Source organism: Carassius auratus, chromosome 28, assembly GCF_003368295.1.
Source record: "Carassius auratus strain Wakin chromosome 28, ASM336829v1, whole genome shotgun sequence".
Lineage (NCBI taxonomy): Eukaryota > Metazoa > Chordata > Actinopteri > Cypriniformes > Cyprinidae > Carassius > Carassius auratus.
The window spans coordinates 8,212,116-8,283,013 of NC_039270.1; the positions used below are offsets into that span (position 1 = coordinate 8,212,116).

Consider the following 70,898-nt stretch of genomic DNA (forward strand, 5'->3'; position numbering starts at 1 on the left):
ACTCACCTGACCTTAACCCCATAGAAAATCTATGGGGTATTGTAAAGAGAAAGATGTGATATACCAGACCCAACAATGCAGAAGAACCGAAGGCCACTATTTTTTTTTTTTTGCGCTTTTTACAAAACAAATCGTTACAAAGCAACTTTACAGAAAATTATGTTTCTACAATATTTAGTAGTAGCTAGTAGTTTGTGCACATTTGACAGGATTTTAGAAAAAAAAAAAAGTAATAATAATAATACAAGACGTAGTCAGCTAGACAATGAACTATCAATATTATTAATTAAGTTATTATATGATTCAGTGACACATTTAGCAATAATTGTTAGTTCTGTTTGTTGATTCAGGGTTAGCATCATCTGGGGTCCTCTGAGGGTCAGCATCATCTCTTCTCAGGTGTTCTGGATCCAGACTGGAGCTTGTTTAAATCCTAGTTACCACGGGATGTAAATCCCGTGGCGAAACATAGAAACAAAATACAGACATCATTAGCATAGCTGCTGATCCAACAAAGTAAAATTAGTTTAACCCAAGCTAATGAATAAAAAATAATAAAAAAAGCACCTTTGATCAGATGCAACTACACTCACAAATTAAAAGATACATTATTCGAATGCTTGGCGAAAGAGATGTGTTTTTAATCTAGATTTAAACAGAGAGAGTGTGTCTGAACCCCGAACATTATCAGGAAGGCTATTCCAGAGTTTGGGAGCCAAATGTGAGAAAGCTTTACCTCCTTAGATCTACTATAAGAGCAACCTGGGCTCTCATAACACATGAGCAGTGCCACAGACTGATCGACTCCATGCCACACCGCATAGCTGCAGTAATTCAGACAAAAGGAGCCCCAACTAAGAATTGAATGCTGTACATGCTCATACTTTTCATTTTCATACTTTTTAGTTGGCCAAGATTTCTAAAAATCCTATCTTTGTATTGGTCTTAAGTAATATTCTAATTTTCTGAGATACTGAATTTGGGATTTTGTTGTCAGTTATAATCATCAAAACTAAAAGAAAGAAACATTTGAAATATATCAGTCTGTGTGTAATGAATGAATATTATATACAAGTTTCACTTTTTGAATGGAATCAGTGAAATCAACTTTTTGATGATATTCTAATTATATGACCAGCACCCGTATATATAAATATATGATGGTTGCACTTTATTTTACAGTAAATGTACTTACATGTACTTATAGTATACTTACAGTGTATTTATCTAAGAAAGTTCTGGTAATACAAGGTAACTACATGGGGTAGGGTTAGGTTTAGGGGTAGGTTCAGGGTTACTACCTAGTTATTACATAGTTATTGTAATTATTATAATAAGTACATAGTATGTACATGAGGAACAGGACTGTAAAATAAAGGAATGCTATTCTAGATCGAAAGCAAATGTTCAGATTTTGAATTAGAATTTTTGACAAATTTATTCAGCAGATTAATTTGCTCAGATTAATTGTTCACATAAAGACTAACAAAGTGCACTAATAACGAAATTCAATTCAATTTCATGAAGACTTTGTTCTTTGCAAAATTGAGCAAAAGCACATAATATTGTTTTTAAAATATGTCTGTATAACATCACATTTAAACTTGTGATAGATCGTTACAAAATCAGCACTCCTGTGAAATTGCTCTTGCTGCTAGTGTGATATTGTGTGATGCGACATGCAGAGCCATTTTTATTTGTTTGTTTGTTTATTTATTTATTTTTGCACCAATATCTTGAATGTTACGGTATAACTGCATTTATTGAGTTGTTCTTCCACATCATATTTATCAGCAGTCAACTGTATCGATGTAGAGGTCTGAGGGCATTAGTGCGTTAACTGCATTATGTTAAATTAATATTTTAATCGTTACTTTTCATAACTAGTTCATTAAGTTAACACGTTAAACTGACAGCCCTAATTTTTCGCTGCTGTTCTAAAAATCTTTTTTTTTTTTCATTACGACAAACAAGCTACATTGTTGCTCAAGCACCGTTGATTGCTGTAGTGAAACAGCACAGAAGGCAGACTTTGTTCGGTTTAATATATAATTATATGAAGGTAAGTTAATGACAAAAGGATCTGCGGAAGTTGTGGAAGTGTACATAAAACTGTAAGCGTAAATTTAATTTGCATGCACAAGCTTGTCACATTTCAACATCACATTTCAAGTGTAAGAAAAATTATTATTTAAAATTATTTGCTGCATTTTATTGTTACTCATAAGTGTAATTCAAGTTTTGTGAAACTGCATTTTCATACTAAAGCAAAATAAATATGATCTACATTCTTCTGACTTCCAGTTTTCCGCACTTACACTTTTGGAACATTGTTTTCGCTAAAAGATGGTCAAAAGCACTGCAAGTGATTGGCAAGTGAACACAACAGTTTAAAGAACTGCAAAATGGATTGACTGCTTAGAACCAATCTTTATGTGTAAAAAAAACCTGTTGCAAATTTTATTTCGCTTACAGTCTTATGTACACTTCCAAAACTCTTACCCTGCGTATGCAAATCTTTTTGTCATTAAATTACCTTCATATTATTACTCTAAACCTTTCATTAACTGTACAGCAAAGAAGTTGCAATTTGCCATTTCTTAGTTAAAGATGAGAGAGACCTGGTGATCCACGTGATTTCTGTCAAAGAGCAAGGTGTGGCAAGCGAGCCAAAAGTTCCCCACCTCTGGATAAGGGTTTCATCCTTATGTAAATATGAAATTTGCAAAGTTCAACTCATTTGCAATGGCTGTGGTTTATATTTATCAGATAAGCAAATTATAATTAATGTTGTTTCCCCTCCACTCTCATGTCCCCAAATATTGCAGAAGCCTGTGGATTACTTTAGGTGTGTGGGTGGAGCCTTAGTCCAGACAAATAGCCTTCACTACCAGCAGTCAGATGAGTAGAAGTCCACCTGTTTTAACAGATATGGAGAGCTCATTTATGTTCTTACTGGTAGTTACTTTATCCTGTCCTGTTCAAACATGTGAGTAAACAACAGATTTAAGTGATCATCAGTTATCTTTTATAAATAGGCTCTATCTGGTCTGCAGGACATTCTGGCTTTTGATTTGCATGTGTGGATGGCACTGAACCGAAACTCCGCCGTCGAATAAAATGTTTTGCCTTTTTATCTTAAAATGTTTATTTCAAAAATCTTTTCTTACAGTTTTATACCTTGCTATTGTGACCTTTCTTCTTCTAAGAAAAAGTAGATAGCATATCTATGTAGGCTACTTAGAATTGCAAGAGTTATTATTATTATTATTATTATTTATTTTTATTTATTTTTTTGTCAGATTAGACGGATAGATTATGTGACAGTTGAGATAAAATAAATCAATGAATTAAAAATAATTGTGTCAATAGAATTGCCCGTTTTTTTCTGAATTGATTGACTGGTGTTTAGGTGCTGAGTTCGGCTATAGGCTAGTTCTTCCTTTTCTTTATTCATAATATAAATCAGGCTATAATAAATGGAGACGGACCCAGTGTAAATGATTTTATGAAAACGGTTGTTTAGTTGCTCGACCATTTTAGCAAAACTACGGAGCCCCGTACATGACATAGATAGATAGATAGATAGATAGATAGATAGATAGATAGATAGATAGATAGATAGATAGATAGATAGATAGATAGATAGATAGATAGATTGTTGAGTTTGTTTTTGTCTTAATTTCAGACAAGATCTGCAGATCCACAGAGTTCAGCTGTGGAGATGAACGAAGAACATGTGTGCCTATGATATGGAGGTGTGATGGTGACAGTGACTGTCTGAATGGTGCGGATGAGGAAGGCTGTGGTGAGTGGCATTTCTTTACCTAATGTAAATCTCTTTTTTTTCTGTCGCCACGGGTAAATACACAAACACAAATATTTTTGTGTTAATGTGGTTTAAGGTTAAAAAACATTATTTTCCACATACTATATATTATTGTTTCTCTTCTATGCCCCGCCTTTCTGAAACAAATCGATTTTTACAAAGCTCATCGTTCGGAAAAGTGAGGTGTGCTCTGATTGGACAGCTATCCAGTGCGTTGTGATTGGCTGAATACCTCAAGCATTTAACAGAAACGTTATGCCCCTTACTGTACTGTGATGCAGTCCCACGGCACGACCAGACAAAAACATTAAAAACCCTTTATAAACGAGGCATTTGTTGTATCCAGTGGGGACATAGTTACTGATTATAATGACTTGATATGTAGACAATTGATATGTAGGCATTGCCCCAGTCTGGTCCAAGAGACAAATGCCGGTCTGTCCTCGCACAGTGCTCTGTCCTGTGTTGGAGGCATCTGTCATGACCACTTTAGTTCTGAAGGTCAGTCCCTATTGGATGCCTGTCTGATACAGGTGAGAGTCCTACCAAGGGACCACAGCTCTGATGCAGCGGTGAGTCACCTTGAGGTGAAGACGTCCCAGGCACTAAGCTTGGGATGGGACACCGGCTTTGAGCTGGAACTGGAAGAACCGCATCTAAAGCAGGCCCAGCAGAATCAGAGAGGAGGCAGCAGCCATCAGACCCTGCATTCTCTGGATACTCTGAGGGGTATATAGCCTATATATAGACTCACTGTCCACTTTTTAGGTACACCTTGCAAGTACTTGGTTTGACCAGCTTTTGCCTTCAGAACTACCTTAATTCTTCGTGGCATAGGTTCAATAAAGTGTTGGAAACATTCCTCAGAGATCTTGGTCCATATTGGCATGATAGCATCAAGCAGTTGCTGCAGATTTGTTTGCTGCACATCCATGATGCAAATACACCACATGCCAAAGCTGCTCTATTGGGTTGAGATCTGAAAGTGAAAGTGAAAGTGACATTCAGCCAAGTATGGTGACCCATACTCAGAATTCGTGCTCTGCATTTAACCCATCCAAAATGCATACACACAGATCAGTGAACACACACACACACTGTGAGCACACACCCGGAGCAGTGGGCAGCCATTTATGCTGCGGCACCCTGGGAGCAGTTGGGGGCTCGATGCCTTGCTCAAGGGCACCTAAGTCATGGTCTTGAAGGTGGAGAGAGAGCTGTTCATGCACTATCCCCACCCACAATTCCATCCGGCCCGAGACTAGAACTCACAACCCTTTGATTGGGAGTCCAACCCTCTAACCATTAGGCCATGACATGGTGCATTATCTTTCTGGAAGTAGCCATCAGAAGATGGGTACACTGTAGTCCTAAATGGACATGGTCAGCAACAATACTCACAACAATAAGGTAGGCCATGGTATTTAAACAACACTCAATTGGTACTAAGTGGGCCAAGGTGTGCCAAGAAAATACCCCCACACCATTACACCACCACCACCAGCCTGAACCACTGAGACAGGATGGATTCATGCTTTCATGTTCTTTACACCAAATTCTGACTCTACCATCTGAATGTCGCAGCAGAAATCCAGACTCATCAGACCAGGCAACATTTTCCCATTCTTCTATTGTCCAGCTTCAGTGAGTCTGTGTGAATTGTAGCCTTCGTTTCCTGTTCTCCGCTGACAGGAGCAGCTCGTGGTGTGGTCTTCTGCTGCTGTAGCCCATCTGCTTCAGGGTTCGACGTGTTGTGAGTTCAGAGATGCTCTTCTACCTTTGTTGTAACGAGTGGTTATTTGAGTTACTGTTGTCTTTCTATCATCTCTAACCAGTCTGCCCATTCTCCTCTGACCTCTCACATCAACAAGGCATTTTTGTCCACACAACTGCTGCTCACTGGATATTTTCTCTTTTTCTGTCCATTCTCTGTAAACCCTAGAGATGGTTTCACGTGAAAATCCCAGTAGATCAGCAGTTTTATTCAGACCAGCCCGTCTGCCACCAACAACCATTTCACGTTCAAAGTCACTTTAACCTCCTTTCTTCCCCATTCTGATGCTCGGTTTGAACTTCAGCAAGTTGTCTTCACATCTAGATGACTAAATGCCTTGAGTTGCTGCCATCTGATTGGCTGATTAGAAATTTGTGTTACCAAGCAATTGTACAGGTGTATCTGATAAAGTGAGTGTGTGTATATATATAAAATAACTCACCAAGACAGATATTTTGACATATTTTTGTGTGTATTTGTCCCTTTAGGTGCACACCAAATAAAACATTTGACTCTTGCCACAGATAGATAGATAGATAGATAGATAGATAGATAGATAGATAGATAGATAGATAGATAGATAGATAGATAGATAGATAGATTGTTGAGTTTGTTTTTGTCTTAATTTCAGACAAGATCTGCAGATCCACAGAGTTCAGCTGTGGAGATGAACGAAGAACATGTGTGCCTATGATATGGAGGTGTGATGGTGACAGTGACTGTCTGAATGGTGCGGATGAGGAAGGCTGTGGTGAGTGGCATTTCTTTACCTAATGTAAATCTCTTTCAGCAGATGTGTGAAGGACGACTGTAGTGACAGCATCAATGAAAATGATGGAAAGAGATTTGAGAGCAAGAGTGATGCTTCTCAAGTGCTGCCAAATCCATTTTAATTAATACATTAAGTACTTTACGATTTTTTAAAATTAAATACAATTCAGATAGTTAAAAACACAAGGCTTGGCAGAGAAGGTTGCCAGGTAATATTCTTCTCTCTCTTGATCTCATCAGAGGAAAAGCAGTGGCAATCACAAGCCAGAACCAAACGGCACAAAGTGAAGGTAAAGCTCATCATTACAATCTCAAAACCACAAGTCTTAATGCACCAAGTTAGTTAACTAGCATGTATAGCAACAGCATTCTGGGAGAGATCTTTTTCCAACAAACAATATGGATATACAAATTTTTCTTGCTTTTTTTTTTTTTTTTTTTTGAAGATGAATAAGGGCAGCATGCAGATGACACCCGCTGCAAGTGCTTAAGAGACTGAGACGTGGAAAGACCCTCTAAGCAACATTATATGAAGCTTACTGGATAGAAACACAAAAACTTCAATTAGAAGGTGGAGCCACACAATCTCGGAGATGTAGTGTAGATCTCACTAACCACTGAATGCAAGAATTAATTCATCAGTTAACATATATAGTGTGTTACTGTAAGGCATTTCTGCATAGAGTAATGCTAATCTGAATTAAAATCTGGTTCCAAATTGATCATTATAAATTAGCTTATTATCTGTCAATAAAACATTTGTTCCAAAGATGGTCACAGTATACACAGAGCAGAACCCTGCACACTGACTATACTCGAGATACACTAGACACCCATTCTTATCTAAGGGTAGAGTCTCACTCACATCAAAATGTTAAAGTCCCAATGCATGGCTGTTGAGGGTGGATGTTAAATAGAAGGGAGTGTGCAGGGTTTCTTGTTGAACACAAGGTGGTGCTGTTAGCGTTAGTCTAAACTAAACCTACACCAAACTACTCTGACAATGTTTCAGTGTCTGGTGACATGCACATATTTTAACATAGCTTCAGCTAATCCTTCCCTCATTGATTGTATGGGTTGTGTTTCCTTATGTTGCTAACATAGAAATGCTCTTTTATCACATCAGTATTGTATCAGTAATTGATATTTCTCCTAATTTTTTAATAAATGTACTGCAAGCTCCATCTTCTTTGCCTATAAACACAATGAACAGCTCTTAATGATATTATCTTTTTATTTTGACACAGCATAATCTCCCATAATAAACTCTGATATAATTACATGATTGGCCGGTTCCTGTTTTATTATGATGTCAGATACACTGAGAAACATTTATAAAATGCTACTCTCGGTTTACCATGAAGACTTTGCATTCAAATCTGTAATACAAAAATTACAGTCAAGACAAGAACAAATGAAAATATCCTAGGAGGTGAAATATGCCTCGGAGCGGAGCGAAGACCAACCTTCACAAAATGAGAAAATATGAAGGAAAAGATAAAAAAAACACTAACGCTACACAAAACTGGCTGAACTCCAAAAATAAGTAGCCAGACAGGAAGATCCATAACGGAAGGAGTTGAGAAGTTACAGAAGCTTAAAAACAAACTGCACTCATGCACTCATGTTTACCTGTAATTGATTTGCAATATCTGTAATTTTATTCTTTGACATTATAAAGTTCTTTGTGTTAAAAAATGTGAATGGTTCTTGGTCAAATACATGATTTTGTGTTGTAACACAATAGTATGTGCTGAAACCAAAGGAGGTCAGAAAGGAGAATGCATTTTATTTGTACTGTAAATGCGACTGAACGAGGTCTAAGTCGATGTTTGCACATGTTAACTAAATAGCCTGACTTGCTCAAAGGCCATCTGTTACTCGTAAGGCAAGGTCTGGTGATAATTCCAGGTGTGGCGAATGAGCTTATCAGTGTTTTTTTTTTTTTTTGCTTTGGCCCACTGTGCTGAAAATGTTCTAGACCGTGTTTGGTGGTCTTCTTTATTCAGTATGACTGGTGTTCTGTATGACACACTCTTTCTAGGACACTGGGACCCTGAGAACATAGAGACCTTATTGTCAACCTCCCACCCCCTTTGACGGGATGTCATAATCAGCAGTCAGGGCAAGAGATTTTGACAAGAGTACTGCTTATAAAATATGTTTGTTCTGTTATCAAGACTTGTGATCAGACCTGCTCATTTTGAGTCTGTTTCAAGAGAGTCTATGTGACTTCTAGAAAAACGGTTTGTCAGGCAGCTGAGGTGTGTTATGTACGTAGTGTTAACTATTTTAGCGCAAGTCAAACATTTTAATTCATACGACTGAATCAACCTGACTATATAGCAGCCAAATACATTTTTGAAAGAGGTTTTGTTTTTAATGATTTTTACAGTTACGTATTCAGTTATTGTAATTTGTTTAATGTAAATAGGCAAACAAGAGAATAACGCTCTCAGATTTGTTAAGAAAGGTAAATGCTGTTGCTATAACCAAACTCAGGTAAATATTCAGGATGTGTTCAGTCACAGAAGCGTAAAGGACGCATTAACTCTCAAACAAGCGTGAAAACACAACTTCGGTTCTCCTACTTTCTATTTTCAGGGTTTAATTTGCTGATACAAGATATTGCTTCTGAAGCCGAGTTGTTTTCTGCTCATTTTTCTTGCTTTGACACTTTTTGTTTAGCATTTGGAACTTACTGGCAACCCAAAACATCTGAGTATCCCACTTATACACCCAACTTAGAACAAACGACTTGTTTTGTTCAAAAACTCGTTTCTTTGTTTTGATAAGATGGGAAGCTTCGTGGTAGATGCTGTTGAGGTGAGTGGTGGCAGAGTGACAGATCCGGTTTCCAATTAGGATGCATTTTTTTTTTTCAGGTTTTTCCTTTTTTTTTTTTCAGGTGCAACAGATAAGAGCATTCATCTCACCCACCCTCCACACAAACAACAGACTTTTTTTATTTGCATACATGCTTGTTGTTTCCCTTCTGCACCACAAAAGTTCTGCCTGAAAGTCATTTTTACGGAGATTTAAAGAAATGTACTTTTATTCAGCATGAATGCATTCACTTGGAAATTGACTGTAAAGATTTCTATTTCAAATCATTCCTGTACTTTTGGAATGTATATTCTTTTAAAAATCCAGCACAAAATGTATCATGATTTCCTCGAAATTTTAAACAACACAACTGTTTTCCGCACTGATAACAATAATAAATGTTTCTTTACATCAGAGAGTGGAGTAACGATACTGAAAAATCAGCTGTCATCACAGAAATAAATTACATTTTAAACTACGTCAACATAGAAATTTTAATAATATTTGCCAATATCAGTGTTTTTACTCTACTTTCGATCAGATGCATCCTGTGGGAGCATTAGAGAATTCTTTAAAAAGTCTCTACTGATATACACTCTCTGGCTTTACGACAACAGGTTTTTTTTTTTGATTATTAGCTCTGCTGCCTCTGTGAAGCTACTACACTGTTTGTGCTCCTTTGATCTGAAGCATCGTGCATGTGTGATTCCCAAGACAAACACGGAAATTAGCAGAACTGGTTCAAGGGGCCTCCAGCTCCAACTTACAAACATGTTCCCCCGTGTAGTAAAGTCAGGGAAAGTCTGTTTATATTATATGATCTGCTTTCAGGAACTTAATGATTCTGGCATTCCAGGCCAAACATGCCTGCTGTAATGGAAATCTTGACCTCGATGACTATCTAAACATTAAACTATAACATCATGAAATTCTCCAAAATTGACTGGAAACAGGACAGGACCAATGACAACAGTGAATTATTTTGGTAGACGTCCCAAAGCTGGTTTAAGAAGTCTATGTTCTGATGACGTTTGGGCTACTAGTTCAAGGCTACACAGACAGTGTTTTTACATCACGGATAATTTGTGCAGCTGAACATTAGATAATGTGTCCGCAGAATTCATAAGATCAATTTTAAATTTACATTTTAAAAAACAATAGTTCACTTTAAAAACGAATTTTCACTTTTTCAATATTAGCTATATACAATGGAATCCAAAAGCTGCCTAAATGTTGTTTGTTGTTTTTTAGTTACAGATTTATTCCCTAGATAAGTTGTGCATCTGTATAATAATCATAAAAGACAAAGGAGGAAGAATCTACTGACAAGGAAAAGTCAAGCTATAATGTGTTTATGACTGCGGCTTTCCTTTACTCTCTTTCTACACATTTGACCGTTACCATATAGTATTTCAGACGTGTCAAGGCCACAAAAATATGAATGTGATTAAGATTTATGATATGATATTTACTTTTATTTTTATGACTTCTGTCAGAAAGGTGACAGAGCAGGGCAGATGTACTGTAACCTACATGTTCACACTGGTTTATACAGCAGCAATCCCGTTCAGTATGCTTATCAGATAAGTCATCCTATTTTTCGCATTATTATTCTTTCCCCGCCATCAGTGATAAGTGGGTAATAGCTAAAGTTCTAATCCCTCTTCTACCTGGAATCTTGTAGAGTAGAATTGTTTGTGGTGGGCGTGGACTGCGTTTGACCACGCCCTCGATTGGGCAACTCTTAAATCACACCACCGAGTCCCGCCTCTCTTCACGAAGCCCCGCCCACTCTACGCTCCAGTGGCGTGCACAGACCTCCGGGGAGAGGGGGAAGGGGATAAGCAACGTTACGAGATGAACTTTAGCGTCCCGTCCCCCCCCGAACCCCCCTCCTCTCCCCCCGCCCCGTGCACGCCACTTCTACGCACCCATTCAAATTCGAATGGTTCAAGTTCAACCATCATATCTAGGTCCACCGCTTCACAAACATACATTTCCCCACAGCTTCACCTGAACACGAGTCCATCTGCTCCGTCAGAGCTATTTATTTAATACAAACACCCACAATAAAAACTTAGCCAACACATTAAATAGAAAAGCGAGGGGCTTTAACCAGCTCATTGAGAGACAATGGAGAGCTCATTAATACTTTTACTGGCGGTCACTTTCTTCAGTCCTGTTCATACAGGTGAGTAAACAAGCTGACTTTATATTTAGGGATCTTTAAAAATAGGGATAATTGAATATTTTTAAACATAATTCGTTTAGCACGTGAATGCATGTTAACTCGTAGAGATTGTTTTCAGTGTCCTACACGTGTTAAGTGACGTTCAGATGACATTCACTTATTTATTTCCGAGTTGTGAGTGATATTGTAATTTATAAGGTGGTTAATCTGCAAAGATGAATCTATCAAAAAAAAAAACATATATATATATATATATATATATATATATATATATATATATATATATAGGCGGTGTATGTTTATGTATATTCTGCATTAATACATGATTGCACAACACAATAGGTATTTCCCTTTATGCATTAATGTAGTTAACTTAATTCCTCCCTGCTTTTTGGCTCCTACAAAATATATAGTGATTATTTTATTCTGCATGCATTTATGATGATGCTAAATGTTGTATTTCAAAGCTGTGATCGCTTTCTACAGAACTCAGTTTGCATTGTTCGCTTCTGTTTTGCTCGACATGAATGAATTCTCCAACCTCACTAAGCTGGAGAAATCATAGTATTGCCTTACAGTAACCACATGTGTTTATACTGTCCATGTGTCTGCTATAGGGGCCTCATTCCACAGTATTTTGGCACACATGCCTTTCCCAGAAGTTCTAAATCATTTGCAGTGTATGATGTCACAGGGACCGTAGACCCAAGGCACGAAGAACTGGCTTCACATGCAAACTTATTTTCTTCTTGCTGGATTGGTAGACATTAGTATAGATGAAAAGTTATAGCTAGAAAAAAATCAGTAAAGCACAGTAAAAACGTACAGAGAACTGAGTCTTATTATAATTGTTTGGGTGTAATTGTAGAAATAATTAGGCTTCTTATCTCTATCTGCTCGGAAATAATTAGTTTATGGAGCTGTTCGGACTGTGCAGAGTAAAAAAAAGCTGATAGTTCAGTTTAAAACTAACCACAGTTTGACTTTAGGTTCAGTGAAGTGAAATTATTTTATATATATATATATAAAATGGTGAATCTCTTAAAAATATGTACCAGGTCAAGTTTACCCCACAATGTTTTAATTACAGTAACTGCTGTTAGTGATAACATCAATTAAAAATGCAAAAGTAAAAGTCTTCAAATCAGACTTTGCATCAACTGAATTTCTTTGTTGGTTTGTTTAATTTTGGGGTTTAATGTACCCTGTTTCTAACATGATTTGATGGGTAGACCCATATGCTGGATTGACTCTTATGATCAGACAGATCATTTTTATTTCAAGGTTAATAGGTTTATATATAGGATAACCTTTAAGACATAAGAGAAAGGTGCAAAGTATACTGTAGAAAGATACGCTTCTGTTTTCTTGTTGGTATCTACATGTGTAAATGATGTCATGCAGACTCTTGTGAAGCAAGAGCAATACACCACAAATATTTCATTAAATGAGAGAAGATAACCTTCTTGTATAGCCCAGAAGGTTTCTTGAAGGTTTCTTATCAGTTACGATGCCTTTTATTTTCTTAGGCAATCTATGTTATAATCTAAGCCAGATAAACTTTCCAAAACATCCTTGGCTTGGCTGCCACATGTCTTTCTCTACCCTGAGCTGTCTTGATAGTAGGCTGTTTAGATAATAAGACACACGAGACATCCAGGAGGAAAAAAAAACAGCCACGTTGCATTCTGTGGCCATCATCTTCGGCTGCATCTGTAAACAATGAACAATACATGACACTTTGAAGTAGATCAGGATTATACAGGATTTTTTTTTTTGGGTGGGGGGTGGGTTCTAATCGTTTGACTAATTCAGGGTAACAATTTCAATTTGATTAACTACAACATGATTCAAGTTCTCTTTACAAAAAACTTGCAAAACTATTTGATTAATTTGATGCCCAACATGGGTCTTAAGTGACCCATGCATTTTTTTTCTTAATTCAGAATTCTTCAGTTAACTTGTTTTTGATCATCACAAATCCTTATTTTTATTTGTTTCCTCTTACTTTTTGAATAAAAATAGTTTTTGTGTCACTACAACTACTTCTAATGCACAACATGGGTCTAAAATGACCAATATTTATTTCCTGTTATTTCAGTGATGGATGAGTGTTGCTTTGCTGAATCTCTGAAATATTAAAATTTATATCGTTTATTATTCCACATAGTTTTTAAATGTGTTTTTTTTTTACTACCACAATCATTTTTTTTATTATTCTATCATTATTTAAATAGAAACACAGTTTTTGTATTTCTCCACCAGTTTTACACAAGCGGGTCTAAAATGACCCGTATTTATTTCCTAAGTTATTACAATCATGCCTGAGTGATTCTTTGTTGAATCTTTGAAAGGAATGCATTTTATCATGTATTATTCCAAGTATTAATTAATTATCTTGTTTTTTATTTGCCCTTTCTTTAATTTATATTAAAACACTGCATTTTGTATTTCTACACCAATTTTACAAACTTGGGTCAAAAATGATAAAATATTAAAAATATTTTACAGTTTCAAAATAACAGTAACATCACCTTTCAGCCTGTCACTATCATCCAAAAATTAAATATCAAACATAGATCAGGTGTGCTGTCATCTGTCATTTTTTTATTTTTTGCCATGTTTGCTAATATTTTTATTAGCAAACATGCTATTCTTTTAAAAAGACATGGCAAAACATTAAATTCAAATCAATAGATGAAACCAGAAAAAAAAAACGGCCAGCCAAGAGATGTATGATGTCAACCTAAGGCCATAAACGGTTTTTATATCAATGCATGGTTTGACTTTAAATACTGATAAGACCTGTCTAAATGTTACATTTGTGTAATCATTAATCCTTTTATGTCCACATTTCCATTATAAGATAGAATGATCCAATTCTGAATCCTGACTGGATGAGCCAAGTTGGAAGATGTTGTAAAATAGTTTCTATAAAGTAAATATTTTTCTATATTCATTTGTGAAGTTGCCACATTGCATGGCAACAGCCTGGTAAGGCTAATGAACTTTGAGATGATTCATTTTAAACATTAAAAATATTTAGCTAATAATGTAAGTTATATTCATTTATGAATGGTTTGTTTAATACTTGTTTTTTTTTTTTTTTTTTTACTTTAGTAATAAGCCACGTAAAGTTATGCGAAGTGATTTCACTACATTGGCATCTTTTGCGACCTCCACATTTGTTTTCAGAAAAAGGTGACCCAGATCCATTGAGCTGCTCATGCCATCAAAAGGCCATTATCAACACATCATTATTTCCCTGACAACTATGAATACTAACTAATGAACGTCACGTGACTCTTCCACTTCTACTTGAGTGACGCTGTGTGGTTTCAGAGAATGTTTTTAGATATCTTATCAATGTAAAAGTTTATTGCTTTAACTAAAAGTCGACCATTTTTGCATCCAGCCAGTGTCATGTTTCTTTCTGTTTGCGTATGATGTCGTGTGTCATCATTAAAAAAATGGTGGAGGTGCTATATTTACATTTGTTGAGCTAGCCTCCTCCTTAATTAAGCTCTAGAAGACCTCCCCTTACTGCCATTTTAGATTACAAAGCAGGAAAAACTTGAGACCATCTTTGTCCATACATGTTGCAGTCAGTAAATCATAATGCAGTTACCAGTGTAAGCACTAGATTGTGTAGTGATACACAATCTACATCACTTAATCAAGCATCACTTATGTCTCCATCTGACAGGTGCTTTGACTTGTGAACCACGGCAGTATCAGTGTGGCAATGGAAAGTGTATCACAGCGAGATGGGTGTGTGATGAAACTGATGACTGTGGTGACGGCACTGATGAACTTCCTGCTGCCTGCTGTAAGTCTTCCTCCATCTAAGATAAGTCAGTTGTCCCGAACAGAGGGGAGAGAAATGTTGGTGTGACATTAATGATATTCGTTTTGAGATTCACACTGTCAAGTTTGTGTTTAGTTTATTTGTGTTTAAATTTTTACTTTTTTTAAAAAAAATCAGTTAATCACTAGGTTAATTCAGTGTAAAAAGATCATATGAATGTAAAAAATAAGCAGAGCAAGATCTTGCACAATTAAATATCCAATATCAACTGTCATAAAAAAAACATAACTGATATTTGCTGGTATCTCATTGTTATATCTTACATCCCTAGCTATTCTAGCTACTCATATTTTCTACAGAATTTTTAACAAAAATAATTTTCCCCTGTCTTTTTAGTGGCCAAGACCTGCAGACCCAGTGAATTCAGCTGTGGTGGGCGACTAAACCAGTGCGTGCCAAAGAGTTGGAAGTGTGATGGCAAAGCGGACTGTGAGAACAGTGCGGATGAGGAAGGCTGTGGTGAGTGATATATTGAAGTTATGTGTATCTTTATGGTGCTGCCGGCGTGTACGTGTGTCTAAAATCTCCATCACCACTTCTAGATCCTCGCCGGTGTCTGAATGGCGAGTTTCGCTGCGGCAGCGGCCAGTGTGTGACTGCCGCATTTGTGTGTGATGAAGAGAGAGACTGCGATGATGGCAGTGATGAAGTCTCCTGTCCGCCCACCACGTGTAGCTCCAACTCCTTCAGGTGCAACAATGCACAGTGTGTGCCTCGACTGTGGGTCTGTGATGGAGATGCAGACTGTGCTGATGGCTCAGACGAATTGCCTCAGAAATGCAGTACAGGGACGCCTAGACCTACCAAAAACCCCTGCTCCTCTATGGAATTCCATTGCGGCAGTGGGGAATGCATACACAGTAGCTGGAAATGCGACGGGGGAGAAGATTGTTTGGATCGCTCTGATGAGAAAAACTGCTGTAAGAAATAAGACTTGTGGATACTACTGACATACAAAGTTCTGTCATGAAACTCTAGATGGGGCAGTTCAATAGGTCAGACTCAATCTGAGATAATGACATCATTAACACATGGCGCAGCTGATTGGTTCTTTTTGTATCGGCAGCCAATGAGCTGCTACTCAGCATTCAAATGAATGACTAGTGCTTGCTGTAGCAGTTGCAGCGTGCTTCAGAAACCCTCCACCTTCCCCAGCTCCACCTGTCTAGATCAGCTGTGGAGTGTTTCCGTTAAGACCAAACACATTAACATCGCCGTGTACATTACCATGTCAATCCCTCTGAGAGTTGTCATGACAGAAATACAGATAATCTTTTCACAGTACAAACAAGGATACCAGGAAGACTTGTTCATCCTAGAATGGCAGTACCATGACTAAAATGATAATAATTCACAGTGCACATTTTTTATAGAAGGATAAAATGTACACAATTAATAATAATAATAGTAATAAAACTAAATCCACATTTCTTCTTTTAAGCCATTAAAAAAGAAATGCCTTACTCCTTTAGAGTTACATTATAAATGCATTACTGTAAATGCCTTTTTTGTTCCAAGTAATATATGCATATACATATATACATATATATATATATATATATATATATATACAGTATTGTTCAAAATAATAGCAGTACAATGTGACTAACCAGAATAATCAAGGTTTTTCGTATATTTTTTTATTGTTATGTGGCAAACAAGTTACCAGTAGGTTCAGTAGATTCTCAGAAAACAAATGAGACCCAGCATTCATGATATGCACGCTCTTAAGGCTGTGCAATTGGGCAATTAGTTGAATTAGTTGAAAGGGGTGTGTTCAAAAAAATAGCAGTGTGGCATTCAATCACTGAGGTCATCAATTTTGTGAAGAAACAGGTGTGAATCAGGTGGCCCCTATTTAAGGATGAAGCCAACACTTGTTGAACATGCATTTGAAAGCTGAGGAAAATGGGTCGTTCAAGACATTGTTCAGAAGAACAGCGTACTTTGATTAAAAAGTTGATTAGAGAGGGGAAAACCTATAAAGAGGTGCAAAAAATGATAAGCTGTTCAGCTAAAATGATCTCCAATGCCTTAAAATGGAGAGCAAAACCAGAGAGACGTGGAAGAAAACGGAAGACAACCATCAAAATGGATAGAAGAATAACCAGAATGGCAAAGGCTCAGCCAATGATCACCTCCAGGATGATCAAAGACAGTCTGGAGTTACCTGTAAGTACTGTGACAGTTAGAAGACGTCTGTGTGAAGCTAATCTATTTTCAAGAATCCCCCGCAAAGTCCCTCTGTTAAAAAAAAGGCATGTGCAGAAGAGGTTACAATTTGCCAAAGAACACATCAACTGGCCTAAAGAGAAATGGAGGAACATTTTGTGGACTGATGAGAGTAAAATTGTTCTTTTTGGGTCCAAGGGCCACAGGCAGTTTGTGAGACGACCCCCAAACTCTGAATTCAAGCCACAGTACACAGTGAAGACAGTGAAGCATGGAGGTGCAAGCATCATGATATGGGCATGTTTCTCCTACTATGGTGTTGGGCCTATTTATCGCATACCAGGGATCATGGATCAGTTTGCATATGTTAAAATACTTGAAGAGGTCATGTTGCCCTATGCTGAAGAGGACATGCCCTTGAAATGGTTGTTTCAACAAGACAATGACCCAAAACACACTAGTAAACGGGCAAAGTCTTGGTTCCAAACCAACAAAATTAATGTTATGGAGTGGCCAGCCCAATCTCCAGACCTTAATCCAATTGAGAACTTGTGGGGTGATATCAAAAATGCTGTTTCTGAAGCAAAACCAAGAAATGTGAATGAATTGTGGAATGTTGTTAAAGAATCATGGAGTGGAATAACAGCTGAGAGGTGCCACAAGTTGGTTGACTCCATGCCACACAGATGTCAAGCAGTTTTAAAAAACTGTGGTCATACAACTAAATATTAGTTTAGTGATTCACAGGATTGCTAAATCCCAGAAAAAAAAAATGTTTGTACAAAATAGTTTTGAGTTTGTACAGTCAAAGGTAGACACTGCTATTTTTTTGAACACACCCCTTTCAACTAATTGCCCAATTGCACAGCCTTAAGAGCGTGCATATCATGAATGCTGGGTCTTGTTTGTTTTCTGACAATCTACTGAACCTACTGGTAACTTGTTTGCCACGTAGCAATAAAAAATATACTAAAAACCTTGATTATTCTGGTTAGTCACATTGTACTGCTATTATTTTGAACAATACTGTATATATATATATATATATATAAGTTTAATGTAGAGTTAGTGGGAGCAGGATTGTGGACCAATGAGATTTCACATGGGTGGCACTACACAACAGAAATGGAACCTAATGTATTGATAAATTGGATGCTTGTCACGGTCATGGCAGATTTCTGTTATCGCTTTTAACTTTGTTACAATGTAACCTTAAAAGCATCCGTAGCTAGTTTATCCTAAAGACATAATAAACTATTTTTGCTTTCCAGCCGTGTCCACATGCCGACCGGATGAGTTCCAATGTGGTGACGGATCTTGCATCCATGGCAGCCGGCAGTGCAACCTTGTATATGACTGCAAGGATTTGAGTGATGAGCTGGGTTGTGTGAATGGTGAACCAAACAAAATGAGCTCTTTACACAAAACCAATATGCTTCGGGTGTTATTCTGATGTGTTAAACTTAAATTTCTCCATTTTGATTTGCAGCAACTCATTGTGAGCCACCACACAGGTTTAAATGCCGCAGTGGTGAATGCATCAGCATGGAAAACGTTTGCAACAAGAAACGGGACTGTAGAGATTGGTCCGACGAGCCATTGCGAGAATGTGGTAAGTAAAAATGGCTTTCAAGAAGTTGCATTGCTTAAAATAACGTCAAAAACCAACCTGTGCTACAATATGTGATTTTCTAATTCACAGATTCTAACGAGTGTCTTTACAACAACGGGGGCTGCTCTCATATCTGTAATGACCTAAAGATTGGTTACGAGTGCCTCTGTCCCACTGGCTTCTGGTTGGTGGACAAGAGACGTTGTGAGGGTAAGAAATTTAAATTAGTTCCCATACTGAATCATCTGGAAATCTGGTCATAGTACATTTCACAGACCTTGGTGCAGATCCAGTTCAAAGAATGATTTAATTTGTACTTTAATCTTATTTGCTTTTTCTGAACTGGAAATTAGGATAGAGTTTGTTCAGTAAGTCCATGCTGTTGCCTGTCCTGATTCAGTGGTGTTACAGACACCGTTCTGAAGCAACAGAATTACTATTTTCCTTCAAGCCCACATATTTGTTTGATTTCTTCAGACATTGATGAGTGTGCCAACCCAGACACCTGCAGCCAAATCTGCGTCAACCTGATGGGTAGTTACAAGTGTGAGTGCGAGGATGGCTACCAGATGGACCCAGCCAGCAAGGCTTGCAAAGCTATTGGTAAAGCTTTTAAACTTCCAAGTAGTCATTTCCCAGTTCCCATACTTGCATAGTGATAAAACTCCTACTCACAAAATGGTTCTGTAGGAACCATCGCCTACCTATTTTTCACCAATCGCCATGAGGTCAGGAAGATGACTCTGGATCGCAGCGAGTATACACGTGTTATTCCCCGCCTGAAGAACGTTGTGGCGCTGGATATGAATGTTGCTTCCAGGGAGATCTACTGGTCGGATTTATCCCTCAAAAAGATATATAGGTAAATCTTTGGACTCGTGGTCAATCTTGAGTCTCAGTTGTTTCTTACACAAACTGAGCTGCCTGATATCACATTTCGTCTTTCTTTCCCAGAGCACCAATGGATACAGCAGATAACTCCTCCCAACACAGTGTTGTGATTGGCAGTGATTTAGATGCACCTGAAGGTATTGCTGTCGACTGGATCCACGGGAACATCTACTGGACAGACAGCATTAAAGGTGCCATCTCTGTGGCAACAGCGGACGGAAGCAGACGCAAGACTCTCTTCAAAGAAAACCTGGCCAAGCCACGTGCTATTGTGGTCGACCCTATTAAGAAGTACGTCAAGTCCCAGAGGATCTAAAATGTAGGGACAAACTACATGGGCAAGTGGTTAACTTTGTTAAATCTTCTCTGATATATTATAGCTTCATGTTCTGGACTGATTGGGGCACACCAGCTAAGATCGAGAGAGGTGGTCTTAATGGAGGGGACCGCTATGCCCTAGTCACAGATAACATTGTCTGGCCCAATGGAATAACCCTTGGTATGAACATGTCCGCTTACATAACTGTCCACAAAGCGTAACTTTGGTCTGACCCACTTTCTTGTCTTGTCCCATGCATAGACCTTTTGAACCAGCGTCTGTACTGGGTTGACTCCAAACTACACACTCTCTCCAGCATCAGTGTGCAGGGAGATGGTCGGCGTACTCTGATCATTGACCAGGGCAAACTTGCCCATCCTCTGGGTCTCACTGTGTTTGAGGTAACACTTTCATGCTCCTTTCAAACTTGTTGTTGGCAGACCTTGTTCCTTGTAAGAGGTTACCGGAACGCTCTCTCAAGAATTTTCCATCATCATTTTTAGGAGAAAGTGTTTTGGACAGATGTGAGCAATAATGCAATTCTAAGTGCAAATCGTGTGACTGGAAGAGACATCACGAATGTGGCCGAACACCTCTCGTCCCCAGAGGACATTGTCTTGTACCACAACCTCAAGCAACCGACTGGTATGTCGGCCATTATATAGTCATACATTTGATGGTACCTTCCCAGTCGCAATTCAGCAAATTGATTTTTCGTCCAAAATGGGATAACGTCTTTAGTGTAGTTCTGAACTTATTCTGAATGTCTTTCCAGGATTCAACTGGTGCAGGGTCAACAACGGTGGCTGTGAATTCTTGTGCCTGGCTGCCCCTCAAATCAATAGACTCTCACCCAAATACACTTGTGCCTGCCCAGACAACATGATGTTGGCCAGAGACATGCGGAAATGTGTTCAAGGCAAGTCCGTTTTGGTGTTTAAACTTAATGTTATTTCTGCTGATTTCTACATCTAACATTTGTGTTTTTATTTCGAGCAGCTGTAGTCACACCAGAACCTCCTGTCAAGCCCAAAATAGTTACAACTAGTCATCCTAAAGTACCTTCAAAGACAACACCAAATCCTGCTCCTTCGATCCCTAAACAACCCACTCAACCTGTTCCAATCAAGCCATCCCAAAGCACAACTAAACTTCCTTTATCCAACCAGACAGGTATGTCTTGCTTTATCTACCCAGACGTTACCATCAGTCCCTTTTTTCTCCTTTTCTTGGTAAATTAGACAAACCCAAGCCCAAACTCAAATCTCAAGACCTTAGAGCAGGGGTTTAGCTCCAACCCCAGTTAAACTCATCTGAACCAGCCAAGTATAGGGTTAGTTCACCTAAAAATGATTAATGTTGTTCCAAACCTGTAAGGCCTTTGTTCATCTTCAGAACAAAAATTATGATATTTTTGTTGAAATCCGAGAGCTTTCTGATGCTTCATAGACAGCAATGCAACTGACACATTCAAGATCCAGAAAAGTAGTAAGGACATCATTAAAATAGTCCATTTGACATCAATGCTTAAACAGTGATAATATTTTCTTAACCATAAGTGACAAGAATACTTTTTGTGTGCAAAGAAAACATATGATTTTATAATGATTTTATTCAACAATTTCCATTATTTATTTAATTATTCAATTATTCAATAATTATTTTTTCTTTGCGTTGTCTTTACTACCTTTCTGGGTCTTGAACGTGTCAGTTATGTTGCTGTCTATGGAAGGTCAGAAAGCTCTCGGATTTCATCAAAACATTTCTTCATTTGTGTTTAGAAGATGGATGAAGGTCTTACAGGTTTGGAATGACATGAGGGCGAGTAATTAATGACAGAAATGTAATTTTTTGGTCAACTAACCCTTTCAAAAAATTTCCAGGCAGGCATTGAACCATTCATATTACAGTTTTATTGAAATGTATGATCTGTTTTACAAGTTATTGTGATTTCTCTTTAGATGACCACCAGAGTAATGTCAAAGATGTGTCTCAATCATCATCTTCCACACCGTTGGCCTTGTACATTTTGCTTCCTCTTGGTGAGTGCTTCAATGAAGATGCAAGCAATATAAAAACTGTGTAGTGTTCTGAAAGCCTGTGAGTAACTAACAAAGGGAGCATTTTAATGCATTATGTACACATAACTTAAAGTCTCAATGTAACCGATACAGTGAAAGATATTTCTTTTTCTTTTTAAAGCAATCCTGTGTTTGGTTGTGGGTGGTGCTGTGCTGTTCTGGAGAAAGTGGCGTCAGAAAAATACCAACAGCATCCACTTTGACAACCCAGTTTATCAAAAGACCACAGAGGACCAGGTGCATCTATGCAGAAACAGTAGTTCTGATGGCTTTTTGTACCCGCAGGTATGATATACTTTATAAAAAATAATTACTGTCTACACAACACAATATATATTTTAGCCATACTTGCCAGTGTCCTAAAGCATTGTTAACTTTATCGGTTTACTAATAAGCCTACTCAGACTACTGTCGGCTATATTACTGTCTAATAATGATGGTCTTATTTTGCTTTCACAGAGACAGGTTGTGAGTATCGATGATGAAATGTAATGCCAAAAGTCCATGCCAAAACTGATGTTTCAAAATAAGAGCCATATTTGATGTCTTTCCTTCTTGGAGGACAGTTCTGCAGTAAAACAACAGTTGAGGGACAGTGGAGATACAAACTGCCTTTTCACACAAGCCATCTGATGCAAGAAAAAAATCCAGAGCCAATCCACAAAAAAAAAAAAAAAAAAATGAAACAAAGAAACCTCAGACAACAACGACCTCAGCTATCAAGTCTGCTTAGTATTTCACATTATATCAATTATGCAAAAAAAAAAAAAATGAATAAAGGTATATTTTAATAGCACTTAAAATGAAAGTTTTTCAAGGTTTTATTCTCATGAGATTTCTACGATAAGTTATTGTAAATATTGTATGTATTTTTTTAAACCACTGCATGCTATTTTTCCAGAACATTTGTGTAATTTAATTCATAACTTAATTAAAGATGCGGTACATAGGCACTTAGGCAAAACTGAGCCATTTACCGTCATGAGCTGTGCAAAGTTGGTTTTTCTAATATTTTATGCCATTTTTTACAACATTTGCGGTTATCAAGTTCTTATTGTTGTGGCAAAATGGTCAATGTTACTTCTAAAACTGGAAGTTCACGATAAAAAACTGCTATTTTAAAGCTCCTTATTATATGAGCCAATGATTCCAGTGATTTTTCTATGATTTTTATTTTTATCACAAACCTGTGTTTTATCACAAACGTTGTAATCAAGGTGATGTGTCAACTGTTTTACATTCTCGATGTGAATGTGTAAATAATGTATGTAAATATGTTTAATATTGCATATACGTTGCATTTTTATTTTTAAGTATGCAGTATTGTATATAAAGAAATGCTTTATTTATTTTATGAATCTAGATCATTGGGTGATACTTGGCTTCCTTTGCTGTGTACTATGTCAACTGTTCATTTGTAAAGAATTTGTTTCTGTACATTCTGATTCATTAATTAATCTAGTGATGCATTTTCTGAAAAGCCAATCACAATTGCTCTTGGCCTGTGTGTAAACCTCACTTGAAATAAACAATTTGAAGATTTCACTTTACTGTAGTTGTGTTTTTCATGTAAATGTGTCATGACAAACAGCTTTTTCAGGGCTATGCTTCAAAATCAATCCAATAAAATCCAATATTTCAGAGCTGCATAGGATGAAACTGTTCGTAGCTTCAGTAAAGTGAAGATATAAAAAAAAAAAAACGCCGGCCCTATGAGGATCAATTTCAGCAGATGAGAAGATCAAGGGTCAATTCGTTTTCCCAGAGATCTGCTGAATGTATGCCTTCATCTGGAGCACATAAGGCCCAGGCTGACAATCACTTCTGCAAAACACCCACATCACAAAGACAGCTGTAAATGTGAACCTAAAGGCCTTATTTTACACGTGTCTCTGCTTACAAATAAGACCACTTTCCTAGTGGATGCACATTATTCAGGTAGGTGTATAATGACCCATAAAACCACAAATGAATGATAGTAAAGCCATGACTTCTGGAATTCCAGGAAAAGAGGTGATTTCCAGGAAAGGGAATTCTAGGAAAAGCTCAGTTTTCAAGCACACTTGCCCCTCGGGATGACACCATGATATACCCACATCCTGGGAAAACGGATTAGTTGGGGCTGGTGGGTTGGTGGACCTCTTCGACCTGTACATGTTTTTGTCTAAGGCAACTGGGCAAACAGCTCCACCTCTGACATGTTTTGTTAACACTGATGTTTCAGGCACTGAAGGGGCGAGCAGAAAACCAGGCGTGGAATGACGTGGGTGGGATTTCATCTGAGTGTATGGCAGCTTTCTTTTACAGGCTTTTAAAAGTTCAAAGTGAGCATTGTTTGGGGGTTATGTGTTAGATAAAACGTCCATTGTGTTAATCTTTCAAATTATCTCATCTGTCTACTGTATTTACATCTAAAATTATATATTAATTTATCACCATTGCTGAATTTATTTGATGAAAAGTATGGTAAAATATGTAATATTGTGAAATAATATTACAATTAACAATAATAGTTTTCTATTTGAATGTATTTGAAAATATCGGCCCATTTAGTGTCACATTTTCCTTCAGAAATTATTCTAATGTGCTGATTTGCAGCTCAAGAAACATTTCTGATTAATATTATCACAAATCAAAAGCAGTCGTGCTGCTTAATATTTTTGAGGAATTCATGAATTTTTTTTTCTGAATTTGTGATAAATGGAAAGTAAACAAAAAAACTAAATTTATATTTTGTGAAGTTATTATTATTTTATCTATTTGATGTGTCTTTGCTGAAAAGAAGAGCATTCATTTCTAAATTCTTACTGACCCCAAACCTTTTTTACTTTGTTTTTACTTTAGTGTATGTCCCAGCAAAACCGTTGTGTTGTACTGCTTTTGCCCTTTATATTTTATGGCCATCAAATTCAACTGTTCTGGATCTGTGTCTTATTTGGCTTAGTTTTTTTTTTTTTTTTGCTAAAAAACTGTTGTACATCACAATGTGTCCAGAACAGCCCGTAATCGTTTTATCTCTCGTAATCTCCCAGAAATCCTATTTTCTGACATCTCTAATGATTAGCCTCAGATACCTGGACACTCTGTCACTGCACAATGTTTGTGTGGCGTGTTTGCTTTGTGACTGTGCTTGCCACAGTGATGACTGTTGTGCTTGGTGGTAAAATACACTTCTACCATCATTCTATCATTTACACAGCTCATCATTAAGTGTAGAAGACAAAGAAACACAATAATATCTATATACACACACACACACACACTAATAAAAATAAACATCATTATTGACCTGTAATTACAGTATGTGAAAAGGAGGATTCTACTCTTTGTTTCCTCTGCTCCACTTTATTCTGTATTCTACTTCTGTGTTTACAGCTTTTTCTTCCTCTAGTCTTAACTGTCAAGTTCAAGAAAGGAGGTCAGAGCCTAATCAACACTGAACTGTGACGGAAAACATCAGAGCAGTGAATAAGAGGTGAAAGCTGAACTCTGAGCTACTTCTGTTTTGTCATGTACCTTGGCCTCCTGCCATGCCTATATGTAGGAAAGGGGATTGTTTACCTTTCTCTCTAGTCTGCCGTTAGTGCACCTTGAGTCAGACAGAGGGGCCAGAGCAGGGGCCACCGAGAGGAGGACAGATATTTGGGTATTGTTATTAATAATATTATAGGATGTGTATAGGATTAATTAACATTATATATAATTGATTGCTTATAAATTCATATTATAATCTAGTTTTACACAATAATTAATTATTTCAATATAGTTATTATATTATTTTAACTATTATATTATCACTATTACATTATAATTCATTTGTTTTTATTGTTCTTATTATTTATTTATTTGTTTTTATTATTATCAATAATAATAATTTTAACGAGATCAAAACCAATTTCAGACGAATTATTTTTTTTTTCATTATTTTACACGATATTCTGCCCTCTAGTGGTCTGACCGTCTGACTGAACCCCGCCTCTCCACGACGTGCCATCTGAACTTTTCATTTAAAACTAGGATTTTTATCAAGCTCCTATGCTTAGGTTTTAAATTGCAATGTGCAAGTCCTTTTCCAGACTATTAAAGTTAAATAACTGAACATAAATATAGAAGCCTGATAAAAATCCTAATTTTAGATGAAAATTTCAGATGGCACTTTTTTGCATCTGAACTCTTCATATATATATATATATATATATATATATATATATATATATATATATATACACACACACACATACACACACACACACACACACACAGTACACACACATGTATATATACTATGTAAACAAATTACTTTATTTTGGATGAGATGAATGGTTTGACATCACTAATTATTTGATCAAATCATACAAATGATACAAAAACATTCAGATGGAAATGGACTCGGTTTTCATTTAAAATGTTTCTCCACACATCAAACCTTTTCTTTGTGCTTGTCTATTCCTGCTCTCTGAAGGACAACGAGGAAGCCGACTATGTGGAGTGGCTGAAGGGTCAGGCGGAGCTGGAGGGCGAGGAGGAAGTTAAGGAAATGGTCAGGGTTTTACTTCGGTTTTAAGATATTTAATGGATAACTAAAGGCCTTCCTGACTCTTGCTCTTTTCTGATCTAGAAATACCTGCGTGACTACTGGAACATCCCCGAGCTAGACGAGAGAGAGTCTTTCCTGCAAGATTACGTGCTCAACAAGGACTGCCTGGAGGAGGATGAAGAAGATAGGTGGGGTTTGTCTGTAGTATTACAGCAAGTGATGAACACACATTAATATAAATAGATATTTGAATGTGTATCATTACTCCAGTCTCCAGTGTCACATGATCCTTCAGAAATCATTATAATACGCTGGTGTGCTGCTATCTGAAATCTTACCGTCCCCAAACTTTTGTATCTCTGTGTCTGTCGATGCTTTTAGAATCCCCACCTGTAAGGAGCTGATGCAGGATAAGGTGGATGACTCGGAGGAAGAAGGAGAATCATTCATGTAAACAGGAAGACTTTGAGAGGAAGAAAACTCCTGCTTTGAGGAGCCTGATGCTGGAAAGGTAAAAGGTGATTTGTCATTAACAACTTTGTTATACAGCAGCCTGAGTTCCTTCAGTGAAGAGCAAAGCTCTTTTTTTAATCATTATTACCCATCAAACCGCTGTTCCTCCACAGATCAAAACATATCCTCGCAACATCGCCACATCAGTCCGGAGCAAAGATGACAGAAGAAAGAGGAAGAGGGAGGAAGTGAAAGAGAGGAAGAAAAAGGTAAACTAATCTAACTGCTTTTCAGGATTCTTTGATGAATAGAAAGTTGAAAAGAGCAGCATTGATATGAAATAGACATCTTTTGTAACAATATAAAATTCTTTAATTGTCACTTTTGATCAATTTAATGTGTCCTTGCTGAATAAAGGTATTCATTCTTTAAAAAAAGAAAGAATGGGGTGGTGTTAGCGCAGTGGATAAGACACACGTCTGTGGTGTGGGAGACCCTGGTTTGAATCCACTGGGAGAGTGTCTCTGAGCAAGACACTTAACCTCTAGTTGCTCCAGAGGCGTGCGACCTCTGACATATAGAGCAATTGTAAGTTGCTTTGGATAAAAGCGTCAGCTAAATGAATAAATGTAAAACGTATTTGTTTTCACACTTAACGTGACCAAACAGCATCAGTAAAAGATTCAATTTTGGGTGAACTAAGGAACCTTCAAGAGGATTGAGAATCAGATTTGTTTAATTAATATCCCTAACGTGTCTCACAGGAGAAGGAGCAGAAGAAACAGAGGCTGAAGGAACTGAAGAACCTGAAGCGGTCAGATATCATGGACAAACTGAAGAAACTGCAGGAGCTGACAGGAAATGAGAAGCTGGCCTTCAATGATGTCGACCTGGAGGGAGACTTTGACCCCCAGCAACTCATGCAGGTTGTGTGTGAAATAAGAGATATCCCACCAGTGACTGTAGGAACTAAACCTCAGTCACAGCTTATGATTAAATAATTGCTTTTTACCTGTTTGATGCTTACCTGTTTGATATGCACCTTTCTTCATTCTCATTTACACAAGTTCTTTGGGGATGAATACTATGGAGAGAACGAGGAAGAGAAACCACAGTTTGATGATGACGATGTTTTAGCAGGTAGCATTGTGTCTCTTGGATGGATCTCCATCTACACTTTTTTTTAAACACTTAAATACTTTTATTCAGCTTTGGTATCACAGGAATACATTACATTTTACAAATATATATAAAAAAGAAGACAGTTATTTTAAATTAGAATAGGATTTAACGATTTCAATGTAAAGCATTGAAGACTATTGAAAATATCTGAAGACTAAGTGAGCGTAAGGACGTCTTTGGAAAACATTTGCAACTACCAAAAACCCAAAGTTTTGTGATATAAATATGTTGTGTTAGAAAACTGGAACTGGGACACATGGGGCGGTAATGAGTAAAATGAGGAAGAGTATGGAGATGAGGAAGATTATGCTGCAGAGGAAGACTATGAGGCCGACTTTGAGGATCCTGGCTTTATAGTAAGACCGCTTCTCATTCATAAAGGGCTGGTTCACCCAAAAATTATATTTCTCTCATTAATTCCTCACGCTCATGTTGTTCGAAACCTATAAGACCTTTGTTCATCTTCAGAACACAAAGTAAGGTATTTTTGATGAATTCCAAGAGCTTTCTGTCCGTGCATAAACAGCAAGGATATTACCACGATCGACGTCCAGAAACAAAGTACTATTACTACAGAAAAGATGGTGAGTAATTGTCCAGATAGTGCTGCACTACAGAAGCAGCACAGGACTACTGTGTTCACACCTGAAGGCTCTTGGGTAGATGGATGCTGACTATGACCCAAGTCAACAGCACGTTTCTAAAAAGAAGAGAAAGAAAGAGATAAAGGGAAAGAAAAAGAAGACCAAAGAGGACGCCCCTCTAATGGGAAGGAAAAGGAAGAAATCCCACTTTGCAGAGATCATCACCAAAAACAAGCCAGTCTTTGATCCAAGTGAGTACTGGAGGTTTATTAAAGTTTTTAGACACTCCCTATATCTGTCATTGGTCAGTCAAGAAGGAAACTCCGCCCACATTTACCCTGCTGTATTTATCTATAATCTTCTTTGTCCATTCTGGTCATGTTTCCAGAGGAGAAAACCTCTGAGCAGTATCTGGACGAGTACTATGAACTGGATTATGTGGATTACTTGACTTGCAGATTTTGCTGTAGAGAAGTTGTACCAAATGACTTTGGTCTGACCACTGATGAGGTGAGGGGCTACGAGTGACCGTCATGTGTTTGGATGATGACTGACTCTGAGTTCTGTGCTGATGAGTGATTGTGTCTGACCTGGTATTGCTGTTCCTGTGGGAGTAACTCTGACCAGGATCTGAGGACAGTAATCTTCTCTCTGAGCAGATCTGCACTGGAAATCACCGGTGTACATTAGCATTAGTGTCACATTTAGATCAGAGAGCATTTGAAAGCTGTATAAATCTTTCAGTGGTGATGCTGGAGGTTTATGTGGATTTTATAGGGATGCCAAGTATATGAGGTCAATATTCTGATATTTGATCAAATAAATCATCTAAGCATAAGTGACGACTTTCAAAAACATAAAAAACTGACCCCAAATATTTAATCAGTAGTTATTATTAGTATATCTTTTTATTTTTTTATTCTGTCCATTATTCGTATAGGTCATAAACATAAAAATAATTATTAGTTGTATAAGCCACGATTGGTGCATCCAAAAATTTTGAATGATTTAACGTAAATAATCTATCATGTATTATTTTCTGTGATATATTTATTAGTATTTTATTGTATTTTTTTTTTTATTATTAATAAATTAATTTATTGTTTCCATGTTATTCTCACCTAAACGTCTTTCCATAGATCCTGAAAGCAGATGAAAGTGAGTTAAACCACTGGTGCTTGTTGAGGAAGACCTTCATGTACAGGTACCACACAGCGGTTCTTGTGAAGGATATGTGTTAGCCGGGAACAATAGAGAAGTGTTGGAATATATAGTTATAATGTTTAATGATATTATCTGTTTTTTAGCTAAATAAACAAATTTTTCCCCCACTGGTCTGGAATGAGTTTTTTATGAGGCTTGCTTCATTTTTCCTTGTTTAGGTCCGAGAGGGAGGAGCTATGTGATGTGAAGAACTTCCAGATCAAAGCACGGAATAAAAAGTGTTTGTGTTTTTCTATCACACGTTTACTTTCCCGATCCATGACAGTGAAGATGGCTGGAAGAGAGTTCAGCAGACAGAGACTCCAAGCCTACGGGCTAAATCCAAAGACACATACAGGAGAGAGCTGTACAGACAGAAGAGGAAAGAGCGGGAGAAAAGGGAAAAGCAGGAGAAAAAGAGCAAGCAGTGATGCTTCAAGTAAGCCATTTAGAGTTTGTGTTTGGCATTTTTCAGTAACCATGAAATAATAGCTTTCTCATTTTCTATTACATGGCTTGAATCTTGAAGATTTCTGGTTCACCATTGTTTCATGAATATGAACTTTATCTGTGTTCTTAAAAAAATACAAAGAAGAGTTGTAGAAGAAATAAAGACACTTCTTCCACATTTCCTTTTCATATTATGTGTTGACCACTCTGCTCCGGGAAATGAAAAACACTATATGGTTGTCATATGGTTGACTCACTTTTAAAATATAACAAATTAAGAGGAAAGTAGCACTTGCCAACACTGCACGATATAGTTTTGGTTTTGACGTGTTGACTAGCTCGGTTTAGGTATCTCGAATAGTTGCCTGACAGTAGATTTATCGTCTATTTAAAATTACCTTCAATATATTAGAAGAACAAGTGGATTTTATGTATCATGTAATTTATTAAAACATTTTGCCTTCTTAAGGAGGGTGAAAACGAGAGCTTGAAGTACTGAAGCTGATTTTGATTCAGGCGCGTTTCTGGAAAGTCTCACAAACAGCCGCCAGTTTGAAATCCGTATAAGCGGCGCATGTATTGGGTGAGACTGTTTACTCTGAAATATACTGCAATAAAACACCATGTTGTGTGTTTTATTCGTAAGTGTTATTTAGATCAGTGTTTTAAAAGTTATTTAGTTGACTAAATCAGTAAATCGTGCATGTATGTTTGTTTTGAGATAATGTTTTTCAGGTTTGCTCAACAGCAGTCTGTAATATTATTTATAATATTTTGTACTAGACTATATACATTAACAGCTAATAGAGCGACTAAATTATGATTCGCAGTTCTTTTTGTTTTAACAGGTTTTGTAGAATGTGTAAAAATAAAGCATCAATAAAAATGCGTTATAACGTTAAGCATAATGTTCTGCATTGTATGCCGTGTATGGAGGTATATTATAGCTGTAGATGAATGAGATATTTAATAAAAATAAAAATATTTCTGGGAACAAAACTAAAAAGCACTGCTGAAAATAAAATATTGGTAATTTGGAGACTAGGGTATTATTGCTTGGATTAAAAAAAAAATATTGTTGAGCACTGAATAATACCTAACATATAAAGCAAAACTGTTAATTAAAATGTAGCCTTCATGTTTCTGTTTTGATGTCCAGTTAAAATGCATTGACTGTAACTAAATATAAAATATTTAAGTTTTGTTATTCATATTTATATTTGTTTTCTGCATTCCGCCACTGCTTTAGCTTGTTTAGAGATCTGTTTTTTGTTGTATACATCTGTCATTTATTGTATACTATGAAGCATGTCAACTATAACATATTGCTTGTCTCATTTTTTTGAGTTGTTTTTGGTGAATGCTATTTGAAAAAAATGCTCTGTCATGGCATATAGCTTGGGCGGCAGTGGCTCAGTGGTTCATGTAGGTTGTCTACAAACCGGAAGGTTTGCTGCACCGGCTGCACCTGACCAAGTGTCGAAGTGTCCTTGAGCAAGACACCTAACCCCAACTGCTCCCGACGAGCTGGATGGCGCCTTGAATGGCTGACACCGCAGTCGGTGTGTGAATGAGTGAGTGAATGGGTGAATGTGAGGCAAATTGTAAAGCGCTTTGGATGGCCATGTGGTCGGTTGAAAGCGCTATATAACTGCAGTCCATTTACCATTTATGGCATATAGCTTGACCTCTGTATGTGCTGCATTTTTCTGCAGAAGCATGATTAATGCAGACATGTCACAGAACGATGCGATGCATAAGGAAGACCTTGAGAAATCAGGGGAAGCATTGATCGAGTTCATCGAGAGCAGTAAGGCAGAGAGCATTCTCCGAGGAGTGAGAGAGAAGCTGCAGCAGTTCTTTGACCACCATGCCAAGACCAAGAAGACCACAGGCGAACTCTTAGATGGTATTACTTCAGTACAGCTTTTAACTTACTTATTAATATTTACTTTACAAAATTTTTTTTTTTTCTGTGTTGTCTTCCTTTTAAAGATCTTGTACATGCAGAGGAAGTGGTCGGTCAGAAGCTTCTGGATTTAGAGCAGCGTAAGAGCCATATGGTGCAGGAGATCGAGAGGACGGAGCTGGAAGTACTGCGGAGCTGCTCCAAAAGCCAAATCCTGGACTCGGAGCAGGAGTATCCTTACTGGAGACCAGAACCAGAACCAGCTCTTGTTATAATAACTGGCCGTATCAGAATCAGAATGAACTTTATTTGACAAGTGTGTGCACTAGCTCACAATGAATTGGTTGTAATTTTCAGGAGCATGCATACATATAACACAAGAGTATAAAAAAAACATAAATAATAAAAAATAAAAAATCCCTAACACATGGGTCAGATTCTTGCTGAAAGAGCTGGAAAGACTCCGAGATACTGAGCAAGAAATTCAGACTCTGCAAGAGGAAGTGGATGAGGATACAATCGAGGTCATTCCTTCAGCCATGTAAGCAAGACTGAGCTGGCTTTACTTCACCTTGTGTTTCTAACATTATTCAATGCCCCATCATGCACAGGCTGGTAGAGTTACAGAATACATGCAACTTATGCATTTAAAATACAAAATATGTGTAACTTTGTCATTATAGTTACACTTTTAATAGGTAGTATTCAAATTACTAGGGATATAACACTTCACTCAACTCACGATTCGATTCACGATTTTGAATTATTTGAAATATAACTGTAATAATGTACTAATATAGCACTTCATTTAAACAAAACAAGGATTTGTCTGTGTTTGTTGTTTGTTCTTTCCATTTAAAAAGCTGCATTTTAATCCTGATGCAAACACAAATGCTGCATACATGCAACATGAGCAGTTTTTAAATTGATTAGATTGTATAATGTAGAAATTTTGGGGCAGAAACAATGGTTTGCTACATAAAATTACATAAAAATATCTGCATGAAACAGTGGATGAGCTGAATGAGACGCAGATTCACTCTCTGCCAGCAGGTAGCGCTTGAAGCCTTTCCTTGGTTTCTGTTGTAAACAAAACAATGTTGCACTTTTTTTGGTTCTTTTTTTAACAGCGCTTTACACAGTCCCTCCAGAAAAACGCGATTATGCGATCGCGTGATTTAATGCATAATCAGCCAAGGGCCGCATATTTATGCGGGGGTCGCATTTTTTCAAATACGCCGCACTTTCGCCGCATAAATCGCCGATTTCAGGAAGCAAAATATGCGGAGGTAGCATGATTTCATAATAATAATAATTTTCGTTGCAAAAAAGTCACATATATCTTAGCAGAAAGTTGAAAAATGTTGCGTTTACTTCACACAAGTAAATCGCCATTATTTCCCAGTGGGAACCTTATGAAGTGACGTAATTGCGCGACGTGAACATCATCTGTGAAGCCCGCGGTGAAACCAGGGTGAAGGACGCAAATCATTCTCATCTGCCAACAAAAATAAGCGCAAAAGACCGCGCAAAGCAGTTACCCGGTGTGTTACATGACAGTGGGGGCAAATTATTTTGAGAGAGGGATGAGGATGAGTATGGTGAATGATAGGCCAGTGTTAGAGGCTGCGCAGTTAGTTTTCATTTTCACAGTGGACTGTTGTAACGTTAGTTTCATCCAGAAGTTGATGCACCTCTACAGTTGTAAGATTGTGCTTTTTTGTTACAGAATAGTACCAAAACCTTACAGTTGTAAGTATATTAGTAGTATGTACAATAATTTACGTTGCAGTAAGAGATTGCACTTTGCAATTCCTGTAAAACAGCATTTGTATATTTGTGTGTATATTTTATTTGTATTCATTTTTACAGAAGTTGTTGAATATTCCTTTTGTAAAGCTAGAGAACTTGTTTAACTCAATGTTTTGTAGTTTGAGCCATGTCTTAATTAAGGTCTGAAATAAAACAGAATGAGAACTTAAATATTCTGTGATTTAGTATGCTTGCTTATCATAGGAAGTCATAAGAAATGACTCTTTACAGTAAGGTAGTAGCCTATTGAGAACAGGGTGTTGGGGGGGGGGGGGGTCCCCTTTCCATCAAACCGCAGTTTTTGCAAGTTCCCGCAATTTCATCGCATAAGATTGCAAAAATATCCCACATATTCCATCGCATTTTTTAAGAAAACCTGCCGCAAAATCAAGGATTTTTGCCCGCAACAATCACAAAAATAATCCGCGTTTTTCTGGAGGGACTGTTTACATATGTATTTAATATGCATTATAATATATATATGCATTAGAGGCTAGATGAAAATAGAAAATATCATCTAAACTCTTCTAAAGACAGTAAATTCCTCTAAGAAATTCTTCTTCTAAATGAATCGCGATTCCCTTTCGCATCTCAAAAGATTTGAATCATCACACATTTAAATCGGCTCGCGGTTAATCGTTACATCCCTACAAATTACCAGTTAGGCCCTTTCAGTACAGGTACAGTCTAGTCAAACCTGGTATAAGAAAGTTTAGTGTACATCCAAGGAGGTCTTGTGCATGTAGATGTGCGTGTGGTTTCTGTAAAGGGAACAGAGAGTTTCAATTTACAAATAAACAGTGCTAAATAAGGTACAAGGCAACCACAATGTTTCATCAACTGCACATCAAATAACTAAAGCATATGCATAAACAGGAACTAAGAGCAAGCATGAAAAAAGTAGCATTTAGGCCAAACTTAAATCATACGAAATAATATATAGCATCAAACAAAAGCGCTTACATAATCAGTTACACACACACACAGGACAAACAAACAATTAAATAAGTAAAACACAGTCCTCTGCACAGTACAGTCACCTGCAACAACAAAGTGCAAGCGTTGAACTCTTGCATGCAGCTAATAAAGTCTGTGAGCTCATGAGAGCGTTCTTATTGGCTTGAGATTGGGTGGGTGGAGCTTGGGTGTGGGGTGTGGCTTAGGGAACTAAAGAGCAAATCATGTAAACAGAAATTGGTGATTTTCTGTTCATAAGTTTAATTTGTCTTGCAGAATGTGCACAATTTAAATATATTTTTTAATATATATAAATTAAGAGCATATTATTTTAATTAGCTATTTCACATAACAGACGTTTACATATAAAAAAAAAAATGCCCCATTCAGAAATGTACAAGCATTTGAATCTTAACTATCTGTCATTACTTATACGTACAACGCATATCAATATTGATAATATTGATAATAAATAGACCATGGCAAAAACTCCTAAAAGGGCATGGAAGAGGCAATCTGTAGCGGCACATTTTGTCAAAAGTGTGGGGGGGGGGCGTTTTAGCTACAGACACCAAACTCTGTACATAAATTGTGCTTATTAAGACGGACAACTTTCTAATTCACAGTCATCAGCTACGACCAACTGGAAGTTGGCTATTTTGATTTTAATATGAATTTTTGGAAAAGGATTAGTTCACTTCACCAGAATAAAATAAACATTAAGGTTTTTAAGAAAATACATTCCAGTATTTTTCACCATATATTGTAATGGTTCCCAATGGGTTGAAGGTCCAGTCGAGGAATAAGAGTCTTACCTAGCGAAACTTAAACTGATATACTTTTTAACCACGAATGCTTGTCTTGCTCTAGCTATGTGATGCTATGTGACGTAGGAAAAGTCACACATGGTTAGTTCTTAGTCTGTGTACTCCGGTTCAAAAGGGTAGGGTAGGGAGAAAAACTCTCATTTTCAACTTCAAAATCATCTTTCATCATTGTTTTACCCTTTTCTTGTAAAGGGCGCTTGAATTTCTTTGCACGTCTGCTTTGTAGACACTGGGTTAGTACTTTCACTTACGTCACATGTGGGAGATTACATAATGAATGAGGTCAAGCTAGTGCAAGATGAGCATTTGTGGTTACAAAGTATATACAGTATACAGTACAGTATAATTTTACTGTTTTTAGGCCTAATAGTTTTGCTAGATAAGACCCTTATTCCTCGGCTGGAATTTTATAGAGCCCTTTGAAGCTGCATTGAAACTGCAGTTTGGACCTTCAACCCACTGAGAACCATAGAAATCCACTATACGGAGAAAAATCTGTTTTCCTCAGAAAACATAATTTCTTTGCAACTTCAGAAAGAAAGACATGTGCATCTTGGATGACAAGTGAACTAATCCTTCTTCAGAAAAATCCTCTAGCGCCTGCACGTTCTCAGATTTGAACCCTTTCCAAAAATGACTATGATTTTAAGATCCATCTTTTTAAACTAAGAACACTCGAGGGGCTCATACACAAAAATTATGAAAGGTGAACATTTATTGAAGCTTACGAAACTAAATGCATTAAAAGCACGGGGTGTAAACTTTTGAACAGCATGATGTGTACATGTTGCTAATTTTGTTTTAAGATTTTTTTTTTCATTTAGTACATGACCTTCAGTTTATGTTTCCCAGAAGACTTCATAACGATAATATACCCTGTTCATCTCATTCAAAAAGTTTACACAACCAGCTCTTAGTCTTAATGAATTCAGTTGCCATCTTGAGCATCAGTAATTTTAAAGGCTATGTTGCAGGTTTTTTTTTTTTTCTTTTCTGGCAATTTTCTAGTTCGTAATAAACATTTAAACAGTTATCCATTGTATTTGATGTTGTAGGGTATTACAAAAAAGAAATATAATAAGGAAAAGTAGGTGAAATCTTAGCGGTTAGCTACAGGTTAGCAATGAATCTTGTTTCTCCCACAATGCATTGCATGACGTCACATGAGGTACTCGCTTTTGGACGACAAACGAAAGCCCGCCTTAATACCATTGAGAGAGTGAGACGAGTAGTGAGAGTAGTAGCTAGTGAAAGAGATCGATAGATTGATAAAAAAATAGATAGATACATAGATAGATATCATAGCATAAATATATAGTCAGAGATAGCATAGCATAAAAGATAGCTTAGAGAAAGAGTAGAGAATAAGTAGACAACATGGTTTATTACTGTGTTTGTGGCGGGTGCAAGAACTCCAGCAAAACTGGACATAGGGTCCATTGTTTCCCCAAGGACAAAGGGATCTTCCGAAGCTGGGTGCAATTTGTCAAGATTAGGCGGGCAGATTTTTCAGCTAGCTCTGTCACCGCCTACTCGAGAATATGCAGCGCGCATTTCAAGGAGGAGGATTACCACTCAGGGGATGCCAAGATGGTCGCACTTTCTTTAAAAAGTATGAGGATGGCTAAGTTAATTCCTACCGCCGTGCCGTCTGTGAATGCAAACCTCTCTGCTTGTCCTGTCCCGAGGTCGAGAGACACCGTCTGCCGCAAGCGATATATTGCCACGGTAAGCATCATGCTAACGTTAATGTTTACAAGCTGCGTTTTAGCTAGCTCTGTTTGTATTTTGCATACCGTGTTCCCTTTGACACAGCCTCCACTACAAGCATGATCATTCTGAAATTAGAAAAGCATATTTCGTGATTCACGAATATGAGCCAAAACAAAATTGCCCTGAAGTAAATATCCATAATATGGACATCGGGAATCGATCGCCTTTCACAATAGTGTGTTTGCGTTTTGTGTTAGACTGCTACGGTTCTCTTTCACATATATTTCACATATATTTGACCGTGACCGTGTAGTGGAAGCTAAACGCAAGTAAACACAGTTTACCCACCTCTGAAATATCAGAAACAGTTTATCCACTTTTCACTTCAAAGTTTAGCTACCTCTCAGTAAATTCACTAACGTTACCTCATAGAGTTTATGCACCACATGTACTCTAGACATTTATAACCACTTATTATATTTGTTTTGGCAAGATGATGACCGATACCTCACAGCAGGAGACCGTGGACAGTGTAGACACTGTGGAGAGTGTCGATACTGGCGATCAGCCCTTGTCCTCCTCCACTTCTGACGCTGTGACACAGTGTTATTTGAAGCCCCCCCGATGGTCTCGCGGTAAGTCTTGGGTATTTTAAGTGGTAGATATTCTGTCTAAATCATTGCCAGTATCTATGCAAGCAGTACATTCCCATACACATTGATTAAATTAATAGCCTACACCAAAATATAGCCGCTTGGATTTGCTATGATTGTCACATGTTTGGGTATGTTTACTGCCTCTCCACAGCTGTGCAGGTTAACCTGAAGCCCAAGATGGTCAGCGTGGGCACACAGACGTCTTTCAGCCCACAAACCTCCACTCCCCTCGCTAGTCCTGAACAGACAGATGATGATGATGATGATAATGCCTCTGTCGTTAGTGACTTATCGTGGGTGCCCGAAGAGCCGATGCATGAGGAGGACTTGTTTGATGAGGAGCCACCTTACGCGTGTGACCCCCACCACAAGTGAGATAATTTAAAACCAACATAGACCATTTTGAATGCTCATTTTATTGTGTACTGTAGCTTTGGTAGTTTGAATGACACCTCCCTCCCTCCCTAATTTTTTGTTGTTGTAGTGGCATTGACAAATTCATTGTTTGCCAAGAGGAGCTGATGGGCCTTTTTGCCATCTGTCCGGCCTGTTGTGAGAGGTCAGATAGTACCATCGTGCAGCAGGAAGGAACTTTTGTTAAGATCAAGCAGGTACGGTTTTGTTTGCGCAGCAGGCCATCTGATTAGAAAATCAGAATATCTAATTACAATCTGATAGCTCTGACTGTTTTGCCAGATAATTTACAATGTATGTACCAGGCTGGCTTTAGTCTGTTGGTTTGTGATGGCATCATATTTGAGTGTTATACTGTATTGGTCATGTGTGTTTCATTGGAAACATGAAACCAGTAATGTACAGTACTTAATCTATATTCAATCCTGATATACTGTTGATTACTCTTTTTCTTTTTTTTTTACATATCTAGGTCTGTGCATCATGTGGCTACCACCGTTTCTGGCAAAACCAACCAATGCTCCACAGGAACATGCCGACCTGCAACCTCCTGTTAAGTGGGGCCATTCATTTCACTGGATGTTTGGCCACCCAGACATTAAGAATGTTGACTCTGTTTGGCCTGCAGTGCATCAGTGCGAGCAGTTTCTTTCGCCATCAGCGCCGCTACACTATCCCTGTAATCGTTCAGGCCTGGCAAAATGATCAAGCAAAGAATTTTAGTGACCTACGGGCAATGGATGGTGGGCTAGTTCTTGCTGGTGACTGCAGGTAAACCAGTGTGAGAGCTCATAGACCAGTTGCATGTTTTGATTTTGTTATTTGTTATCATGTAAGGTGGCTTTAGTTGGCATTTGCAGATGACATAGTGGATTGTCTTTACAGACCTTTTTTTTTAAAAACTTGAAACATAATTCAAATTTGTAATTAATTCCAGGTCAGATTCTCCTGGGCACTGCGCGAAGTATGGATCCTACTCTCTGATAGAGGACAGAGTGAACAAGGTGGTGGATGTTCAGCTTGTTCAGGTAAACCTGATGTTATTAGACAAAGAAATGAACTCTGCAATTTGGTAAACTGATGGTATCTTAATATAACATCTTTCCACTAGTACAACGATGCATAGAGCTTTATTGTGTATTGCCTAACTAGAGTACAGTGTATCATAATACCTGGACCATCAACGCGTCGGTTCATCCACGCCTCCTTCAACACCACCAGCATTCTACACTTACACTGTTATGTCATGTTGCAGAGCTCAGAGGTCCCCAACAGCTCATGGTGTGAGCTTGAAGGGCTCAAGCGCAGTGTTGACCTGCTGAGGGGAAAGGACCTGCATTTGGCAACGCTGATCACGGACCGTCATCGCCAGGTATTTACAATAAAAATGCAGTATAGAATGTAAATATCTGAATTGCATTGAAGCTGGATGTTTGTGGTTTTCTGATGCACTGAGGGCCACACAGGTCAATCATCCACAAAAGTTTGTTTATTTCTCCTTAGGTTGCCAAATGGGTGAGAGAGGAGCTGAGCCCTGAAGGGACACGGCATTATTTTGATGTGTGGCACATTGCCAAAAGTATGTATTCATTGTTGGAACCTTGAAGCAGTTTTTGTTATTGCATATCAATTAATACCATTTGTTCTAAAACAGGTCTGGGGAAGGCATTGGATGCAGCTTCAAAAGAGTGTGACCAACTACAGTTGTGGAGGCCTGCTATAGTGAATCACCTCTATTGGACTGCAGCCTCAACCCCAGATGGAAACCCAGCGGTCATGGAGGCCAAATGGAGAAGTTTAGTCAACCACATCCAGGACATTCATGACCATGACACCCCTGCCTTCTCCAGTTGTGCCCATGGCCCTCTAGACGGGGATCAGCGCAACAAAGAGTGGTTGGACCCAGGTACAGTACACACAGTATGTGGTATTATGCACGCTCTACAGTTTTGTTGTATTTGCTGTCTGAGTGATTGTTTGGATGCTTTGACATGTGACCTTTGTGATGAAATGTTTTCATTCACTGGCAATCTCATAACATTTTGTTTACTGTTTATGTTTGCTATAATTCATATGTGTATCTGTCTGCCTCCCTGTCTTGGTCTTTGCAGGCTCATTGGCAGCAGTAAAGTTGGAGAACATAATCATGAGGACTGCCTTACTGAAGGATGTTCGACAGCTGTCTCCACAGCACCAGACCTTCTCCCTTGAGGCTTACCACTCCCTCATCTTGCACTTCGCGCCCAAGCACACAGGGTTTTCATACCTTGGGATGTATAGCAGGTCAGTGCTATCCAATGGAATAATACTGTCAATTATTATGCCGTTTATAGTAATAATAGTACCTATTATCATGCCTATTGTAGTATTTTGTCATGCATACACAAAGTTAAAAAAATTCTCAAATGTGTTATTTTGTAGGCTTCTCTTAGCGGCGCTGCATTATAATCACAATGCCAACCGTGAGACAGCACGGAGAAGTGATGGGACGGAGAAGTACTGCGTGCGGTATCCGCGCTTCAGAAAAGGTGCCCATGTGGTGCTTCCCATCAAAGAGGCAGCCTCATACGGTAAGCAGTGATGGTGCAAGAGACATCTGTGATCAGTGGCAATGATCTTTATACAGTATTATTATTATTATGTCTGCAGGTTATGCAACATCATTAATGAAGGCCCTTCGGGAAAGCTACACCAATTCACCTTCAGCTCTTCGAGAGGTTAGCGACAATTTATCCTCCGATGCACCTGCCCCCATCGCCAAATCCTTCGAACAGGTTCCGAAGGAGGAGGCCGTCAGCCTCTACCTAGCCCGGCAGTCACGTTACAAAAAAACCTAATTTCACATTATTATTTTTTTTCCACAGACAAGTCCAATGATTTAGTTGTAAGTATTTATTTTAGTTAGTTATCTTCTTTCCCTCTGTCCATGTCATCTAATTTGGTGGTGGCTTCCTGCATGCTGCATGGTTTGTTTTTTCTTTGTGTGCTGTTGCTTTGGTTTTACTTTGCACAAAATTATTACTTTTTTCCATCTTTGTAAGTGGCAATAATTGTCGCTGTACCCCATTCAAGGGGTCCTGCATGCCGCATGTCTGCTCCTCTGCCTGTTATTTGCATGAAATTTGTTGTATGTAATTCAAAATAATTTACCAATCATTTTACCTGTGCCTTGTCAACCTCTGTGTGCGGTGTTGTCTGGGCTCACTGTGTGTCTGCTTGATGTGCTTTTGCGTGTGTGTGTGTGTGTGTGTGAGAGAAACAAAAGAAACTGTGCAAACGTTTCAGGTCAGTAATCTTCGTCTTTGTTCAGTAAATGTTCAGTAACCGTTAAAAGCAATGCCAATAAACTGTGTTTTCTTATCAAAATTCATGTGTTCTGTGTGCTTTATAACATTTTAAGGGCAATTGGGGGATCACAACAGAATAAGCAATTATTTTTATTAATTTTCATCCAAAAGAGGCCATTGAAAGCCCTTATAGGTCTGGTCACCACTTTGAAATTTTTGTCTGATGGTTGAAACAACACAAGAGGGTAGAGGCTTCCTTATACTCCTGCCTAAAACTCCATAAGCCCAGCGTATAGCCTGCCTGTACGCAGTGTACCGGTATTGCCTAGGGATAAGTAGGAAAGATTCTTAAGTTTAAAACTGTAAGTAGGTTGGAAACGTCATTTTAAGCCTGTCTCTTATGCATGTTTATTGTGTATGCAACACATCTCCTGTCACCTATAGCTGTTGTTCAAAAGACACAGTGTAAAAAGATTGGTAAAGTAAACATAAACCATGAACATACTCGTGCGTGCTGGCTTGAAGGGGACCATGATCCTGCCTGAAGTGTGAGTATGCTATGTGTAGCACAAACGGATTCAGGCAGCATGCCTCAAATCCAGGATGCTGCGTTAGGCACGTTACATCTGCTGGCCGCGGGGTGAGGTCCTCGACCAGCGACCAAAACGCGCTCACCTCCCTACAACACAAGCTCTCCACCACAGTTTCCATGGGACGACACCGCCCACACAGACACCTGCCAAACACAGCGACACAGACGCATACTACTCACTCCCTCTACCGGTAAGCCTGACGGTGTCAATGACAATTAATCACGAGGAAAACTAGTTGGCACTATCAACAATAATCACAGCCGTCGGCGTCGGCTACGTTTGCAAACAACATTTTCACCGGAGGAGGTGGTAAAAGCTTAGAAATTAACAGTAGGGGTTCACAGGTGGGACTGTCAAGCTAGCCCATAGATAATCACTGTCACTAGATATAAAGAAAACGTTGACTTTTATTCGGTGCTATTCACTGACAGTAAAAAAAAAGTTGTTATTGTATGCACTGCTGTTCACAGACTACTAGCTCCAGCGGTCATTGCTTCGTTTCTAAATGGTAGCAACTCACCAGGACACTTCACCAACTCTCCAGTCATTCTCCTCTGACCATGCATTTATTTGTCTTTGATTGCCATCGGCTCTCGGTATTTCCTCATTCGCCCTGTCACGTCTAAACGGTTCGAAATTATATGGCTGTGGGCCATCATAAATGTTAACTGTGGGTCTTTCCACCTCTTCCTCATCCCAGTTAGACGCCATAATCACTGAGTGCTAGAACTAGTTCTAGTAGCTGCTGAGCTGCAAGGCTGGGGCTACCTTCCAGCACGTCTACCTCATGTGACGTCATCGCCGATTTGCGTAAAAAATAACCGTTACTAACCAAAAACTACAAAAACTGGACTTTAACACCATTTTGGAGACATTTCTAACTTTATATACATATCTTGACTGCTTTACGTACCCATTAATCGAAAGTAGTGTTTAACCTGCACCATAGCCTTTAAGTAATCTGCATTTTTTTTTCTTCACAACATATTGTGGAAATCTGATGTTATTAAAAATAATATGCCATGGAAAATCATTTTCTATGTTTGGTACTGTAGATTTTATTTTTCAATAGAGCAGGGAATTTCATATACAATCAAATTTAGAGAGAGGTTTCTCAAGAAAAGTATTATAAAGAAAAAATAATTTCTATAAAATGAACATGCAGCATATTTAAAAAAGATAAGGATCGGTGGTTTGTAAATTGTGCTAACATGAAGTGAGTTTCTCTTTCGGTGTGATCAGGCATTTTGTTTGTTCATCCTGCTTTTTTGTTTCAGTTTTGGTGTGCTTAATCCTTAAACATTACTTTTATTGCATTTTAATTGTATTGGTTGTTTTGCTGGTGAACCAAATCCTGATTTCTAGGATATATTGATATGACAAAAATAAAACACTCTTGAACTGAAGCTATGGAGAAATGTTAGTGATGTATGTTTATTTTTTTAAAAATTGTGTGTATATTAATTAATAAATCACTCATCTCATGTAGCTCCTGCATAAGGTTAATTAAAATATTTTGAATAGATGTTTTGAAATATACAGTCCGAGGATGTACTATATAACGTATATTCAGATATGGTTTCAGTTTCATTCCAAATGATTTTATATAATTTCCCAGGGCTTTGTGTCACTTTTTACTCACTTGTCTATTTTTTCCTCATCTTTTCTTGCAGTACTTTCACTACTTTCACTATTTCTAATCTCAATACTGTGGCATGTTTAACGTCTGTCAGTGCATACGGATGGATATTCTTTCAAAAGCCGAGTCGTTTTACTCTGTTTGCGTGACCTATTTAAACTTTGCTCGTCTAACTACAAAAATGAGTCACATCATGCCCTTGAGTTGTTTGGTGGATGTCAGTTTTCCCTCAAAGACCCTTTATGGTACATACTTTAGTATTATAAAGTATTTAGATTAGGTTACAAAATTTGTGTAATCCAACAAAATAGGTTAGAAATGACTATTTAAAGCATGTATTTTGAAGTCTGCCATAAAATACATTTTAAAAGTACCCTTCCCAATCCTGATCATGTACAGTACCGTTCTAAATGTTTTTAACATGCTCACACAGGCTGCTTTTATTTGATCACAGCACAGTAAAAACAGTAATGCTGTGAAATATCATTACCATTTAAAAGTAACTGTTTTCTCTTTTAAAATGTTTGTTTCTGTGATGCAGAAGCTGTATTTTCAGCATCATTACTCCAGTCTTCAGTGTCACATGATCCTTCACAAATCATTCTAATTTGCTGCTCAACACACATCTTATTATTATTGCAAAAATGTTCAGTGTTGTCATTTATTTTTTTACTTTATTATTATTATAAGAAAGTGCCAACTAAGCTATCGGCACTGACAAAACTACTTAATATATTTGTGGAACCCATGACACACTTTTTCAGAATTCAGAAATATTTCAAAGAGCTATAAATTGCCTATTTAGGGCAAAATTGATATATATTTTTTGGAAAAAAACATAAACATTAAAAAGTTTTACCAGACTGCTTTGAACTGATCATGTCCAGAAAAAAAAAGGCTGTTTTGTATTATTTTGCTGCTCCCTTGATTTAGATACATCGCTCAGCTCTGCTTTAAAGTAACCAAGATAAAGTTGGAGGTGGACACAGAGCCGCACATCCTGAGAGGAGGTAACCCTGACACATTTACTGTATATGATGATGATGATTATGTTCTAGACTGTATGAAATCTCTTGTGTCTCTTGGCAGCTCACTACAGCACGGATGTGGCCACCTCCATTAACATAGACACATCCACCCGCTCGCCCTGCGAGATCAGCGATGACCTGTGGAGCCTGGTTAATACTCAATGGTAGACCAGGTGTTTGTTTTTATCTGTATGTGTCTTTAGAATTGTTCAGTTAATACATTTGCCTCAGTTGTCCTCTTGACTCACACACCACAAGATGTCACTGTGCGTTCACCAAATTCCCCCTACAGCCTGGAAATGCACTTTTTGCATTACTAGAATAGCATTTTCTGAGTTTTGTTATCACTTGTTTTCTGATAAGAGGCTCACCTTCTGTTTCCGTGGAGCTGGGAATTTCCTATAAAAATCCTAGGAAACATTGTGATGAAACGTAATGAACTGTTCTTTTAATAGTTAATAAGTAATAATTTATAGTGAAATTTCTATTACAAAGAAAAGTTAATGAAAAGGACATGCAGCATATTTAAAAAAAAAAGATGGGGATTGATGCCTTGTAACCTTCATTGACATGAAAGTGAGTTTCTCTTTCGATGTGATCAGGTGTTTTGATTTTTTCATCCTGCTTGTTTTTGTGCTTCTTAATAGTTGCATTTACTTTAGAGGTTTTTTTTTTTTGTTTGTTTTTTTTTTTTGCTGTTGGACAAAATCAAGTTTTTTGGGATTTATTGACATGCCGCTAAAAATGAAAAACTCTTGAACTGCAGCTATGGGGATATGTTGGTGATGTGATGTATGTTTATTTTTATAAGTTGTGTGTTTATTTAGTTAGCTAATTAATAAATCACTCATCTCATGTAGCTCCTGCCTAAGGTTAATTCAAATATTTTGAATAGATGTTTTGAAATATAAAGTGTGAGGATGTACGATATAACGTATATTCAGATATGGTTTCATTTTCATTCCGAATGATTTTATATAATTTCCCAGAGTTTTGTGTCACTTAGTCACTTGCCTATTTTTTCCTCATCTTTTCTTGCAGTACTTTCACTTCACTACTTTCACTATTTCCCAGTACTCTCTACTTCTATTTCTCAGTACTTTGGGATGTTTAAAGTCTGCCAGTGCATACAGATGGGTATTCTTTCCTAGTCATCCTACTCTGTTTGCATGACCAATTTAACCTTTGCTGGTCTAACTATAAAAATGAGTCACATCATGCTCTTGAGGTGCAGACATGCCTTTTCAGCTTCGATAAACATCCGGACTGGCACGAGCTTATGATCCTTTTTTTTTAAGTAGGGGTTTTTTGCAAAGACAGAAGAGTGTGAAAATTCAGTGTTGGGCTCGTGTGAAAAGACAAAACCACAATATCATTTAGTTTATGCTTGGTTAACATGTGGTGCGAGTGTGATTGAGGCAACTGGAAATCAGCTAAACACACTGAGAAAGCATTCTTTTCTAATTCTTACATGCATTTGTGCATTCGCTGTTTTATAACTCAACGCTAATCTCCAGAAAGATTTGCTCTGATCATAACAGTGGAAGGGTTTTCCAGTGCATCTGAGCAAAACTGACGTATTTACATACACCTACATTTGTTTCGCCCTCTGTTTTATTTTTCATGGGAAACAATGGGCAGAGTTTAAATGTTATCTATACAGTAGAAGCAAACTAATCTATGTAGTGCAAAATGAATCACTTTTGCTAAAAAAAAATAAAAATAATGATTTTGGAATAAACAAAACCAAATGGCAAGCATTCAAGAAAACCCTTTTAATTAATGCACTTATAAAATATTTGTTTTTGGAGGCTCATAATTTAGGATCAACAAAATACATTTAAACACATGAATGCATCGTTTTCAGTACACAGATATTTCTTGAATGTCAGTGCTGTTTTATCACTGCTACACATAAATGATGCCATTCCATACAACAAGATAAAACTTTTGTTAATATATATATAAAATATACAATATTTATTTAGCTTGTGCCACCTTAAGACAGAAAAAAAAACTATATTTCCTGTATAAGCAAACATAGAAAAGTATAGCATACTTACAGTTTTAAGAGGAGCTTTAACATGAAAACAGTATTTCCCAAAAATACCCTTATAAGAGGAAAACATCTTACAAATTAAGAATAGTCACTTTTTATTTGTGTGCATAGTAATTCTCAAATTGCCCGAGGACTGATGTGCTTGTATGTGGAGGCATCAACCCGTCATTTTCTTTACGTCTTTTCACCACAAAGTCTCTGAACATTTCAACTGCTCTGAGGTGAAAATGACTCGTTACACAAGCTCATTCTTTTTTGGAAAGTTCTCACACGAGTCTCATATAACATCAGAAGAGTTCTTTTCAATGCATATTTGCACAATGCATCACATTCGCTCAATTCAGCTGTACAACTGCTTTTTGTTGGCTGTTTACAATCCACATTTTAAAAAGGCACCGCAGCTTCGTAATGCAAGCCTGGCCCACAGACAATCCGTTTTAAACACTGGTATTCGTCACAGTAAAAACTAAAATTCCACTTGTCTGGTCTACCACGCTCTCTGGCAGCCTCGTGGTTTTCTTTAATGCATGTAGAGGAAACCAAGTCTTCCATTCTGAAGTCCAAAACACAACTTCTCCTGAATTCAAAAAGCACCTCAAACATTGGCAGTTTTATAAATATTCAACCTGAACCAGGAGAAGTTAAACTGTCCATTACTGCTTGCATTGTCAATTTGAACTTAATGCATAGTTCTTCCTCAGCTCTTCAATATCCTCGGGTAAATAGCTTTAATGGGAGTTGGTGTGAAGTTCCCCGAGGAGACGGTCGTTTCCAAGCCCTCCGGCCTGTGTGTTGCCACCTCAGCCTTACTGGTGCTACAGTCCAGGAAAGGCATGCCAAACTTCTTCACCTCTCCATCTTTTGATATCAGACAGTAGCTGCAGACCAGTCTCAGAATGGCTCTCCGTATGTCTTTACTAGTTAGGGTGTAAATGATGGGGTTCAGGAGCGAGTTGATCATGGCGATACCCAGGAAGTAGTCCGCCTTGAGCAGCACCTCGCAGCTTTGAGCAGGGCAGCAGAAGTCCAGCAGAAGGAGCACAAAGAGAGGCGACCAGCAGGCGATGAAGACCCCGAGAACGATGGTGACCGTCTTCAGCAGAGCCAGATACTTCTGGGACTTCCTGGCCTGACCTTTGCGCTGAGAACCGTAGCCTAACCGCTGGGTGTTGGACTTGACAATGCGGAAGATGCGCACGTAGAGCACCACGATGGACATTAGCACCAGGCTGAACACGGTAATGCAGAAGAGGATGAAGCTCTTGGCATAAAGAGGCAAGACGGTGGAGCATTCGTCCAGATGTCCAATGCAATTCCAGCCCATGATGGGGAGAATGCCGAGGAGCACCGAGAGAACCCAACTTGCAACAATCAAACCGAACATTCGGCCACGTTTGGCCCCTTGATAAGGCTTCATCCGGACCATGGTGACGTGCCGCTCGATAGCTATAGCAAGGAGACTGATGACTGATGCAGAAAGTGTGATAAACACGCCGCCTTCTCGAAGAAACCACAGCACTGGAGTCATTTTGAGAGTGTTTGCGCCCGAAGTCAGGATGTTCACCATGTAGGTGAAGCCCGCCAGCAAGTCGGAGAGCGTCAAGCTGCCCAGCAGGTAGTACATGGGTATGTGGAATTTTTTGTTCTTCCATATTGCCACCAAAACAATGGCATTTTCCACCACAATGAGAAGACAGATGATGAGAAACACAATGGCCTCGGGTTTCAGTCCGTCCCGGTATTTGTTCTCTTTCAGCTTTCCGGTGAAGTTGTAATGGGCCACGATGACGGCGTTGCTTTGATACTCCCCAAACATCCTGAGCAGGTAACCTGGAGACGAGGTGATGGATGGCAGAGTCTGAGGAACGGCGGCGCTAGCAGTGTATGAGGCTTCCATTCTTCCTGATTCTTCTGCTGTCCTTAAAGACGTTTCTTAAGGATCTCTGTAGTCCCTCTTATTGCCATGTTCCAGAAAAGCACATAAAACAAATCTCAGGAGAATTTAACATAGTAGCGATTAATCCTTGTTTTGTAGGCTCATTTGTGTTGTGAAATTTTCACTTCTTTCCTTCTTGATGCTCAAATCACAGCTTTGCTATATCCTCAAAGGCCACCAGAGGGACCTGAAATAAAGTATTAGAAAACAATGTTAAATTATTAAGGTATTTTAATAACAAACAAAATACATAAAAATAAATTGTTTCTTTTTTAAGCTTATTTTATAGAATATTTAGCATTTATCATGTTCTGTTTCAATTGTTCTTTCATGGTTAATATTTTATCTCAATCTAGACAGTACACAGAAAACAATTATCTAAACAAATGGACATTTTAACAGACCGCATTTAATTAGGAACTAGGAGAAAACAAATTAATAATTGTAGAAAATGTTTTTAGTATTAGAATTAGTACATTGTGAATTTTTTTTTTTTTTTATCTGTACCTGTCAAATGTATCTAAAGGAATGGGCATTTTATTCTAGATGTATTTAAGCATGACTCTACAATTTAAGGAAATTAAAAAAAACAACAACTTTGTAATAAAGCAGCTAAACCATGTTCGAGTATCAGTATTAGAATAAGTCAGTAGGCTACACTTAAAATATACAGTGCTGTTAAAAACAAACAACAACAACAAGAAACTAACAACTGTTGCTGTCAAAACTAGTGATGGAGTAACCTATTATGTATATTTTACAGACATGAAAGGTATGCATGTGACATCAAATTACAGTATGTTAATATAGCAGCCTATTTGAACTATTCGAATTGTTTCTTAGTGTAAAATGTTGGCCGACTGATAATATAGAGAGCATGTACAGATAAAACATTACTTTAGTAGTGTAGCTACAGTAATTAGCCTTATACCTTGTTAAATACATATTTCCTTCGTAGATTGTCATACTTTAAACACAAAAAAAAAAAAAGTTAATTAATTGCCGTTAATTTCCATGTACCGTTTATTGCAATATAAAATATTTACAATTGCCTATTTAATTCTATATTATATAATTTCTTATAATTGCCCATTTTCTTACGCGGGTTTTTTTTTTCAGTTATAAACGGTTTATTACTGTTTCTTAAACATTATAACCAGTTTTACATTACATTTTCTGCACAATTATTTCGGGGAATAGTCACAATAGTGTCGCGCGCATCGCGAGCAGACAGAGGATCGTTACGCACTCGTTCACACTGGCTGAATCATTTTATAAACTACGAAATGGTCGAACCAGACATTAACCAGTCTGTCTCAACGAAAAGTCCGCTTCCATTCAAAACCACGCTAGTTTACATACTGCACCCTCAGTGCTCCTAAACTGACTTTAATCTAGCCTACACTCACATTCGAGTAAATATGCGCATCTTACCGTTTAAGTTGGAAACAGTGAACTGTGCTGGAAATGACGAATCCTCCTCTGCCCCACTATCTCTCCCCCGTGTCCTGTGTGCAACTGTCCGGCTGTAGAGCTGAGAGCTGAACCTTGGATCAAGACTCGTCCTGAAGTGGGCTGGTCTTGGCATTCGCCTTCTCGTCTTCTGTGTGTGGTTGCTGATGCAGCACTTATGGGTAATGAATTGCTTTGCTAACTTGAAGGTAGTTTGACATTATATAGGTCAGTTACGTGATTTTTTTTTTCTTCTTCTTTTTCTTTTTTTGCTCAGATCTATAAAGTTGCATAAAAATACACACCTCATAAACTCATTATACTTCTTACGTGAAGAGCTTTGTTGTTCTTTTTGTGAGTTAGAAGCATTTTGATATACTGTATCTTTGTGGGGCTTATAATAAAACAAATCTGAAGTTAAGAAAACAAACAAAAAACGTGAAATACTATGTGGAAAAAACTGATTTGAAAAATTTATTGAAGGTAATATTTCAAGTATTTTAGTACTTTCTACTTGACCACCTTTTTTTAGATTGCAATTCAAATATTTGTTTTTAAAATATTTATTTTTGTCAAACTTGCATCCTCACTTATTTGCTGCCAATAGTTCACAGAATTTTTTTTATTATTTAAGAACTCTCTGCAATTTTTTACCATTTCTCATCCTTTACTCAAACACTACTCATAATCGTAATGCAGGATGTTTTGAGCTTTATTGTCATCTTCCTTTATTCTGACGTGCAAACAGGCGCATAAACAAGTGTGACTCAAGAAATAAATAAATAACCCTGCCTATTTTGAGTATGTGATGCACAAATACGTAAAACATGAGCAGTCTTTGAATTGCATTTGAATTACATAAAGCAGCGGAGAGTGTGAGTAAGTCAGAAGCCGGATCCTGCTTTCTTAAACAGGAAACTCTGTCATTGTACCTCGAAGGGAGAGGGATTTCCTTGAGAAACACCTATGAGGTCATACTGGGCCGTGCCGAACAAAGCACTCCAGAGGAACACTGTGTCCCCTGTCTGAACGTGGAACAGAATAGACGCCGCTAACCAAAGTAGGTGTTCTGAAACTATGAGATCTTGAGAACATGTGGAGGGTGGATTCTTCGTTCTGTGACATGAGATAGGAAAAAGTACAGAGATTTGCATGCTTTCATTTTTACTGGCAGACGTTAAGCTCGTGAGAGGTCTGGCTTGTTCACCTGTTCACAGAGCCCACATTTTTAAGCACTCTGCACATTCTGCTGCTTTCCAGTGTGCCAGAAGTGAACGCAGTTGCTTTAGCAGTCTTTTCTGCTTCTTGCCCTCAGGCTGCCTTAATGGCAATATCAGAGGGGCTCCACCTCCTCACGAGAAGCTCCAGCCAGCAGACAGACTCATGGCTCCTGCTGTGTCTGGATATCTTGGGCTCAGCATGTTACCTTCATTTACACACAAAGGCCTGATAATCGAGCACTCTACTCCGATACTCCCCACAGAGACTGCTGGCTCACCCTGATTCTTGGCTCCTGTTTCAGACACTTGTGTGTCTGGATCTCCTGTGATACAGATGTGATAGTTGCCGAGAAGAAGTAGGCGCAATTCCAGATGGAAGTTTATATGTGATATTTATTTTCCATACAGTGGGCATTTCACCAATGGCCTTTCCCTGTTGAGGCTACTAATCCATTATACATTACTCCAAAACCACTTGTTTAAAACAAAAGAAACTATATCAACCACCCATAATAATAATAATAACACATTAAAATTTAATTAAATTGAATCCCTCATAAATGCTGTTTGATTCAACTACACTAAAAAAAAATACTATTTCAGTCTTTGCACTTCAAAATGTCATGTTTGATGCAATGTATTTGCCATTTCATGTTCTCATTGACTGCTTGTTGGCTAGCAATATCTGAGTGAAAATTGTCCCTACACCAAATGTTTTTAGTGTATGGTAAAACTGCTACACTATAGTTAAATTACATATTTAATCTTGTTTGTTGTGTTTTCTGTTGTCTTTATTCATCACTCAAGCATTGTCATGGACATCAATGGGCCATTCAGTTCTTTACCGCTGTGACGACTCTCTAATTCAGTTGACTGAAATTTCATCAATTAAGCGTTTAAGTCATCAGTGAAGTGTTAAAAGGCTTGAAATCACAGTTTTAACTCAAATGATCCAAATGAACTGTCAGAGATCACAAAGCTTTCGCCAAATCAATCAGTTTGAACTTTATTCTGTCAGGCGAAATCGCATTAGCTGGATACACAAACTTTACACAGCTCAGCCTTCTCTTTCAATTCATTTTACTGTTGTTATTTGTGGTTGAGAGTGATGGAAAGACACTCCCTTAGTTGAAAGCTGCCATGGTGGTGTGGGAAAATGCCATTACATTTCAGTAATGAAATTCAGTTTGTTGTCACACAAAGAGTCTCATGGCCGCTGGAATCATTGAACTTGCGTCAAACCAACAAACATTTTGACCATTAAATAAATCCATTATTCCAGCTGCGGAGACCCTGACTCATCCCCGATCTTTTTCCAACTTCAACATTAACATCTTGGAAGAGTTTTACATATTTGACACTCCCTGCCAGTTCAGAAGAACAACGCTGTGATTTAATCTGCATGTAGTCAAGGCTTATCAAAGTTTCAAGTGTTTTCTAAAATAGTTTTTTTTTTAGGTTCGAGGGGAGAACAGCATTGACAGTTCAGAATAGTAGTTATATTCACGCTTTGTTTTCCTTGGCTTGGTGGAAAGGCTGGAGCTATGAGTTCATGAGACTTCCTGTGTCCTCTGAGGGGGTGGGTTTGACCCTGCCCAACTGTCTAAAAGCCTTAGCTACCAGAAATAATGACAGACCTGCTTTCTTTTCTTTTCTTTTCTTTTGGTAAACATAACTGAAACGTAATGCTTTCTAAACCAACAAATATCTGGTTGAAAGATTTGAATGTTTAGAATGCATTTGAAAAGGTCCAAAGGGAATGGAAATGGTTGAAATTGTAAGTTTGTGTTATATTTATTTGTTTAAAAATGAGTTTTAGTGGTGTCTTAGAAGAACAGCGATCAACATTGGCATGTTGTTATTTGAAAGAAACCCTTGGATTCATTTTTCTTCCATTGCTTGTTGTTTTGCGCTCTTCGGGGGCTCATTTGAGGCCCTGTTGTCTGTCTCCGATGTGACTCAACCATGTTGTGTTCAGTAAACAGCCTTTGGTCTGAATGCTGTTTAAACACAGCGAGCCTATCACAGCCACAACAAACTTTGAATGATGGGGCCTTTGTTATTCGAATTGGCCCCCTATCGTGACACTCAACCGTCGCCTGATGGTGGGATTCTTCGACTGACAGTAATGCACAAAAAACGAAGCCTGTACATGGAAATATATTGATTTAGTCTGTCGTGTCTTAGAATTTGCAGCGCTCTAGAGTACAGCCTGAATCGCTTCGCTCTAATAAGTGAAATTTCTCCTTAACAGCTTGCATTGACATGTCTCAAGCTGTAAAATTGAGATTACTCTTGGATGCATCTGAATGCGCATCTTTCGTTGCCAAATCAGAATTTCCGTTTATGCAAAATAAAGAGAGACGGAAAAGAGTGTTTCGTGGCAATGGATGTTGTTGTGGTCTGCAGGGATTTCTGGTACAAATAAACACAGGAAGAAACCGCCATTTGGGACCGTTTTGATTATACTGTATGCTTACATGTATACTAAAGACTTTCTATAGTGCCACTAACCTCCTCATTTCCTGCATGAACTTCTTGACCAATTCTTCCCACTCGAGATTTGAAGAGAAACAGCAACAAAAAAAAAACAACCTCCAGTCGTATGTTAGATTTTGCTGTGCATTCTTACTCATTTCACAATACTGACTTTGATTCTGAACTTTTGAGAACATTGCTTCTTTCAGATCAGACACAGTCTCAAACCCAACAGTGAAAGAAAATGAAAATCCTGCTGTGATTAGATCGCCCGCATAGTGTCATTATTCACTGATAAACTCTGAAATTGACTACAAAAGTCATATGGACTACAAAAATGGCATACTTTTTAACAGCAATTGCCATTCTCACGTATCTCATGACCAAATGTGCTCAAATCGTGTTTGATTTGGGATACAAATTATCATTGAAAAGGGAATTTAGAGTTTGTTTCTCATTTATCTCCAATCGAACATAATCTGAGTACATGTGGTTGTGAGAAATGTGAGAACAGTGTGTGCTGTTAATAGCTGAAAAACAGTGAGGAAAGTCACATGGATATGGTGTTTTTTGTGTCAGTTAAGAACTGGCTAGCCTCAATTCTCTTTAATATGGAAACGAGTGTGAGTAAATGATGATAGGATTTTTGGACTATTTCTACAACACCTTCCCCCCATTCTTTCTCTTTCTCCCTCTTTCTGCTTTGTTCTCCAGCAAACACATTCTCTGATAAGCCCTGGAAGTCACCAAAGATAATGCGTCATTCCTTTCTCGTACATACTACAAAACCTTTCCATTGACAAAACGCTTTCACATTCTCCATTTTTTCTCCACCATTTCTTCACTTCAGATCCACACACTTGCTGAGCTCATCTACTCAGCTGATGCAGTGGTCTATGACACTGTACAGTCCAGCAACCCGCAGCTCCAAACGTCTGGGGGCTGTTTTTTGTATTTAGTCATTAGTCTTGTGAACGAAATATGGAGGGGAATTTCGCTTTCCCACATTCAAAATGGGAGATTAAAGGAGTGGGATGGCTGTGACTCGTGAGAAAGCCCTCTTTAAGAAGTTTATAAACCCTTCTTAAAAATCACGCCTCCTCTTGAGGTTTATGAAATGGTGTTTTTCTTAACTTGTATTTAGTGTACATTTGCTTCAATTCGATGCTGTCACGAATAACATAATGTTTCTTAGAATATGTTGGTCTGTTTGAAGAAAAAAGTTACATTTTGTCATGGTTATGTTTCCAGTTTTACCCAAACAAACTTCTTATAGTTTCACAGTTGTTTATTCTTCACGTTTGGACATCAAATGGTAAAATATTAATACAAAACTGCTGTGTATACATATGTATCTTTAATTTTATGTTGTCATTTGAAAAATCAGTCACAAACCTACGTCACAGTTCAGTTCTGGGCTCATTTCAAATCAAGCTTACATGCAAAACGACTCACGGTTCAGTCAAGCAGTCAGTTTGCTGCTCTGGGATTACGACGGAACTTGCAACCATTGCTTTTGGGAAACGCACTCCTGAATGAGCCTGAGTTTAAACTCATGTGCGAGTTTGTATTTTTGTTTTTACCTTACTCGTTAAAAAAATCCTCTTCCAAGAGTAATTTTTTCATGAATCGTATATAACGCCTCGCTCTGTGTTCGACATGCGTTAGCAAGATGACATCTGGCGAAAATGCATGTGGTTTATTAACTAGACTTTTAACGGTTATTTGACCTTTTTCACGTTTCAACCATTTTAACCTTGGTAGAGCACTTTTAATTTCTCTTAATGGACTGTGATGTTGCTTTTTGGACTGAGAAAAGTCATGAACAATGGGAAAAACTGCAGCGTACAATGTTTTTCTAAGACGCTAAAGACATCCACCCCCACAGAAAGGGCCTGAAAGTTCACCTGTTCACACACACATTTTTTGAGTTATTTCCCCGTAATCAGATCCAGACGCCAATGATTTTGCACTTGAGGCTGTTTGAGCTCCAATGACCAAAAATATCTCTGAAAAATAGTTGTGCTTAATTCGGGAAGACAACTACGGGGGTCTGGCATAAGTAGAGAGATTAAATCTAAACACATTCTTGAGAGGAACGGTATATATACACATTGTGATCTAGAGTTTATTTGCTCAGAGAAACAAGAAATGAATCAAAATAAAGATCCAAAGTGATGTAGAAAGCGTTAACAGCTTTAAGCCCTTGTGATTGTAAATTCACATTACATAAGGGGTGGTAAATGGAGGAGAAATTCAATGTTTGGACTGTTCTCCTCCAAATATCCTGTTTTGTTTTAAACAGATGGCAGCTCGAAGATGAACACGTCTTCAAAGTGGTCATAAAGATTCTTGAGTGGAGCAGAAATAGGGTGGTTGGTAAGTTGTGGTTGGTGCAGAACGCTCAGTGCTGGTAATTATGGGATGACTGCGTTAATTAGTCGGAAAAAACAACTATTAACACCACATCTATTAGCTTATGATGTACATGAACGATGTCCACAGGCTGGGAATGCTAAATAGTTGATTAAGAAAGGACAAAATCAGATCCTCACTTTAGTTTTGAGGTGTCTAGAAAGAGGGATTTTATGAGACGAGTTAAGCCTTCAAAATATTTCCCAAACTAGGCAGTCAATCTCTCAATAATGCAGAAGTAAGTACAGACTTTTCTTGAATAATATCTGTCGTTCCAAACGAAAGGTCCGTGTTAATGTATTCCCACCTTGAAAAGCTCCTTACTTCACATTTTTCCAGAATCCCTCCATTACCCAGCTCCACCTTTAATATTAGGTGAGGTAGTGGATTTATGTGTCTCGCTGTTATGCACAACAAGTCTTTACCCTTTAGATGAGCACATGAACTCTGTAAGAATCCACGTGTTCGCCCATACGGACTGTGGACTAGGGCTCAATACGGTTACAATGGCACTACAGCAACAGGAAGTGAATTACTCTTCCTTTGGTGGCTTTGTTGTTATTGGCTGACTCAGAGTGTGCCTCTGGAAATCATTAAAGCTCATGTAGTCTGAGTGAACTGTTCATTAACAAAGAAAAAAAAGAACTTGGTTAGTTTACTATTTGGCAAAATTCTGAGGCGGGGATAATGTGGGGAATTTTAGTAAAACACACAAAAGTTGCACTCATTCTAAACTCCCTTTCAGGACTTATTTGGCTATAAAACTGGAATATAACCCCACCATAGTGAAACATGTTCTGAGATCCAGCTTGGCTGTCTGAACCACAAAAACACAAATTGAACATGCCTTATGTATAACATATACTTTACTTGAAATGATATTGTCACTGAAAAAGACAAGGAATATGTATAAAGATATTATTTCATGGTTCATTTTCTGTGACTGCTGTCAAAGTGTTTACATTCGTGCAGTGGCGAATTAGGAAATACACTCAGCTTGAAGACAGGGCTGGAATGCTGATGTCATTCACACAATGTCTTTACTGTGTGTCAAAGATGCTTTAAGATGGAATAGAAACAAATTCCATTCGCTGAGAGTTCCATTTCCTTTCAATAAAACCCATACCACAATAGACTGTTTATCACTGACACTGTGACAAAAGAAAGCAATAGAACCAGTTGAGCACACTGTAGCCAGAACACACCGGGGCTAGTTGTCACATGGGAAAGTTGAACTGTATCTCAGTAACTTTACAGTTTTGAGTCAAAAGTGTGGGTGTGTTGGTAGTAGTTTGATGTATTTGCTTGTAAATGTCAAGGGGCACAAGTTCTTAAATTACAATGTTGATGGTTTATGTGTGTTAGCATTTACAATATTTGCAATTTCATTAATCATTTTGTGCTTTACGTAAATTTTCTTGAAACATACAGTTTAATTCATCGGAAAGTCTCCAAATGCTGTCTTGGCATTAAACTTCCTCTGGCCACATGCCATGTTTATCATTTCAACATTTTTGTGTGTACTTTCTAGTGGTTTTCAAGCTGATCTGGACTGTGTTAAGTTAATTGACCAACTGGCCACTGCTTAGATGCACATGTGGATAGTGATGACAGGGGTCCTTATACCAAATATAAGCCTAAGACTTTGGTCTTTCCTTCTCATCTTCCTCCAGACTTCTTCAGAGGCTCTAAATAGATGACCTATTTTTCATATGAACCACATAACTCAAGCTCTCTATATCAGTGGTTCTCAACTGGTGGGTCATAGGTCGGCTCTCATGTGATTGCAGAAAACAATGCTAAATGTAAAACAAGAAATGCATTTAGCTATTTAATCACACACAGCTAGTACATTAAAATAAATAGGCTTTTAAAGCAGAGAAGAATTTGTAATAATATTCCATATCTTTTTAGTTTTTGTTGTTGATGTCAATTGTGTCTGTCAAACGCAGTAAAAAAAATAATAATTTTAATACATTTCAATGTTTGAACAAAATGTTGCACTGTATTGGGTCGCTACATTGTAACATGGACAGTACAGAAGCAAAACCGCTGGAGAGTCACTTCAGAGTACCTCAGTCTGCTTTTCTATATTACCCATAAGTCATTTCCAAGCATGTCTGCTTTTTCCTTGGAGATTTAAATGGCTGTCAGACATGTTTAGTTAAGTAAAAAAAAAAAAAAAAGGCCCTGTAGGATTTCCTGAGGAAACCGAAAGAAACAGGGTCACTGAGTTTGTTGTTTTCCATTTGCATCTGTTGACCAAATCTGTCAGTTACCAAAAAAACAAAAAAAAAAAAAACACTTTACCTGAAAATGAACTCTTACCCTACAGTGTAGGGCTTACACACTAACCTTTCATTTTTCTCAGATGGAAATTTGGCTGCACTGACAAACCATACAATCTGATTGTTTGCCAACTGAGAGACTCTCCATCCAAATATCCACTCACCCATGGAAAAATAGTTTTTCAGATGGTGCCTCATTATAAATGAATCAGAAACAATGAGATATTTGTTCTCCCATCTCGGGTGTTATGAAGCGAGATGTGCGGGCATCTACCAGCGGTTAGTCGCCAAAGACCAAAGTCTTTGTTGGCAGTTATCAGTGAGCTCCAGGTTGAAACACAATGCACAGGGGAACCTAGAAGAGAAGATGTGAAATCTTTCACATATGTGAAAGTTGCATGCTTCAGTGAGCATGTATTTCCTTCTCACTTCCAGTTCACACTGCAAAACTGATAAGTAATACTGTTCATGATCTATATGATACATATGGTGTGATCTAAACATCCAGATTATCTTCATTTCAGTTACAAATACAAACCTACATTTTGCAAACGCAACAGATTTTTGCCCATAACAGTTGATTTGATTTACACATTGCTTGTGCTCATATTGGAAAACTTTATGCTTATATGGTGCTAAATCATCAAGAACTTAAATATCTATAGATTGACCAACTAATTGTTCTAATTATTCTAAATGGACATTTGACATTTACTTGAGAAATGAAACTAGCACAGCTATTTTTGAAAATATAAAACCTACAAATATCAACCAGTGACTAGCCAGATTAAAGTATTCAAAATAACTGAGAGTGCCACAGCAAAATAATCAGTTTATTCTGTGACTAAATCATTTTTACCCTACATAGTCTGAGAAATAATGACAAAATCAAATTCACTGTTAACAACTTCTGCAAAAGCCCAACGAACAGTGTTGAAAGGTGTCACAGACCCATAGTTAGATGCTAAATGCGCTCTTGTTCCACTAAATGCAACCTGCTACTGAGCACAGTTCTCACATTTGTGTTTGTGACACTGTTACGAGCAGGCGCAGACCTTTGCATCTTGAAACTGTGGTTTTTCAGGGTGGAGTAGCTGTGACTTTCAGCACCCATTCTGTGGCAAACTATTCTAGATGCTAGAAAAGTTACGATTCTCATGAACTTTGACAATGTTATCTATAGCACACAAAAAAAACCCAGTAAAGTACCTGAAAGCCATATTCAAGTAAAAGTACAGATATCTTACCAAAAAATAACGTTGGTAGAAGTAGAAGTCACCGTTTAGAATATTACTTAATATTACATTGCAAAGTATGTGATATTTATTGTACTTAAGGGATAGTTCATCCAAAAATTCTGTCATTAATGACTCACCTTCATGTTGTTCCAAACCCATAAGACCTCCGTTCACCTTCAGAACACAAATTAAGATATTTTTGATGGACTCTCTGACCCTCCTTTAGACAGCGAGGGTACTATACCGATCAACGTTCTATAAACGTTGCAAGGAGATCAGTAAAATAATCCATGTGACATCAGGGGTTCAACCGTAATATTACGAAGCTACAAGAATACTTTTTGGAGTGCAAAAAAACGAAGCAAAAAAACAACTATATTCAACTATTTGTCTCTTCTGCGTCACCCTAGCACCATTTTGGAAAGTGTCCACTGTACGCAAACAGAGTATGCTATTCTGTGTCTCCTGCGGTATATCCATGTGGTGTGGCTGTGACAGAACAATATACGTTGTTTACTAAGGGAAAAACAGAGGAGACAAATTGATGAATAATGTTTTTTTCTGTTTTTCTTTTTTCTTTTGTGCACAAAATGTATTCTCATAGCTTCGTAATTTTCCATTTGAACCCCTGATGTCATATGAGTTATTTTACTGACTTCCTTACTAGGTTTCTGGACGTTGATCGTGGTAATACCCTCACTGTCATATGGGAGGGTCAGAGAGCTCTCAACATGCATAAAAAAATATCTTAATTTGTGTTCTGAAGGCAGGGCCATGCATAGACCTTTTGAGGGGCATGTGCTGAAACTGAAAAAGGGCACCCCCTTCCCTTTTTTATATCAAGATTATTTAGTAAGCCTGCATAAAAGGAAGAAATGGTCAAATCTTCATGACAAATTCAATTAACACAAAATAATAGTCTCAAAAGCTTTAGATTTATTCATGATTAATAACAACCATAATACTAATATTAGATAATTAGATAATATAAATAAACAGGGTTTTAAGGGCTTCTTTAAACCTAATTACAACAGCTCTTGTGTACTCCCTCTTTTTTTAAATTGCATTTATAGAGAAAAAAAATACTTGACTCAGACATAAACATGTTAACCAAATAATACAAATTAGCTTATGAAACCAAACAGAAACCAAAATATTTTTTTATTGAACTTTATGCACTTTTTTATGAACTTTGCAAAGAAAAAAAATATATTTATTCTCTTTTTTAGCTATTCTGTTTGGTTTTATAAGCTAATTTGTATTATTTGGTTAACATGGTTATGAATGACATTGAGCAGAGGGGAAGGTGAGCAATGAGTCAAGTATTTTTGACAAACTTTTTTGAAATATAATTTAAGTTATTTTTTTCCAGCTCAATTCCAGATTATAAGAAACTATAGCCAAACCGTTACTATAATATATCCAACATGTATCCACCTACCTGGCAAAAATGTTATACTGTGGTGGACCAGGGATGTTGGTCTCTTGAAGGTCTCTTATTCACTACACTTTCCCTAAAATAAGCCAGCAATGAAAAAATAAATAAAAACAATGTGAAAAGTACAGTTGCAGTGTAAAGCATTTCTGAAGGATCACGTGACACTGAAGAGTACTGAACTGGAGTAATGATGCTGAAAATTCAGCTTTGATCACAAAAAATATATTCAAATAGAAAACAGTTATTTAAAATTGTAAAAATATTACACAATATTAGTGTTTTTACTTTATTTTGGATCAAATAAATGAAGCCTTGGAATGAATCATGAATTACATTCTGCATGATGAAATATAAAGATTTCACAGTGATCTTCTGTAAAAAAAATTTTTAGTTACTACTACATTACTCTAGTAAAACCATGTTTACTACATTTTATACATGTGAGGACAAGCAGAGAGTATACTATAACATGATTAGCCGAAATGTTAATAAATTAAGTGTATCAGCAATCATAAATCAAAGAAGAAATTTCTTAGAAATATATGTTATATAGGAGACGAGGATCACTCGTCGCTTTGTGTAAGTTCCAGTACGAAACAGCCATGCAATATACTTGTTATGATTTTCCGATGGTAAAAACAAATTATATGTTGTTGTATTACTTATCAATATATCGTTTTTGCCCAGCGAATGTGTTGAAATGTGAATTTCTTTTTTGTTCTTCATTAAAACGGCGACAGCGACGGCGCCTGCCGCTGCCGGGATCACATTACATTTTCTTCTAGGTTACAAACTAGTTTTTGTAGCTATAAAGACGGAGCGCTCAGTTTTTGCTGTGGTAAAATGCATTTGGCCAAAATCGCATTTTATAAAAGATGAAATGCTACTGTATCCACAGGCTATTTAAGTGTTGGCTATGTATTGGATGGCAAATGCTAGCCCTCTCTCTCAGGCGACGTCCCACATGTCTCAGTGAGTCAGTCAGACATCAAATAAATAAAATATGAGCCTTTATAAACATAGTGTTTAGTAGTACTTATTCAAACAACAAGATATTTATTTACCCTTAGCAAAACTTTGTTCAGCTCAGCTGTTGTCTACTGTGCGGCTGCTGTGGAACTTCAGTTGATTCAATGAATATAGAGGGGGCGGAGTTATCAGCTTACTGACAGCTTGAGGATCGAATAAGATTTACACAAGTTCGTTTTAAGAACTTTCATTTGCTCAATATTTGTAAAACAGACAGACAGACGTAAAGGGTGACCAATAGCATTGATTAAAAAAAAAAAAAAAAAAAAAAAAAACACCACCAAAAAAAGGGCACTACGGAGTGTAAGGGCAAAAAGGGCATGTGTTCTGCACAGGTTGAGCCCTACCTGTGCACGTGCCTGTCTGAAGGTGAACGAAGGTCTTTCAGGTTTGGAATGTGATTGTGAGTAATTAATGACAGAATGTTTATTTTTGGGTGAACTATCCCTTTAGGTACGAAAAGTTTAATCTTCAACCTACTTAAGTCTTGAAAGTAAAAGTACAAGTAAATGCAAAATGGAAAAGCAGCAAACAAATATATATGTATAAAAAATGTTCATACACAGCGTGAGTAGCAAGATTGTGTTTAGTTTTAACTCTTCCTTCCAGTTTGTACGTTTGGAGTGAGAATTAGAAGCACCTCTTCTAGTACTTAGTGTCTTTGATTCCAACATAAGAAATAATTTCTGGAATCTGCATCTGAAATAGGATTTAGATTTTTATTTACACAGTTTAATGTACCTCAGAGGGGACATGGATGCATTTAAACTGCAGTTACAGATGTATAAATAGGCCTGATGTTTATTTTTTTACATTAAAACTTTACTCTAAGGCGTTTGCAAACGCCACACCACTGATTTGTCAAAGTGCTTTCCTGCAGTCCGTGTTCTGACTATTTTGTAGTAAGTAACGAATATGCTTCGGGGAAATGTATTGAATTAAAAGTATAGGCCTACATTTTAATTAGGAAATGTAGTGGAGTAAAAGTTAATGTTGTCTGAAATATAAAAACTCAAGTAAAGTACAGATACTCACAAAAAAGCATAACCAGTGTTTGTGAACAAAATGTCACTCAAATAGAGAAAACTACTCTATTTTTTACATATGCTTGCAAACACTCCTGACAGCATTAAAGGGGTAATATGATGCAATTTAAATTTTTTCTTTTTCTTTGGAGTGTTACAAGCTCTTGGTGCATGAAGGAGATCTGTAAAGTTGCAAAGACTAATGTCTCAAATCCAAAGAGATATTCTTTATCAAAGTTAATATTTGTCCACGCCCCCCTGAAATGGCTTGTTCTCACACGCCCCCACATGTCTACATCACTATGTGGGAAGATTTGCATAATGCAGCCCAATGTTCATGCAAAGAAAGAAGGCGTAACTTTTATTCTCGCTGTTGACCCCAGCACCGTGTTGTGGAGATGCTGTTTCGTTGTGAAAGCAAAGCTACTATGTTTTGTCTTCACAAATGCAGACATGGTTTTATGGTTTTTATGGTCATATCTGAGCTGATAGTGCTAACAGTGAGGGATCTCCATACACTGACCTTACCGAATCTGTTATCAAGAACATCCTGTTATTTCTCAGATTTGTCGTATTTCTTTTTTTTATCTGTTGCTGATTATGTTTTGACCTCTTGTTTGGGCTCCTGCGTATGCAAGGCTATTTCCTCAAGACTCCTTTGCTTCCAGAGGATTTCTACAGGAAGAAGGGATTTTTACTTGGATTTTGTATAAATGTCAGTGGTGTTTCGCGAGGCTGAATTTGAACACTTTAGCATCATGATGGGAGCTTTTGCACAAATAAACACCACACAAATGTTCTCTGTGCAATTCTTTTTTTTCCTTTTCGTTTTTCTTAATAAAATAAATCATTATGTAAACGTCTTAATGTAAAAATCTCAAATAAAACTGACTGCGTATCACAGAAACAGATTATGCCGTATGAATCAGAGTATCTCATTTAATGGAATAGATTTGCATTCTGTGTATAATCTTTTACAACCACATTCTTTCCTTTTTGGTCATTGAGGTCATATGAATATATTTCCACACTTCTGTCTGTGGCTCAGTTTCACACTTTTGCAAGAAACTTTTCTCTGTTTTAAGTGCTTGTAAATGTGTGTGCTCATTAATGCGCCTACATGTGTTGTTATTTATAAATATAGAACGCATTGTAAACTGCAGATGTGTTAGAGAGAGGTGTCGATGCTTTCACTCCATGTACTAAATGCTAAATGTTGAAATTACAGTGAGAACATCGGTTCGTTTCCTCTCAGCGTTAACCTCTGCGCAGCCAGTAATTTACTAGACCCTGGGATCCACCAGAGATTCATCTCTGTCTTTAATGGGGCAATTTCCCAACCCTCTCCACCCTTTCCATCCTCCTCACCCCTCTTTTGTTCTCCTCCCTTTTCTCGGCCTCTTACTCTCTCTTCCTATTTCTTGGCCTTGCGTCTGTTCTGTTGGTTTTGGGGGTTGGAGAGTGAGGCCTGTCATTACATGATCTCTAATGGTCTCGAGGAAACCAGTCCCTGCTGCGTCCTTTATATTTGAGACGACTCTGAAACATACGGAGGCCTGGATAGGGGACAGGAAGCGCTTTTGAAAATATGTAAAGAAATGTTGCTTTGACGTCTGCGTCTCTTTTTATCGCAGGAAACTTTCCCTTACCAATAAGACTTATTCCATTACTTGAAAAACAGATGCTCCACATCACATTCCTTCCTGTACTTGCTTTATTTATTTCCAAAACCACAATCTGAAGGAGATCTTGACAGGCTCTACAAGAGAGACTGTTTCTACTGTGCGGTTTCTCCTTAGCTTTTGAAATGCTGTATTTCATTATGTTTTACAACGGCTTTATTCTGTTTTAGAACTTTAACATGTTTTTAGAAAACTTCTCTTTAGCACTGCTCTGTTTGTTCTATTATGGAGCACTTTACCAGTTACTTGTGAAAAAGAAATGATGCTATAGAAATTGTTCATGCATCTGTAGCCACTTTACGCTAAATTAATTTGCATTAAAAAAAAAAAAAACATTTTTACACTCACTTGAGGTGGTTTTTGATGTGCGAAAAAGGGTTTATCGAATAATGGGAGATGGAAATGCATTTGTCGAATAAACTCCTCCATGCACATCTAAAAAAAAAGTCATGTGACTTTGCACAATGGGACAGCATGACTTGAGCAACCAGTTGACTGATTTTGTTGCAAAGCATCTGAAACGTTGTTATTGTCATTATTGAATGGCTGAGCAAAGTCTGTCATCAAAGCATTTCTGTATAATTGTCTTCCACAACTGTGTTCCCAAACAGCGGGCATCCACCTCCAAAAGAGCAATGACCACATTTATAGTGCTTCGTCTGTTATCTCTGAAGAGCAAGCAATTTATTATAAATGAAAATTATTGTATTCGTCTATAAGTCACATGACAGTATTTTTTGTGAAACAAGAATGAATTTTTAAGTTTATTGGTGTATTTTATGAATCAGTAGCACCTAATGGAAGTGCAAAAGTAATGTCTGTTTTCAAACAAGTTTCCCAAATATTCTCATCGTCTGAAAATGGTTGCTTTGGGTTTCCGGCCTGTAACTTTTTTTTTTTTTTTATCACAGCTGATAAGGGTTTTTCACAATGGTCTCTGAAGGTTAGATACATACAGTACATTTTTTTCATATTTTAACACACTTTGAAAAATACACAAACTATCCATTCTAATTCACATTTAATTATTTCACTTGTTTAATTGTAAAATCTGGCTTGAATATATGTTGTGGTAAAGAGGAATGTATATGATAAACTTCATAAATTATAATAAATTTGGTCTGCTTATTAACTATTACATGGCTTCAAAAGACTTACTATATATAGCACAGAATACTATTTTGTGGTGTTATGTTTTATGGTGTATGGTTTTGTTGTTTTTTTACCTTGAGAGCATCCATCCCCATCCACTTTCATTGTATGGAAAACCTTAAACGACTCTCTTCAAAGCACTGAGAATTTCACTGTGAACTTCCTCGTCCTTTTGTTACTCAAAAACAACATTGTAAATATTGAATACTCCTGAACTACTTTAGAAAGCCCTTTCAAAAGCCTTTGCCTGTTTCAACAGATCCTGAGATACTCTTATCTAAATTACGCCTTATCCTCAATTGACAAAGCAGGAATCTAGACTGCGTTGTGCTGTAGAAAAGGTGAGTTTGCAGACTGATAAAGTTCTTGTTTTGGATACGAGCTGTGCAACCGTAGTGCTGCAGGATAACAGGGGTCACATGGATTTTTCTTACTTCCTTGATCTGAAGCAGAAGGCTGTTGCCTTACCTTTTATCAGGTATTACAGGTGTTTGAATTTATTTTGGCTTTCTTTGTCTTTACTAGGTATTTAAAAAATATATAGTTTAATAATGTGAAACATTGGATAAGTAGTGAAAAATCCTGCAGTTAGTATCATGTACTGAGGGATCCAGGAATATTATCTGTTGACGTATTAATGTAGGCCACATTATTATGTTGCATTATGCTCTTAAATCTTGTCTGGACAGCTCTCCTGTCAGCAGTCATGACATGGCTATCCTTAATAATCTCAGGCATGTCACAACATATAAAGCGATTTCCTCAGTTAGGTTTTCTATATCTGAACACTCTCAGCCAAACCCAGAAGACTTCCACCGGATCTTATCATGTCTTGTAATCAAATACACAAATCCTCACATTGTGTCTGAGGGAAAGTGGAAAACAAACCAACCATAGCTCTTATTTATGATCCCACAATTACAGATGAGCTAAATGTATAGATGGTATAATTGTTTTTGTATATCAGTCCTGGCTCCACCCTCACACCAAGATAAAACATGACCTGAATTGACTCGGATGATTATTGAATTGGATGATTATTTATGTATATAAGTTAAATTTTAATCTGTATGGAAACATAATTTGTATGATGCTTCAGGGTATAAATATGTTATTTTACATTGTTTGCTCTAGTTTTGTGATCTCTGTGCTAGAGTAATTCATACTGGGAAGGTCTGTGGGTAAAAAAAGAAAGGTACTGTTCTGCATTTTGCCCAAATATACAATCCCATCCAATCTGTGGGAAGCAGCTGTGATTGTAGGCGAGTGTTGTTGAGGTCATGAGGTCAGAGGTTGTGGGGTTGAGGGGTGTTTTGGGAGGGCGCAGTGCACAGTTTTAAGTGGGGGATGCTCAAGTGCGTGTGGAGCGTCAAGATCTGACACAGCTGCTTTCCTGGAAATGAGCAGCACACTCTGAGTTTCCCCGTCACGTGCTTCGCCTGCATGATTGGCATCACAAACTTTGTGCAAATTTAACTGCAGTTTATGATTTAAAAACTGTTTGACTTACTATTTAGAATAGAACTCTCATATAAAAGGCAATCCAGGGAAATCTGAGCACTGCATTTCACATTCAACGTATTGACTGTAACTGGGCCATTATCACAAGCTACACTGTAGTTTGTGCTGGTTAATTAGTAGTGAAGAACCAGCACATGCAACCAATAGACGTTAAAATTAAACACAATAGAAATAAGCACAAGTCAGTAAGGAAGTTTTGTTAAGGAATCACACATAAGAATGACTCTCATTCAATTCAAGTTTATTTGTGTAGTGCTTTTTACAATATAAATCATTGCAAAGCAACTATACAGAAAATTACATTTCTACAATAATTATTAGTAACTTATCGGTGGTGACTGTCAGTTTATGTGCATATGGCATAAGTATACGGAAAAAATAATTAAAGACATAAACACTATTAACTGCAATTACTTAGCAATAATTGTTAGTTCTGTTGTTGATTCAGGGTTAGCATCATCTGGGGTCCTCTGAGGGACAGCATCATCTCTTCTCAGGTGTTCTGGATCAAGACTGTAGCTTGTGTAAATCCCTTGGCAAAGAAACTAATAGAGACATAATTAGTGTAGCTGCTTTACCAAGTAAAATTAAATTAAATAGTTTAACCCAAGCAAAAAAATTATGTGCATTTGATCAGATATTACTGCAGTCCAAAATTATGAGACGCATTATTTGAATGCTTGGCCAAAGATATGCGTTTTGGAGCAGGATGGATTGTAGTGTGGTAGAAGGCTAGTTAGGTACGCAGGAGCTAAACCATTTAGGGCCTTATATGTAAGTAATAATATTTTGTAACAGATACAGTACTCAATAGGTAGCCAGTGCAGAGACTGTAAAATTGGGGTAATATGATCATATTTTCTTGACCTGGTAAGAACTCTAGCCACTGCATTTTGGACTACCTGTAGCTTGTTTATTAAAGAAGCAGGACAACCACCCAGCAGTGCATTACAACAGTCCAGTCTAGACGTCATGAATGCATGTACTAGCTTTTCTGCATCAGAAACAGATAACATGTCTCCTAGTTTGGCAATATTTCTAAGATGGAAGAATGCAGTTTTTGTAACATGAGAAATATGGTTTTCAAAAGACAAGTTGCTGTCTAATATAACACCCAGATTTTTGACTGTAGAGGAAGTAACGATACATCCGTCTAGTTGCAAATTGTAATCCACAAGATTCTGTGTACTGTTTTTTGGTCCAATAATTAATATGTCTGTCTTATCCGAATTTAATATGAGAAAATTATTGCTCATCCAATCTTTGAAATTTTTTAACACACTCTGTTAGCTTAGATAATTTAGAAGCTTATCAGGTCTCATTGAGATATATAGTTGAGTATCATCAGCGTAATAGCGGAAACTAATCCCGTAAATAGCAGAGGACCTAGGACAGATCCTTGTGGCACTCCATATTTTACTGTTGATAAATGACTCCCAATTTAAATAAATAAAGTTGTAGCAATCAGAAAGGTAGGATCTATGCATCTTAAAGCTTGCCCTTGAATACTTGTAAAGTTTTGTAATTGGTCCATAAAAATATCCAGATCTATGGTGTCGAACGCAGCACTAAGATCAAGTAAAGCTAGCAATGAGATGCAGCCTTTATCTGACGCAAGAAGCAAGTAATTTTTCATTTTAACAAGTGCAGATACTGTGCTATGGTCAGGTGTGAAACTCTTCATATTATTCTTTTTTTTTTTTTGCAGGAAAGAGCACAATTGAGCAGACACAACATTTTCTAAAATTTTGACATAAATGGAAGATTTGAAATGGGCCTATAATTTGGCAGTTCACTAGGATCTAGTTGTGGTTTCTTAATAAGAGGCTTAATAACTTGCAGATTAAATGGTTTTGGGACGTGATCTAAAGATAACAACAAGTTAATAATATTGAGAAACGGTTGTCCGGCTAAAGGTAACAACTCTTTCAGTAATTTATTTACTCCCAGGGGGGGTACCATCCCAGTTGCTCAAAAAACAAAAAAAATGTACCATCAATCCGCATTCCAGACCGCTTGCTCCTCATGTTTGCATTGAATGCTCATAATTGATGGATGGTCATCTATGCCCATGGAAAGACATCAACAATCCGGGGCAGAGAAAAGAAAACTAAATACATAAAAAAATAAAAAAAATAAACTGGCATAAAGTTGGCTCGACGTTGGACGTTCGATATTTGAGGAGGAATGCACACCTTATACATTTTTTATATTTATTAAAATAAATTGTAAATAATTAGCTAAAGGTAAAAACGAAGCCTGTGCATCACTTCAAACACATCCCTATGAAACGTTTTTGGCTGTTGACATTAAAAACGTGCTTTAAATAATTTCACCAACACTAATGCATCTAAAAATTAGCCATGGTTGTAACAAGAATACAACAC

General features: G+C 37.5%; 6 protein-coding genes, 1 long non-coding RNA gene and 1 other non-coding gene across 14 annotated transcripts; 7 read left to right on the forward strand and 1 right to left on the reverse strand.

The window, feature by feature from the left end:
- The first annotated feature begins 2,837 nt into the window (after positions 1-2,837).
- On the forward strand, positions 2,838-7,998 carry LOC113046673 (low-density lipoprotein receptor-like). 2 transcript variants are annotated; one of them, XM_026207563.1, is made up of 5 exons: positions 2,838-2,989; positions 3,689-3,808; positions 6,235-6,354; positions 6,615-6,664; positions 7,691-7,998. In XM_026207563.1, exons 1-5 carry the CDS (start codon positions 2,902-2,904, stop codon positions 7,697-7,699), a joined length of 387 nt encoding a protein of 128 aa, XP_026063348.1. In that variant the 5' UTR covers positions 2,838-2,901; the 3' UTR covers positions 7,700-7,998. The 2 variants fall into 2 exon arrangements, with proteins under 2 accessions (XP_026063348.1, XP_026063346.1); XM_026207561.1 differs by lacking the exon at positions 7,691-7,998 and adding an exon at positions 6,821-7,659.
- A 3,146-nt stretch (positions 7,999-11,144) lies between these two features.
- Positions 11,145-23,878, forward strand: LOC113046672 (low-density lipoprotein receptor-like). The gene is made up of 18 exons (XM_026207560.1): positions 11,145-11,391; positions 15,098-15,220; positions 15,596-15,718; positions 15,802-16,179; positions 18,703-18,825; positions 18,921-19,043; positions 19,134-19,253; positions 19,521-19,646; positions 19,734-19,905; positions 19,998-20,225; positions 20,315-20,433; positions 20,515-20,654; positions 20,757-20,898; positions 21,029-21,172; positions 21,253-21,426; positions 22,215-22,295; positions 22,456-22,619; positions 22,794-23,878. The coding sequence occupies exons 1-18, from the start codon at positions 11,334-11,336 to the stop codon at positions 22,824-22,826; spliced, it is 2,571 nt and encodes an 856-aa protein (XP_026063345.1). The 5' UTR covers positions 11,145-11,333; the 3' UTR covers positions 22,827-23,878.
- Positions 23,879-25,475: 1,597 nt separating this feature from the next.
- On the forward strand, positions 25,476-29,174 carry LOC113046549 (protein KRI1 homolog). Its single transcript, XM_026207362.1, is given in 9 exon segments — positions 25,476-25,494; positions 25,710-25,752; positions 25,908-25,980; positions 26,797-26,874; positions 26,953-27,059; positions 27,253-27,382; positions 27,498-27,593; positions 28,089-28,464; positions 28,744-29,174. Coding segments are annotated over 8 exon segments (783 nt in total). The 3' UTR covers positions 28,326-28,464; positions 28,744-29,174.
- Positions 29,175-29,653: 479 nt separating this feature from the next.
- LOC113047686 (Z30 small nucleolar RNA) lies at positions 29,654-29,749 on the forward strand. Its single transcript, XR_003276344.1, has one exon. It is a non-coding gene; the product is annotated as a Z30 small nucleolar RNA (small nucleolar RNA).
- Positions 29,750-30,645: 896 nt separating this feature from the next.
- On the forward strand, positions 30,646-46,437 carry LOC113046676 (kinetochore protein Spc24-like). 5 transcript variants are annotated; one of them, XM_026207570.1, is made up of 6 exons: positions 30,646-30,732; positions 32,459-32,652; positions 32,739-32,883; positions 33,089-33,193; positions 45,484-45,560; positions 45,640-46,437. In XM_026207570.1, the coding sequence occupies exons 2-6, from the start codon at positions 32,463-32,465 to the stop codon at positions 45,744-45,746; spliced, it is 624 nt and encodes a 207-aa protein (XP_026063355.1). In that variant the 5' UTR covers positions 30,646-30,732; positions 32,459-32,462; the 3' UTR covers positions 45,747-46,437. The 5 variants fall into 5 exon arrangements, with proteins under 5 accessions (XP_026063355.1, XP_026063353.1, XP_026063354.1 ...); XM_026207568.1 differs by lacking the exon at positions 30,646-30,732 and adding an exon at positions 31,263-31,326; XM_026207569.1 differs by lacking the exon at positions 30,646-30,732 and adding an exon at positions 32,247-32,305.
- On the forward strand, positions 37,200-42,045 carry LOC113046674 (uncharacterized). 2 transcript variants are annotated; one of them, XM_026207565.1, is made up of 13 exons: positions 37,204-37,976; positions 38,455-38,596; positions 38,769-38,988; positions 39,102-39,228; positions 39,504-39,802; positions 39,969-40,059; positions 40,287-40,403; positions 40,535-40,610; positions 40,686-40,937; positions 41,143-41,314; positions 41,453-41,601; positions 41,681-41,748; positions 41,896-42,045. In XM_026207565.1, the coding sequence occupies exons 1-13, from the start codon at positions 37,626-37,628 to the stop codon at positions 41,911-41,913; spliced, it is 2,082 nt and encodes a 693-aa protein (XP_026063350.1). In that variant the 5' UTR covers positions 37,204-37,625; the 3' UTR covers positions 41,914-42,045. The 2 variants fall into 2 exon arrangements, with proteins under 2 accessions (XP_026063349.1, XP_026063350.1); XM_026207564.1 differs by having other exon boundaries at positions 37,200-37,976; positions 41,681-42,045.
- Positions 46,438-47,341: 904 nt separating the features above from the next.
- Positions 47,342-51,153, reverse strand: LOC113046675 (sphingosine 1-phosphate receptor 1-like). Its single transcript, XM_026207566.1, has 2 exons — positions 51,008-51,153; positions 47,342-49,760 (listed from the first exon to the last, which is right to left on the reverse strand). The coding sequence occupies exon 2, from the start codon at positions 49,532-49,534 to the stop codon at positions 48,335-48,337; it is 1,200 nt and encodes a 399-aa protein (XP_026063351.1). The 5' UTR covers positions 49,535-49,760; positions 51,008-51,153; the 3' UTR covers positions 47,342-48,334.
- A 272-nt stretch (positions 51,154-51,425) lies between these two features.
- On the forward strand, positions 51,426-53,014 carry LOC113046678 (uncharacterized). The gene is made up of 2 exons (XR_003276137.1): positions 51,426-52,085; positions 52,341-53,014. It is a non-coding gene; the product is annotated as an uncharacterized LOC113046678 (long non-coding RNA).
- The last annotated feature ends 17,884 nt before the right edge of the window (positions 53,015-70,898 follow it).

Coding starts and splice junctions, on each gene's coding strand:
- LOC113046672 (XM_026207560.1), top strand. CDS start 11,334: ATGGAGAGCTCATTAATACTTTTACTGGCGGTCACTTTCTTCAGTCCT. Junction 18,826..18,920: donor TGAGCTGGGTTGTGTGAATG/GTGAACCAAACA, acceptor TTTGATTTGCAG/CAACTCATTGTGAGCCACCA. Junction 22,620..22,793: donor ATGGCTTTTTGTACCCGCAG/GTATGATATACT, acceptor TTGCTTTCACAG/AGACAGGTTGTGAGTATCGA.
- LOC113046674 (XM_026207564.1), top strand. CDS start 37,626: ATGGTTTATTACTGTGTTTGTGGCGGGTGCAAGAACTCCAGCAAAACT. Junction 39,229..39,503: donor CTTTTGTTAAGATCAAGCAG/GTACGGTTTTGT, acceptor TTACATATCTAG/GTCTGTGCATCATGTGGCTA. Junction 41,602..41,680: donor CAAAGAGGCAGCCTCATACG/GTAAGCAGTGAT, acceptor TTATGTCTGCAG/GTTATGCAACATCATTAATG.
- LOC113046676 (XM_026207567.1), top strand. CDS start 32,415: ATGGCATATAGCTTGACCTCTGTATGTGCTGCATTTTTCTGCAGAAGC. Junction 32,653..32,738: donor CACAGGCGAACTCTTAGATG/GTATTACTTCAG, acceptor TTCCTTTTAAAG/ATCTTGTACATGCAGAGGAA. Junction 45,561..45,639: donor GCCGCACATCCTGAGAGGAG/GTAACCCTGACA, acceptor GTCTCTTGGCAG/CTCACTACAGCACGGATGTG.
- LOC113046675 (XM_026207566.1), bottom strand. CDS start 49,534: ATGGAAGCCTCATACACTGCTAGCGCCGCCGTTCCTCAGACTCTGCCA.
- LOC113046673 (XM_026207561.1), top strand. CDS start 2,902: ATGAGTAGAAGTCCACCTGTTTTAACAGATATGGAGAGCTCATTTATG. Junction 3,809..6,234: donor TGCGGATGAGGAAGGCTGTG/GTGAGTGGCATT, acceptor TCTTAATTTCAG/ACAAGATCTGCAGATCCACA. Junction 6,665..6,820: donor CCAAACGGCACAAAGTGAAG/GTAAAGCTCATC, acceptor TTTTTTTTGAAG/ATGAATAAGGGCAGCATGCA.